Source organism: Conger conger, chromosome 3, assembly GCF_963514075.1.
Source record: "Conger conger chromosome 3, fConCon1.1, whole genome shotgun sequence".
Classification (NCBI taxonomy): domain Eukaryota; kingdom Metazoa; phylum Chordata; class Actinopteri; order Anguilliformes; family Congridae; genus Conger; species Conger conger.
In genome coordinates, this window is record NC_083762.1 from 49,868,927 (window position 1) to 49,941,015 (window position 72,089).

Below are 72,089 nucleotides of genomic sequence, written 5' to 3' on the forward strand. Positions count from 1 at the left end.
CACTGGAGAGTAATTACTTAAGTCTGAAAAAAAAATTGAGTTCAAAAGTATGGTCCAGAATAATATATTTTGGCCAGGGTAAATTCGTAGTTTTGAATGAACTTCATTGGGGAAATTTGCTTTTTGGCACCAGAAGCTTACAAAACTGCATTACCTCGAGAAATCACTGGAGCTTGCGAGCTTCTCAGAGAATGGCAACCCCCTAGCCCCAGTCTAGCTTACAGCTAGCCCACGAATTATTGAGGAAATCTCAGGACCACATTCCAGCCCAGGTGGTGGCGGTAATGCACGCAATGTTGGTTAACAAACCGCCATAAAAAACAAAAGAAGAATTTTTTTTCCTCATTTCCTTAATCTTCCTTGGTTTTGAAGAGTTACTTAAGGATATTGCTCGCAGTCTCTTGAGGTAGGCATTCGCTGTCCTTTTAAATGTAAAATGATGGTATGTTCGTGCGGCAAGAATGTGATGTCTAGAGAATGTCAATCTAAGTTTGCTTTCGTCTTGCTGCATAGTAGGCCACGATCATGGAACTGTAACGTTAACTTAACGTAGCTAACGTTAGTTGTTGGAGACGTCGTCAAGACTGAGTGAAACGTGGTTGTGTTGTGTCATAGTAAATAAAACATAAGCAAGTTGTTATTCTTTTTCATCACAAGATTAAGGGAGGCATTACATTTAAAAACAGATTATATCGGCTGAGTACAGAACGATGACAAATCACAGTTGGCTAGAAAAGGGCCCGATTTGAAAACGTAAGGCATATCTAGTGCTATAGGCTAGCAAATAAAGACAATTTGCAAGCTAACTAGTTGGCTAATTTAGCGGAATTATCCGCGTGTCCACAATTGATGACGAACTAACATTAGCTAGCGTGTTCAATACCTGTGCACTTTTAGTCCTTTTGCATCGTGAATTGTGTTTATTCTGTATAAAAGCCAATTTCTCGTTTTTCTGTATAAAATACGAAGTAGCTACATGGGTCATTTGGTCTTTAACCTCAGTTGAATCTGCTCGCTACATAAAAGTGATATGCCTAGCCTAGCTAGTTAGCTAGGTCGCTTTGTCCTGTGGTGTTTCGAGCCTTTTATTCGAACACTTGTGTTCTGAACCGAACACGAGGAAGCAGCCGCTTCCACCAAAAGTTAACGTCCGTTCAATGGTAGTTTTTCTCCTGATAAATTGTTTGATTATGGTTTCTTGTTGGTTATCCCAGACACTAAAGCACTTGGATTCATGTGAATAGCACCAATGATTATAGGGAAAACAATAACTACGCTACTTCCTTGTGTCATGATGTTCCGAACAGCACCTGAAGCACGACACCGTATACACCGATCAGCCTAAACATTAAAATCACCTGCTTAAAACATTTTTTTGCTGATTGAAATGCCTTTAAACTGCGTAAGCTTTTATATGAACACTTAATATTCAATTATGATATGTGTACTTTTATAAGCAGATAATCATAAGTGAATTGCATTGAAAAGTGGAAATCTTGTAAGGTCATTTGGCGGGGGGCGGGGGGCGGGCGGTGCATTCAAAATCTTGGTACGTACTGGTGTTCATGATGACGGTTATATATATATTTATATATATATACACCCGCCATATTTAAAAATGTATGGCGTCTAATCCTGCTTCAGTGTCATCCTTCTTCCCTCCATTGGAATTACACGGTACTGCATGTAGTGTAATCGATCCCATGCATTTTCAAATATGGCGGATGGACTTTTAAATGAAACATTCTACAGGTCCTGGAGCACCTGTTAAGATGCGCAATGCACCCTCCCTGAAACCAGAATTTAAGGACTATGAACACAGGCAGAGGGTAAACATGTCAACATGTCAGTGAGCCTTTTTCAATGATAGGAAGGGATTTACAATGGTTTTGTAACAATATTTTAACACAAAAATCTCACCTATTGTTCTTTTGAGTCATAAAGCGTCTAAGGTATCAAATGAGCCTCAAACCATCATGCTGTTAAGGTAAATTATTCAGGAGCGTTGATTGTGCTACTGAACTTTTTTTATTTCAGGGAGGTGGATTGAGAGACGATGGGGGTGAAGGTACAGCGTCCTCGATGTTTCTTTGACATAAGCATCAACAACATCCTAGGTAAGAAGGTTAAGTTGGCGTAGTTTACACACATACCAATAATATATCTGCACACAGAAAAGACGTCTGAAGAAGGACGTCTGTAAATGGTTCTGTGGAAATCTTAGGTACAGCTGTGTAGTGCTGTATAGGACCCAGTTTTGTTCCAGAACGACCGGGATTGTTCAGAAAATTACAAAATAAATTCAACAAGGTGCTGGAAACATTCCTTTGAGATTTTCCTCATGCTGACTTGATGGCATCACACAATTCCGACATTTTTCACATTAATGCTATGAACCTCCCGTTCTACCTTATCCCAAGGTGCACTATTGAATTGATATCTGGGTACTGTGTAGGCCGTTGGAATAAAGTGAAGTCACTCATGTGGAACCACTTGAGATGGTTTGTGACATGATTCACTATCCTGCTGGAAGTGTCTATTTGACCATGGAAAGACTTGTACATGGAAGAGCTTTAATGTATGCTCTGCTGTTCAGATGAGGCTCAGGAGATAAAGGTACTTAAAGTGGCAATTTGTTAGATTCTCGTTTTGTGCTTGTTTTAGTGACGTCTGTGTTGGGAGGTAGTGCGATTACACTGCAGTTACTATCTAGCCTTTCAAATATTGTGTTGTGATGCATCTCACTAGGGTGGCCTGTAGCGTAGTGGTTGAGGTATGTGACTGGGACACGCAAGGTTGGTGGTTCGATCCCCGGTGTAACCACGATAAGACCCGCACAGCCATTGGGCCCTCGAGAATTGATCCAGGGGTGGATTGTCTCCTGCTTAGTCTAATCTGGACAAGTGTGTCTGCCAAATGCCATTAATGTGATGTAAACTGGCCACAAAAACAAAAAACAACTATGAGATGACACCATCATGTCCCAACTTGCCCTGGGAAGTACATAACAAAGCAGGATTACTGTTACCTGAGGTAAATGAGAGGAAACAATGGACTGTGTGTTGTAAATTCATTATGTTGGCTATAGCATTCGTGTTCTCAGCTTCAGCTGTTTCCACAAGGCCCTGGTGAAGATGTTGCATCACGCAGCAGACTTGCGGTTGCAGTTTGCTGCAGTTGCACACCGGGGACCGGGGTTCGATTCTCGGTCCTGCCAAAAAGCCAAGTTTGGCCGGCTGACGTGGGGCAGCAATACTGGATTAAACTAAAATGTAATTATCTTAACACTGCCTAGATTAGTAGGCAATAAACTGGCAAAGACCTGGTGATACAACATGTTTCAGTTGCTCACAAGCATACTGTTAAATGTAACAACAGTTTTTCCTAAAACTAGAAAACTGCTTGAGCAAGGTCATGGCAAAGGATGGGCTAAGCTGTTCCAGATCCCAGCAAAAATTGATCGCTCGCTCCATTAACTTGATTTCATCACAAAACTGTTGTGTGGATTTTGCCTTCTAGGTTAACACTGGAATATGACACAGAAGCATTATAGAATTGCAGAATGTTAAACCAAGGCTGCACTTACAGTAACCTGTTGTGAACACTGCAGATTGGTTTGTCATAGATTGAATTGCAGTATATTGTAATATAATATAGATATGTACTACAATATGCAGTAGCCTAGCTATATTTTATTTTTGTTTGTCACATTAGCATTGTAAGCCTCCCGCAGTTATTTCTTCCATAGGCTTCTGTTGTTTCACTGTGTACATTTACATACTTGTTGGGAGTGGAGGGCCCGCCACAAACTTTATTATATAGAAATAATTAAACGACGCCACTGGTCTCAATTGTTATTGCGAGAGAAATGCCAGTGGCAATATATCTAAAATATGGTATTTGTTCTTATGAAATAAACTTTTAACATTACTCCTTGCTTCCTTGCCTACCAGTGTAGGGGTCCTCGCACAGGCTCCAAAATATGTAGGGGTCCTCGCACGGGGATTTTACTCTCTACGAACCGGGGCGCCAGTTAATGTTATGTAGCAGGATAACTGCGAAAAGTAATCGGTCTCATAAAATTACTGTTATCAGAAATATCTAACCACAAATTTAGTATTTTAATTAATAATTAAAATAACCAATATTAATGATTAAACATACCGATAACCTGAAGGTTGGAAGTTCTTCGAAAGATTGCTTTAACTCGCCTCATGTCTATGTGATTCCAAAACGGACACCGGGATTTAATAAAGTACATTTATTAAACAACGTACAAACACAGAACAGATAAACTAACGGGAATTAGTAGGGGAAGTTAGGGTGTGTGTGTGTGCGTGTGTCACTTGAACGAAGGAAAGGTAAAAGTGGGAGTAGCTAGCTTGGGTAAGCTAGAGTTCTGGGTGTGTTAATGAGTATCCGTGTTAGCTGTGAGAAGAGCAACTACTTGTGTAGTTCACTCTATATATGCGCGAAAGACGACAAATCAATTCACGTACATACACGGCTAACAGAATCCATTCAAATGATAAGACAAAGCAAATATAGAAACACAGATTCAAAATAACAGTTAAGACTAAGCTAACACTGGCTATGCCTGCAAATGCTTGTTTAGTCTTACTGAGTCCATAAGCATTGCTGGATCCAAAAGAGGTGCTGTGCTTATAGGAGCCGCGATGGTGCTGTGAATGCGTGTCCTGAGAGGTGCGCAAAGCTGGGGCGTTCCCGTCTTAGCCGCGCGTTGTTGTCTGGTCCGCTCGGTTGCTGTTTTTCTTTGGTGAGCTTTGCAGGGGTAAACTGATGTAGCGTTCCGCGTACACCAGTTTCCACTCGCTATAGGCCACGAAGTAACCGCGAGGTAACTAGGTGTGTCCGTAGGCCTGGTAGTACGCTGTGCAGGTTTCAGCCTCTGTCCGAGTGTCGGAGCAGATGGGCTGAAGCGAATGGCCAAAATTGCGTCAAAGAAGTAGGGAGAAGAAGAGAAGAAAAGCAGAAGAGAGATCCCAAGAACGTGTCTTGCTCTTATACGGGACCGTTTATTGCTCCCGCCATTACGGGATTGGCCGAACCAAGTTAGACGTCATTCGTGGTGGACGTAGCGGAATTTTCCTGTGGGAATGTGGAAGTTGTAGTCCCTACTCCAGCCTTGGAATGTTGTTGGCCCTGTATTGCTCATACTAATCTGGCAAATTTGGCAAATTCATTACATGGCCCTAGAAAGTTGATTGTCAAGGTTCCAAAAGTTCCAAATGTTCTATATATTATTTAAAAGTAAAATACATTTTGTTCAATGGCAAAACATTTAATAACATTTTTTAGCCAAGGCAGTCTTAAAGCTACTAGTGCCCTATCACAACCAAAACTGCAGTCTAATGTTCATAAAGTCAAAGAACACTTTTTAAAATATATATTGATATAGAGCCTACAGAGATGGAAATGCCTCAGTGAAGGAAGTCAATGCAGCTTATGTAAAAAAAAAAAAAAAAAAAAAAAAAAAGGTTTCTATTTAAAGGTACAATAGGTAATTTCAGACTCTTAACGAGAGGAATTGCAACAACAAACAACCTCAAGCCACGACACTTTATGCTTCCCACTATCTATGTATATAACATCTGATATAAAGCGTTATTATACAGTTCTGTGTTCTCGTGCACTGTTTGGGAAAGGCGACCGTGACAAACGCAACAGAGCCTGCCGTCTTTTCGTTGTGTTCTAGTAAGAAAATGTTCACCGAACAGGTGACTTAATGAAATCTTGGGAAATAAAGGTTTAGCTAAACATGGATGATTGAACAAATAAAGGGATAAACGCAAACTGAAACTCTGTATACTATATCTTATCCAGTTAGAAAACAATACCAGTTCACTATCAGTAACAACAAGCAAATTAGCTATTACTAGTTAGTTTCCCGAATGTACAAATATCCACCTGAAGCACAACACTTCGCAATCGCTACTATGTTCGTACTAGTTTATCGTAAGTGGATATTTGTAAATTCGCTAAGCTAACTATAGCTAATTTGCTTGTTGCTACCAATAACAAACTGGTATTGTTTTATAACTGGATATGTAGTCTGAGTTTCTGTGATTGCAATTTGGGCAGCTACAGAAGCAATCAAAATAAGCCCCCATGCCATTGGCTGTGGCAGTTGGAACCAATGAGCTTGAATTATTGTACAGCTGTACAATGTTTTGGTACAGAGTGACAGCCTGTCAACTGTATATTTTGAAACCAGAATTTAAGGACTATAAACACAGGCAGAGGGTGAGTCAACATGTCAGTGAGCTTTTTTCAATGATAGGAAGGGATTTACAATAGTTTGTAACAATGTTTATCACACAAATCTTACCTATTGTACCTTTAACATTGCTTTTGGCTTCATGAGAGCAGTTTAATCACCTAAATAATGTTATGTATTTTAAAATGGTAAATGGTTGGCATTTACAATAGTGCCTTTATCCAAAGCGCTGTACAATTTATGTTTCTTGTTCACCCATTCATACATGCACTCACACACCAACGGCAATTGGCTGCCATGCAAGGCACCAACCACCTCAGAGGCACTTAGGGTTTAGGTGTCATGCTCAGGCACACTTCGACATACCCAGAGAGGGAATCGAACCGGCAACCCTCCAACTGCCAGGCGACTGCTCTTACCTCCTGAGCCAATGTCGCCCTCATTCTTTTTATAAATACAAAACTTAAATAGAGTGGGTCCAATTGCACATAATCAACCACATAGTTTCTGCGTCAGATACTCCCCATTAGCTACATCAGGGTCTGGCTAAACCAGGCTCGTCTGGTCTTGTTAACTTAACCCCTTCAAGCAACCCTCACCCATTTTTGCAGTGTTCTAGTTTGAGGTTTTACAACCCCAGAGATGAGCATCGCTGAAACTTGAAAACAGGCTTCAATGAATCAAGGCATTTCTACCATTTACAATATCGTTATTGTTACGTTATCCTTTACCTAGCAATGAAATGCCAAGAATCGCAAACAGGTAGGATGTAAACCTATGCATTTTCTGAATTATAAACTCCTTGATTACAAATGTGCTAAATCTGTGGATGATGGATAGAACTACTAAAGATCTATGAAGTAAAATGTAAGCCGTGTACCATGGTGTCCCTTAATGTCTCCAAATTGATCCAAATGGATAAATTGTGCATTGCGGTAAATCATAAAATAAACACGTTATTTTACAAAAAAATTGTTTTGACTCATGAAACTCCCTTCTACATTGTTTCCAAGTGGGAATTACTGTATTTTCAACAGCATAGGGTCTTACAATATCTATCTAGTGGTCAAAAAAACAACCCAAAACCCAGCAAATACAGTTACTCATCACAATACGTATTAACAAAAAGAATGGCACTATAATAGCAACCTGTAAGAATAACAATGTGCTGTTACCACTACCTGTTACCGGCCTGGACAAGGGGTTCGACTTGAAAGGTTAAAAGAAAAATGAAACCATGAAAGGGGAAAGGAAAAATACTGTAAAATGGTGAAAGCTATTTACATAAGATTCTGGGCTGCAAGTTCAGTCCTTCACAGTGCCCGTCTCCTCTGAAGGTCATGCCACCCTGTGAAGCAGATGCAATTAAAAGTAGAATGCCAGACCAAGGTGCAGGACTTGGGTGCTAACTTCCAATTCAAACCAAAAAGTGAAAAGCTTGGTCCGTTGTAAAGTTTGGGATCTTATAGCAGGATGAGGTCTGCTTGGCCACCCCCATTGAGACGCACAGACATAAACACGTACACACACGGCCGACCTGCCCTATTTCTGTCTCTCTTTCTTATCTCTAGACCAGGCCTGGTCTTTTGAAGTTCCCTATGGCCCAATGGCGAATTTAGGAATGAGTTCCCTGACAGGTACTACAAGTATTTGTTGAATTGGATTCACAGATGTTTTGTTAGGCAGGTGTATTCATTTGTGTTGTTAGTGAATGCAGAAGAGGGCTCTAGAAGAGTTAGAACTTTGTAATTGCCTTTGGAGATTGTTGTTGCGGTGTGACAACATGAGGAAGACTGCAGTGTTGATCCAAATTAAGATGGCCTTCATTAGGCTCAGAAATTAAAGTCAATCAATCGGGAACATAGCAAAACCCTGGGCATGCCCAAGTCAACATGTTAGGATAGACACATTGCATCAGGCCAAGGCTGCTCTGGCATGTCAGGCAAATTTCAACAGCATTTCAGTGTAGCCTAAGTGTTAGTAAAACAATGTTTTACCAGGAACCAGTAAGATGACCGTTGTCACAGGAAGAAGCAGATCCGATGTTCGTCATTAGAAAACAGGAAAGTTTATTACAATCAGGAAAATGTTCCAAAGAGCAATGGTGTTTGGGATGTTTTAAAGGATTACATTTGCATATATTCAAATATGTCTACAAATCCAAGTGTAACCTCTGATTGGTGGCAAGGAATTGCGCCTATCCCGAGCACCTCGGATTGGGCCATTCAAATCCTTTAATGGTTGTGAGGCCTTGCCCCGCTCCCCCCTGGAGTCCAGTGGAAAATCCCCAGAGGGGGAACCTTGAAACTGATAGCGGTCATTATCATATGTGAAGTGGTCCAATACACATTCGTCTGTCTCCCAACACTAAGTAAGAAGCAAATGTTGAAACATGAAGTTTGAACTGGAATGAAACTGGAATTTTCTCTCCCCTCTTTGCTTTTTACGTCAGATTTATACCAGGTGAATTCCTGCCTGGCTTTTGAACCAGTAACAATATTGGGATAGCATTCACAACGACTGGTCTTGCATGTTTGTGATTGCAGAACAACAACCATAGGCTACAGTAGCCCCAGAAGATTTTTGTGCTTTCCAGCTTAAAACAACTTAAAGGATGTATTGCCTAAATTTCAACATAAGCTCTGATGAAAAATGTATACTTAATCACAAACCATGCTGGTGGCTCATTGTAGCCAAAGTCAATTCTTGTCTTCTACGGTTATACATGTTGTTTTGGTGTTGTCTGGAAAAGAATCGATGCGGGAGTTCTCTGGTTAATACACATTGCCTCCAAATCAAATCAAATTCCCAATGGCAAATGTTTTGGTCTTTCCATTTCTAGAAATGGGAAGCTATGGTGAAAAAGGACTCTGAAATACTTCCAAGTTTCTGACAGGGAGTTGCAGACTGCTATAGATTAGAGTCTGCAATCTACAGCACATTTGCCACATGGTGGTGGTTGTGCGAGCAATTGGTAGTTACTGTGGAATCACAAAAAAAGACTAGCAAATTTGCCACTGCCCGGTAGATCTCCTGAGGTGGCAGATAGAACCCGAAACCACAGTATGTTAGTTAAATGTTGAAAGGTTTGCATTTTACATTATTTTCTCAAATCTGCTCAAACTTGGACCAAATGGCACTTTTCTCTTCTGTTCTTTTAATTTGAAGGAATGTCAGTTTGATTTTTGCACAAGAAATTATTCCAATCATGTAGGCACATTGTTCAATCGTTTAGTGATTTTCCTTAATGTTTACCACTTCTTGCTCATGTTTAGCAATGAAAAGCTTAGAAATCACACCCCTAGCTTGATTGGTCTGCCCATTCTCTGACCTCTCATTACAAACTGTTTATAATCCGGCTGTTTATAATTTGGCACCATTCGGCAATATATAGAAAATGTATGGCACCAACAATCATGCCATGGTCAAAGACTTGGAAGGTCTCGCATCCTGCCCATTTCTAATGTTTGGTTGGAAAAACTAAACCTATTCACCCCTTGTACAGGCTTTATATGTTTAATTAGTCATGTCATTCCCTGTTTGTGTCAGGAGCTTTTTTGTGTATTCGAGCAGATGTATCTAATGAAGTGGCCACTGTGTGTTCATGATGTACACCTTACATGATTACATCTCACCAAGGCAAATCCTTTAATTTGGTACATATACTTTCTTATAACCATGCTGTTCTTTTTTTAGTGGGGAGAGTTGTTGCTGAGCTGTTCTCAGATGTGTGTCCAAAGACATGCGAAAACTTTCGCTGCCTCTGCACAGGTAATTCCACATGCACTATCCCAGATTTGGAATATTTGCTGACTCCCTACAAATGTTTAAGCCATTGCATGTGTTTATGAAGCTTTTTTTTAAATTATGACTATTAATAATATTAATATATTGGTGAAATTTTTTTAATCCAGCACTTTTAGCCATTGACTAATGTTTGGCGCTCTGTATACCAAACTGAAGTATATGAACAGCTGAACTCACTTAAAATATATCCATTTGAAAGTTAATTGCATAATGTGTATGTAAAAGATGGAGCTGGTGACAACCTATGAAGTAATATAAGAACCCTTTCCCTATGACCTACAGTAATGGAAATTGGGAAAGTCAGTCATGAATTAGTGCAAACTTTGTTTGCCCGTATTTCCCAGATGGACAATTCGACCTGAGTGTAATTTTAGTTCCTGTGGTTAATTATTATAATTGAGTTGACATGGGATTAGCCTTTTCTCAAAATACCTTTTTTAGTGTAGTTAGTTGGTATAAAACAAGTTTTTTTTTTTTTTGTGACACGCTTGCAAATTATCATTCTCTGCTCTAGAAGTTCAGTGTAAAACAAAACCAGAAAGAAACTGCCTAGGTTCCCATTTGTTATTTCTGGTTTCTGAAAGGTTTTGTGCAATGGGAAAGGTGCTTTTGGGGCCCAACCCTCTATTCCAAACTTGTGCATCAGTCAGTTTTTTTGCATCTGGACAGTTTGCAGGAAAAATGTGACCTGTTCTACATACTCAGTCAGAAGTTGCAACTGCCAATTTCATATATGTAGAGTTTGACTGTTTTAGGCTTTTATCTTCATTTTGTAGGACAATATCAAATTACCAAATTCAGAGTGAAAATATAGTGTAAGCTTTTAAACACACGATAAAGTGAAAGTAGTTATTTGGAGCTTAGCCAGCTTGTCATCAGTCACCATACAGTCACATAATCACTTTTACAGCTACAAGCTAATGTATTCAGTTGCATCTGATTTTTCTCAAGAAATGTCTTATGTCAGCCTCTTAGGGCAACCTGTAACGTAGTGGTTAAGGTACATGACTGTGACCCGCTAGGTCGGTGGTTCGATCCCCGGTGTAGCCACAATAAGATCCACACAGCCGTGGGGCCCTTGACCCTGCATTGCTCCAGGGGAGGATTGTCTCCTGCTTAGTCTAATCAACCGTACGTCGCTCTGGATAAGAGTGTCTGCCAAATGCCATTAATATAATGTAACGTCATATCTTAATGTCATATTAAGACATAAGTCAATAAGTCAGAGTAAAAATATGTTTTTTAAAAACATATAGCATTCTGAAAAGTGCCTTTATCTGGAGAGTTTAGAGAGAACTTTGGTCTTGTTAGAAAGCTTACATTGTACTCTTTCAACAATCTGTTCTAAAACTCTAAATAACTTTTGGGGTCAATGTGACTGATTTTGATAGAGCCGGTCACAAATGCTTATCTGAAATTGCTCATTATTTCTGTTGTACTGATTTTGTGGAGCCTCTTCAGGGGTTTTAAAAGTATGTGATGGGACTGCTTGTCTGATGCGTTATTTACATTACATTCCAGGCATTTGCCATAACCAGGGCAAGTGCGCTGACATTTTAACAAGCAGTTAATTCCGTTTCCTCTTTGGAGGGAGTAACTTAAACAACCTTTTTTGCGATAAATGCATACCATAAATGAGAATATTCCCATGTTTATATTGTGCTATACTGTAAACTAACAAAAATTGCAGAAAACGAAATTATTTTTAACCAATCAAATTAAAGGTACAATTGGTGATTTCAGACTTTGAAAAGGTTGAGAGGAATTGCAGCAATAAACACCCTCAAACCACAACACTGTCTGTTCCCTCCCTCTTCTCTGTGAATGCATTGACATTGAACCCCCCCCCCCAATGTTTTGGTAGTGTCGGTCCATCAACTGCATATTTTTGAAACCCAGCATGCATATGGGTATGCCAGGACCTCGTTTGGGAATCACTGCCCTAGAGTTCAGCTCCAAGTGCTAGACGTGGCAACTTAATATAATTAGTCTGAAAATTAGCTCTTCATTCTCACCATGATAGTCATGTTAAAGGAGCACTGTCATGCTTTTTTCAATTGCGCTTATTTGGATTAAATGCTGAAATAATTTTTAAATCTACATCACTGTAGCCATTTCCTAAATATGGGGCAAAGCTTTTCAATACAAACAGGTCCAGTGACGTCACTGGATCCTTTACATTGGCTGTCGACAGCTATGATGTTTTCACTCATTAGATTAAGCAATGATGCTGTGGTTCAGTTGTAACCAGCTACTTTAGCTAACTAACTAGCTAGCACCAATCTCTCATAATTCTTTTGAGAGACTGGGGCTAGTGTAACGGGTGAGAAATAGCCTGAGTCCGAGGTGGGATTTGAACCCCGGCCTTTTACTCGTCCAAATATTTGTTGAACAAACGCATTACCAGTCAGCTAAAGACGAACTTTCAAAAAGAACGTTATTGCCCTTGGCTAGTGTTGTCGAAGTAACCTGCTACAAGCCTTCGCTTTCACTGCACTTCACCATGCTTACTAGTGAACTAGCTGAGCTAACCATGCTACACTTGCTCGCTAGCTAGCTAAATTACAGACTGTGATGACATAGCCAATGTGAGTAGCCACCCACTTTATAATTTGTATGCTGAAACAAGCAGAACAAGTACATTTCTCATTAAACTCAATTCACTATATGGGAACGAACCTCAGTGATTCTTTAACTTTGAAGCTGCCATCGAATGTGACGTGATGGCAACAGTGAATCATGTGAATCGCTGTTATTAATTACAAGGGATTTGTGATTTTTAAAAATGCCGCTACACATTATTTAAGCATTTAATCCAAATAAGCCCGACTGAAAAAAGCGTGACAGTGCTCCTTTAATATTAAGTATGTAGCGGTAGGTGCTTTTATAAGAATCTACCTGTTCAACATACTTTCTCTACAATATCATTATGAGCTCTGAAGTACCCCATGTTGATTAAGTTTTTTTTTTTTTTTTTTTTTTTCTTCCCTGGTATAGGAGAAAAGGGAGTTGGGAAAGGTACCCAAAAACCTCTACATTATAAGGGGTGCCTATTCCACAGAATTGTAAAGGACTTCATGATTCAAGGAGGAGACTTCAGTGAAGGTATGGCAAGACCTGCACACAGTTTGCTGTTTAGATTGTTGGCAAATTATGCAAATTATTGCACTTTTGCTGAAATGTTGAATGTGCTATTTGTGTTTTGATAGGTAATGGCAGAGGAGGGGAATCCATTTATGGAGGATTCTTTGAAGGTAGGCTTCCTTTTTTATTTTTTATTTTATTGCCAAGTTATATATATAAAAAAAAAAATGCAACCAATGTTTTTTTATTTTATATTAAAAAAAATTTAAAAATAAAAAATATTTAAAGCCACTTCCTTCCCCTAACATGTTTCCTAAATACCCACCCGGATCAAATAACAGATCAATTCACAGACCGATAGGTTGAGAGGCCTGAACAGGGCACAGAATTGAAAGAATAATTGGGTCTTGGCTAGACTTCATCTAAAAATGGTTTGGACCGTGTCCTCCAAAAATATGGTATTGGTGCAGTAAATTTATATGGCTTGACTTGCTCTGCTGGATTATGTGCCTGATATGCACTTCATGTTTTGTGGTTGAGAGAGGGAGAGCGGACGAGTTGGTTGGTTGGTTCCGTGTCGTTTTCAATCATTTGTCTTTTTCAGTAATAGGATTTAGACAGGATAGGATTTTAACATGAGTTATTATTATTTGTCTTTTTTTGTTCACACAGCAGTAGATTACAATGCAAGTTACTTAGCAATAATTTACAAAGCAATTTCTGTTGACAAAGCAATAAATGTCTCTTCTTTATAAGGCGTATATGTGTATTATTATACTTAGACTTAAGAGGCATACCATTTTAAAGAGACGATTAAATCGCAAATTTGTGCATGACAATTGATTGTCAACTAAAATTTCATGATAAGTTTTGTAAGTAATTGTAAGTAATGGCTGTGCCAAGGGGGCACTATGGGGTGCTGTAGCTCATTAATTGGTTTAGCCTTCATTGGCCTTCTCCAGCATTGCGCTGCAGCCAAATTTTGACCCTGCCATCTGTATGCCTCAGAATTCGAACATTCATCTGACCAGGCGATGCTTTTCCAGTCTTCAACTGTGCCCATTGCAACCTCAGCTTTCTGTTCTTGGCTGACAGATTCTCAGATGTTCTTCTGCTCACTACAATTGTAACATAGTCAGCTTGAACCAGTCTGGCCATTCTCCGTTTACCTCTCATCAACAAGGCCTTTCCGTCCGCAGAACTGCTGCTCACTGGATGTTCAAGAGACTGTTGTGTGTAAAAATCAGCAGTTTCTGAGATACTCAAACCACCCTGTCCTGCACCGATCATTCCATGGTCAAAGTCAGTTAGATTACATTTCTTCCCAATTCTGACATTGGTCTGAAAAACAGCTGAACCTCTTGACCATGTCTGTATTTTTTTTATACATTTAGTTACTGCCACATGATTGGCTGATTTAAATATTTACATGAACAAACTGGTGTACAGGTCCACCTAATTAGAGCTGCAACAACGAATCGATAAAAATCAATGACTAAAATAGTTGGCAACAAATTTTATTACCCGATTCATTGGGTCATGTGGTTGCACGCTGTTTCGTGGGTCTGGGTACATCACTTCAAGAAAGAGAAAAACGAATTTGAAACATGGTGGAGGCAGAGACGGAGAGACCTGTTAGACCAAAATCTTCTTTAGTATGGAATCACTTTACATTAAATTCAAGTTAAAAAACGTGTTAACTGCAAACATTGTAAAACCGAGCTTACATGGCATGGGAGCACCACGGTGATGAAAGAACCTGAAACGAAAGCATGTTGGAGTCGTGGATGAACGGGACTCGACAACAGGGTAGGCTTACATTCACTTTTTACAAAATATTAGCTTGCTAATTAATTAAACGTATTTAGACCCATGGCATCCATTGCGTCTTGAAGTGAGTAAATCAGAGTAGTCGTTTCTCTCATAGCAGGTAGGCCAAGTTATTCTTGTTTATAGCCGGTTTTCGCTCGCAATCCAGCTTGAGTAGACCGCCTAATAAGTTAAATGAACTTCAATATTGCACAAGTGCATTAAACTAGCTGGCTAACGTCTGAACTGAGGCGAAACATTAGTCTGGAAAGCTAATTTGTAATGAGTAATAGTTTCCCTCTACCTGGCTAAAATGTTAGCTGCATGGCTATAGACTGCAGCAATATTATAATAGGCCTCCTCAAGCTGAATCGCAAGCAAACACCAGCTATTAATTAGATGAACCAGAATAACTAGGCCTACCTGCTTTGAGACGAACAATAAGGCTAAATACTTCATAAATGCAACGCATCTTGTATAATAGTCAGTGTTTGCTTGTGATCTAGCTTGAATTGCCAAATAAGACAATCAAATCTACTTAATTATGTATTGCAGAAGTGTATTTAAAACTGGCTAGCCTGTCTACCGTCAGTGGTAGAAAAGAGGCGTAGAGTCTATCAAGCTCATTCGTAATAAGTAGGCCTAATAGTGATGGCTCTACCCGGCTAGAATGTGGTATAGGCCTACAGCAATATTTAACTTAATAGCCAACTCAAGCTGAATTGGGAGTGAACACCTGCTATTAATTAGATAAACAAAAATGACCTGCTTTCAGATGAACGATTATGCTATTTGCTTCAAAAATGCATGCATCTCACAGCCAGTGTTTGCTTGCAATCCAGCTTGAATGGTCAATTAAATCAAATCTATTTACCTATTTCGGAGGAAGTGTATTTAACCATCGGACTACCATCAGTGGCAGAACAATTTCAGCTATTTCTCAGTGTTAATTTGCTTAAATTATTTTGTGTGAGACTGTGTGTAAGGAGTGAGCTATAGGACACATTGCATTGTTTGAAGCATATAGGCAATTATTTATGAACTAAAACAAGGCATGTATTGAGTTATGCTAAATATGCTATTATGCATACTCATACATACTGTCTTTCATTTCAGAAAAAAACAACTCACCATGAGTGGCTTTCTGGGGAATAAATGGCCATGCACACCATAGAAAGCAGCTGTTTTGACAGATAGTGTCCTAAAAATGCTGATCACTGACATGAGGCCACTATCAATGGTTGAAGATGATGGCTTCAGAGCAATGATTAACACCCTCAACCCTGGTTACACTCTTCCCTCAAGGACACATTTTACTAAACTGATGGAGAAGAAATAAAGAAATATCAAGAGACATTCCAGAAAGTGAATGTTGCAATAAAAGCCAATGACAGCAAAATTGCTTTCACCACTGATGTATGGACAAGTGTAGCCACTGAAGCCTACCTTGGCATTACATGTCATAACATCAAAGCTGATTGGGACATAGTCAATTTGCCTTACCACCATGCCACTGCAGGACAGACATACAGGATCCATCATCGTAGAGTGGTTGGAGGAGGTAGCAGTCAGGTTTGAAATTCCTCTGAGCAAAATTATCGACATTGTGCATGACAATGGTGCCAATGTTGTGGCTGTGGCAAAAATGCTGGAGGAGAAGCATGGCTGGTCTTCTGTGCGTTGCATTGGCCATACCTTGCAACTTGTGATCAATTCTGCATTGAAGCACCCAAGCATTGAACAAGCTATTGGGGCTGCAAGATGTATTGTGGAACATTTTTTCAAAGCGAGCTAGCCTGCAACACGATAAAAGAGAAACAGCAAATGGCCGCACCTGAGCGCAGGCTTGTTCAGGACATAAGCACCAGATGGAACAGCACATTCTATATGATAAGCCGGCTGCTTGAGCAAAGGTGGCCCGTAACGGCAACACTGTCTGACTCCTCTGTCACACAGAGGGGAAAAAGGTACCTGGATTTGAAACCAGACCAGTGGAGCCTGCTGGAACAGCTTTCCACAGCCCTTAAGGCTTTTGAATGTGTCACTGTATACATGAGTGGGGAGAAATATACATCACAATATCTGCAGTACCTCCACTTGTGAGGGGGCTAGTGAAGTCCACCCAGACTGCTTCCTTCGAATCAGCTCCGATGCGGGCTTTCCAACTCACTGCTATGGAGCAGCTGCAGCAGAGATGGAAGGGGGGAGACTGCTTTCAAACACAGTGATCCTCTCCACTGCCCTGGACCTGAGGTTCAAAAGAATTAAGTTTCTTACAGCTGTTGAAGCACGGGCAATCGCACTGAGCAGGGAGATGGATGGGCAACAGCATGGTAGTGCCTGTGGCCAAACAGTGCCACCTCCACCATTACTACAGCTGCTGGACCTTCAACTTCTGTCTCTTTAATTGTCTCACTACTTGATTCTGAAACCAGCAGTGAAGAAGAGCATGGAGAGTGGGAAGCTAAGGATCCCAACAGCCAAGTGAGGAATGAAGTCCTCACATTCTTTGTAGAGAAGCCCCTTGAAGAAAGTGCATTACATTGGTGGAAGGTGTAGGGGAAATTCCCAGGAGAGACGACGTTTTGCAAACAACGTTTGGCCGAGCACTCACCCCTCCCTTACATTTTTGCTGATTATCTGTCACAAGCACAATTTATTCTTTTAAGCAGTTTTCTAACTATATGCTTTGTATATATCTGGATACATATATCCTAGGTTACATTGTACTACATTATATTTTTCTCCCACAATGGCTAATGAGAATAGATATCCCACCTTGACTAGCAAAGTCCTACTTATCCATGCCTGTTTTGTGCACTTTATATGCTTGTTTTTATATAAAGTGCACAAAACAGGAATGAATGTTTCTCTATTTAAAAAAACAAAACATTTTAAGTGCACAAATGAAAAAAAATATATATATATTTTACAATACAAAGTTTGCAGTTAACACGTTTAAATTTTTTGCTGTTGTATAGCATGCATTTTGGTATGTTGTGTGTTCATATTTTAAATTTAGAATGACATTGTTATTTTGAATAAAATTATGGGAAAAAGTTGTTTTTGCGATTTTATTTGATTAATCGTAGAAATAATCGGCAGATTAATCGATTATCAAAATAGTCGTTAGTTGCAGCCCTACACCTTATGAAGTTCTCACAGAGTGTATTTGCGCCTTGGCTGGGGTCATCATTAATCTCGATAAGAGAGGTTGGGAAGGCTTTGCAGTTTGCGGTTTCAACATAAATTTTTAACCAATTTTTAAAAATTGGTTAAAGCTTGAAGCCACTCTAACCTGTGAACCAGTGTTAATGGCGCCCACCTTTGACAAGCCTTTCAAATTGCCAATTGATACTAGTGAGGTAGGCGTATGTGCTGTTATTATGCAAGAAGATGAGATTATGCCAGAAGATGAGCCGGGGGTAGGCAATCTCCTCGCCTTCTTGGAGAAGTGTAAAACCAAGAAACATTGGTTATTCTGTTGGAGTCTAGTTATTCAGCCATATAATCTGTGAATACAGCATATAGCTGGAAAGGATAATGTCATTGCAGGCACCTTGAATAGATCTTGGAATCCAAGCAACCTTAAGTTATAGGTTCAAATATGACCATCATCCTGGTAGCCTTAGGTTTTGGAGTAGACTGTGTGATAGGACACTGAAGTCATTGTGTATGTATTGTATATACAAATAAGTATGCTGGTTGATATCAGCAACATAGTTCTCAGTCTTAATCACCTACTGGATTCAGGGAGAATAATTATTTTAATTAGTTTTAAAATAATGAATTTTTATTTTTATTTAAGTTTTTCGTGTAGTGGGCTGTCCGCTGTGCCGGAGGATTTGTTTTACTCAGTTTTTCTTTTTTCTATTGAATCTACTAAAACAATGAAATGAAACGATCTTCAAAAGCACCAAGGGAGCACACCACTGCAGAAGGCAGAAGGATTGTGCTGGCCCTGGTGAGAATAGTCACCTGTGGAAATGGATGTTCTGTCCCATTTTGTTTTCCTTTCGTTTTATTTGAATTCCCTTTTTCCATTAGACCCACAACACACCTTGGTTAGGAAACTTCTCACTCATTGAGTAGTCAGTCGTCAGTGTTAGGCCAGCATACAATAGGCTCAATTTGATGGATATATTTCCCAGCATAGATGGAATTCCTTACATTGAAAAAACGATTTCAGTCCGCTTTTTCACAAAGCTATTAAATGTAGTTGACTGAAAATACCTTTTTTTATGACATTGCAGCCTGCACTGTAATGGTAATAACATGCTGTTTCATAAATAATGGCCAAGTTAACTCTGTACTCCCAAGATTTGCGCCCTAAGAGTAAATGTATGGTTCAATTACTGAGTAATTAGATTTTTTTCATGCTCATGTTGACATTACTATGGAATTGGCCATTAGTTTATGCAAGTATTAATCAGTTTGTTTCCAAATTGTGCATACAACCCATTCTTTAAATTAGTCATGGATTTTGCACATTTCTGCCATAGATGAAAGTTTCTCAGTCAAGCACAACAAGGAATACCTTCTGTCTATGGCAAACCGAGGCAAAGATACAAATGGGTCACAGTTTTTCATGTAAGTATGAATGCTGGAGGTTGTTTTTCCAGTCTATTTTCAATGTTTCAGGCATTTCTTTTGAGATACTTTTGATAAGCCTGTTTTATTCTTTTAAAAATCTTTTTTGTTTCTTTCTGTGGATCCACCTCGTACTGTTTTTCTGATCTTTTTGGATGAGCAGAACAACCAAACCTACTCCTCACCTGGATGGGTAAGTAATCCAAATGGGTTCAGTTTTTCTGTCTGCATGGTGCATGCCTGTATAGGGATGCAACATTTTTAGTAATTACTTTGTGCAACTATGTTTGATGTAAGAAAACAAAAGAAAAAACAAAAACAATTTGACATCTCTTCCTTCTGTCTGCTATGCACTTAATTGTCTATTGAAATGGTGCCAGTGTAGCCAAGGACATAGTCTTCATTTTTGTCATTAAAAAATGTAAGCTGTTTTGTTGCAGTCCTAAACTATTCTAATTCAATCCTTCTGATTGGTCATAATTTCAACTCACCAACAGGGCATAGACTAGGCAAATGGAACATAGCGGTAAACATCTTTCCATTTGAAATTGGTGTCTGTACCCAGATCTAGATATCCCATCCTATGCAGCTCTATCTGCTGGATAATTAAAATAATTTCCGCTGCAACGTTGAGCAGCCCAAAATTAAATTAATCTTTTTAATTGTAAAACTTGATGTGAATGTGTAATATGAGTAATAATTATTGATTAATCCCTCGTCCTGTATCTTGCTAACATGCTGTTGGTATTATTGCAAATTTGCCGGCTTACTAGTTCAGTGATAGCTTTTAAAATGATTTACATGCTCTTGGTTTTTTCTTATTTATACCGCATGATTTCCCCCTGAAATCACACTCATTTTGATGCCTCAATGTATCTTGTAGTGTCCATGTGGTTTTTGGTCAAGTGGTCTCTGGCCAGGAAGTAATTAAGACCATTGAAAGTCAGAAGACTGATGCCAGCAGTAGGCCATATGCTGAAGTCAAGGTTCTCAACTGTGGAGAGCTAATTCCAAAATCTAAAGGTTTGTGTTTGTTCTGTTTTTGTTCCGTCAAGTGTATATAGTAAAAAAAAGACAAAAGAAAAACATGCTACCTTGATTATGAATGCAAGTATTTGTTTACACCCTGCAGGGGTATTGCAGTCACACAATTTTTCAGTCAAGGATAATTGTTGATTAACATCAGTGTTCAGCAATAAATGTTACACCTTTTGAATGTGCAAGGGCGATACTATACTTTCTGAATTCATGAATGAGCTGCACACGCCACAAAGGAAGAAGGTTTATTTGCATGTGAAAATTGTGAGTTCATTCTCCAGAGGGGGCAGTTATCCAGGAGACGTCCCTATTCTATTACTTTATTATTTTGTATTTTGTATATCTGTATACACAGAATGGTTTCAGATCTGTAGACAAAAAGTAATATTTAAAATGGGAACCTTCATGAATACAAAACACATTTTTTGAATTGCCATTTAATTTCTTTAATGAGAACAGTTATCAAATGCCCAAATCACCCCTGTGAAAAAGTAATTGGCCCTTTCATCTTAAAGTGTTTGTTGCTACACCACCTTTAGCAACAATTCATACAAATTCCTAGAATTGATATGCCATGATCAAATGAAACCCCACACCGCATAGGTCCGGTCCATTGTCTCTATTGGTCAGTTTGCGTTCCAGCTGTGCCAATATCCACGATATACGCACAGCTAAATGGAATGTTCACACATCTTTTAAAATTACTCCGTTTGTAGATCATTTGGATTACAAAGTAGATAACGATGAACGTAATATAAGGGTCCTACAAAGCCATTATAAATCTGTTTGTCAGTCTCAGTTTGACCTACAGGAGTCATCATATGCATGAGTCATCTTAATTAGCAGGTTGAACGATTAAATTTGACTAAGCTTTAGAAAAACTTCCCCAATGAATTGGACATCTTGTGCTTTGTTGAATATTATAAAAGCACCAAACCAGTGATGACACATGAGCGTCACACCAAACCAGTGTCCTTCAATGCAAACCATCCAACCATATATTCTGGGTATGTATTTAGAATTTCTACTTTGCTTCTTGTCTATAGGTAACGTGCACTGGTGTTAATGCGTTACTCTCAGATTCCAATCTATAATGGATGAATATCTTTGCAGCAAAAAAGGAGAAGAGGCGCAAGTCATCCACCTCCCCCTCCAGTGAGTCAGATTCTTCAGCTGACTCCTCCAGTTCTGATGGAGAATTTAAGAAGGAATCCAAGAAGTGCAAAAGGAAGCACAAGAAAGAGTCCAAGAAGAAAAGGAGTGATAGAAAACATAATAAAGATGAAAAGGGGTTTGTATTACATGGTTTTGTGTGGCAGCGTGGGGTAATGGGCACAGTTACCTGACGCAAATGACTTCAGAGTATCCATTAAAAATACAAAACCCGGGTAATATCAATGTTGGGTAGTGCAGTTTTAAAAATGTTGCATGCCAGGTGAGTTATACAGAGTGGTCGTAGCTGGGACCCTGGCTCCTCATCTGTGATTTTTACAGCTCTCAGGATGATGACAGTGGGGAGGAGAAGGGAGAGGCCCATCTTGTGTCCACTGTGCGGCCCGAGGAGATTCCTCCCATTCCTGAGAACAGGTTCCTTATGAGGCGAAGTCCCCAGCAGCAGCAAAAATCTGAAACTGGACCGGAAAAGGAAAAGGAGAAACTGAGGGAGAGGTGAGCTCCAAAATCGAACTCCCTTTTGAATGTAATGTCATGTAATGTAATGTGTCCTCTCTTTCACTTTCAATATTTTAAAGTGTTTTTTCTCCTTCTCTTTTTGGTAGCACCTTAGTTAACTCTCAGCAGTCATCATATCAAAGAAGATTGTTGGTCACACGTTCTGGCAGGAAGATAAAAGGAAGAGGACCAAGAGTGAGTATTGCCATTCAACCAGAATTAATTTGTTGATCGTTGCTTGTTGGGGTCCTTGTGTGTGTGCATGTGTATTTTCTTGACATAGCTTTGTACTCCGCCATTCTACATTTATAGTCAAACAACTCACTAAAGCATTTACAATGCCCCTATAAAGGTCATTCATGTAAATTATGAAGTGCAGTGGCCCCAGCACCAAACCCTGTGGGACACAGTACCCTGCTCAGATCAGGTCCCTCCTTCTACTACTCTTTGTCTTCTATCCCGTAACCAGTTCCGAAGCCACTGAAATTGCTCCTGTAGTCCTAACATCCTCATTTTGATAATGAGTTTATCATGCGGTACCTTATCAAATGCTTTTTGGAAATCCAAATATAGTATATCATAAGCCCTGCAAACATCAGAAAACAATTCTGGCAAGCAATCTGGCCATTTCAGGGGGTTTAAAATGCAAACACCACAGGGAATTGAATGGTACAGTATTAAGAGTTATCAAAGAATTTATGTAGCTGTTGGTTGACTCATGGCTTATTGTAACGTTTATGTTTCTTAAGTTCCGTGTTTATTCGTTGACACGCAAATTCAAGCTACTGGCAAACTGAACATAGCATTCCACTATGCTGTATCTACATAAAAATAAACAAAGCATTGGACAAATGTGGCATGTAGTATTTCAATATGCTGCTGACATTCAATCCACAAGCTCCAGTGCTAGCAAGCAATTGGCGGCTATTTCAGAGGGCTAAGAATGCAACCACCACAGGGAATTGAATGCTACAGTGCTGTAGTTGTCAAATAATTTCTGTGTGTTTTAAATCTGTAGCTGTTAGTTCACATGGCTTATTGTATGCGTTCCTTCATCCGGGTTTATTCGATGACACGCAAATTCAAATTACCGGCAAACTCAACCTCGCTTTCCACTATGCGGTATCTACATAAAAATAAATGAAGCAATACATAATTTGCCTATTTATTCATTGGATAATGAAAGCAAAAATTCCTGCTAAGAATAGACCACGTTAAACGATTATCCCGCGCCATACTTCTTCCAATTAATCCTCCTATTGCTGCAAGAAATAGCTACGTCCTGCAGGATTTACCAAGGGTTCAGTTAGTTATTATTGGCAGTGATGCAAACTGAATTATTATTTTTTTTTAATGGAAAAAACTGTTTTTTTGTCATCAAGTAGGCTACACTTCATGGAAAAATTAAAGGCCTACACCAAATAACTTGTTTGGTTATTTGTAATTTTATATATTCATTATATTACGAAAGCATTGCAGGTCATCATTACCTATTTGCACAGAAGATGATAATGTTATGTCTCCATGATTTTGAGTAATATTTTAAAAAATTTAAATAATACAATGCAAATAAAATGACATAAGTAACTGGCCTAATACCCGATTGAGGAGACCAGACGCTGCGGTGGAATGCCGTGCTTACCAGTGTAATTCTCTCCGCGCCGTCAATGATGATATATTGTAAAAAGTGCATTTAATGCAGCACTTCCACTTTGACATTAATAAGTAAATATAAACACATTATTATTAAATACCATCATCCAGCCAGTTCTCAATTGTGTGAGTAGGTCAATAATACAATTATTTTATTAAACATTTATTATCAATTGGATAATTAGATCATTAATACAACCAATGTCATCCTTAGTCTCTGGTTAGCAGCATTTTAATACTTTCATCTAACTGGAACTTTATTAGGAACCGTATAAGTTGCACATGTGCAAAAGCAAATTTACTTTTGATTCCCTGCACAGGTTATGCTCAAACCACTGGGTCGGTTAACACTCAACAGGCCATTCGTGACTTAGTTACCCTCAATAAATTGCGCCGTTTATCCTTGACAGCTGGCCTCTAACATGCTTTTAGTGACAACTGAGGTACATTTACCCTAGGAGATTACTTTTCTAACAGTGTATTGTTTGTTTTTTGCACTTTTTTTTGCAGTTTTGTTACACAAGGAAGTTGCACACCGACAAACTGTTTTTGAGAATTTAGAGGTAGATGTTTTACAATAATAAATGTATTTTGTGATGTCTTAAGTCTAAATGGAAGACTGCATTCACTCGTCTGAGAACATTGAAAACCCCTTTTATTCCACCACAGACAGCATGTTCAGTGAAGGACGACTTGAGTCTGTTTTATATCGGTGAGCATCTAAATAGTCAAAATATTGTATTATTCAGTCAGCTTATAAATGAGGAGTAAGCCTGCTTTTTAATAATAACAGCATGCAAAATTGTGGGATGTGTGAGACATGATAGTTGTGGGATATTTAAGTAATAACTCGGACGGGCTGTGTCATTTTCTACAGTTACAATTTATTTACAACCCCAATATCATCAAAAATAAAATTACGATATCCCACGTCCTGGAGTGACTTTTGAAAATTGCTTTTATAAAACTGTTACCAATTATTAAAATAAAGATATTATAGGCACAATCCAATTAAGTGTTTTTATTAACAATGTCATTACAAGAATAATTAGCAAGAAAATAGTTCCCTGCTGCTCCCGATAGTACCAGGCCATTGCAATGCACCAATACTAAACTCTAACGTTGTTCTGTCAAACTCGGGACCTAGTTAGCTTGCAGGATACCGTATATCAATTCTTCAGTTAAGAGGAAAGGGTGAGATGCTGTTCGCAGGATAGCAAAGGTAAAATGCAATTTGCAGGATAACATGCACATAACCTATATAAGAGGTTCCCAAACCCCTGGAGTATCCCTATATATGCTGGTCTGGTTTTTGTTCCAACCCCAATTGCCATTGAATAATTTCAACAAGCTAATTGGGTGCTTTTCATCTGAAAAGTGGATTATTTGCCTTAAACCTCATTATGCCAGAAATAGCTTTATATGGCATGAATAATTAATATTGCACCATCTTGCAAACGATTACATAAGATGCGGTAACAAATAAAAGGCTGAGGTTAACTAATAGGCTCATAATTAGGTAGTTGAGCATGCGTTTAATTTAATTTGTTTTTCCTGAAATGTATCAGCACAATGCAGGTTTGATCTTCAAAAATTTACCACTATGCATTGTTTGCAATAAGGCATAATAAGCACAATATGAACATGGGAATTGTATTCTTTGGTATGCATAGCTATCTATCAAAATGGGATTTAAGAGGGTAAGTAATCATTCTAAACATGAAAAGCCTAATTAAGTAAAATTCTTGTTAAAGTTCTTGGATTGTAATAGAGGTCCGCCTTGCAAAGCCAACCCTTCAGACACGGTATTGCACTTGGTTTCTTCACACATTTATATATAGCATATGCTGTTAGTGATGCTGAAAATCACAAATCATAATTTGTGCCGATATCGTTTTTGATATCATTTGCATTATATTTTTTTGAGCTGTGATGTCATTTTCCACCCCAAGTAACTCTAAATCGATCCAAAGTAGTCTTGGTCCTTTGTCCTATGTTTGTACTTATTTGTGCCCTTGAAAGAAACAAATGTGCTATTTCTGTTCTTTAGATTAAACATTACTTTTTTCATCAGTAACGTCATTTCCCACCCCATCATTGTTTAAATTTCTCTAAAGTAGTATTGTTTGTTTGTGTTGTATTTGTTTAGTTAACTGCCGTTATGTTTATTTAGATATTAAGTGTTATGTTATTTGCGATGACATCAGCTTCCTCAGCAATATGCTCCGAATCCGCACAAAGCTGAATTGGACATTCGTTTGTGAAATAATCATCCAGCTTCGCAGCTAGGTTGCTAACTAGGTCATCCATCTCCAAGTCTGCATCGTTCTTTGCTGCGTAGCTATTCTCATCACTGGCAGCTTTCATGCAAGCCAGTTCTACGCTGATTCTGCGCAATTTAGCTAATCATTGGTTTCCTTTTTTTCCTATAACAAACCTTTCCAAATGTTCTGAAGATCAGCTTGCTTGCACACAATCTGCGCATATCTGGTTTACATATCTGATGCATATCCTTCTTCTCAACTACCTTCATTTTATGAATTGTTACAACGTCTTGTAAGCTTTGATTTAAAAAGGTTCTTCTTAATTCATTTTTTTTTTTGAGCTGCTATATGATGCACTTTACTCTTTGTCTGTTAACCTGCAAATCAAATGGTTAACAAAGACAGCTTTTTAAGTATGAACAAAGGAAAAGTTTGTATGCGATTATTATGTTGCAGGATATTGATGATTAGATACCAACATATTTTAGAGGTAGAATCGAATATCAAATCAAATGGCAAATTCACACAATGTCTTTACAATCCTCCCCCCCACACGCACACACATATAAAACTACATTTTTTTTGACAATCAACAAATTATTATACTCTTCCTTTATACAGATCAAAATATACAGCCGACAAATGCTGCAAACAACAAGACAATGGCTATGTTCTGAAGATCTTACAGCTTTTGTTATTTCTTGCTGGAGACGTACAACTGAATCCTGGTCCTTCAGTGGAACAGCACAATAACATCATTCTGCTGTGGATTTTACCTTGTACCTGGCCTGGTGGGGAGCTGCCTGGTGGTGGTGCATGGGAGAGTGTGGTGCTGGACTCATCAGGTGGCAAACAACATTTTGGCTCTCTTGCAATGCAGACTGAGCCGGCGCGACATGTTACGTGCACAAACAATGGGCAGCAGGTACTCCAGGTGGATGTCCCTTCAAAGAATTGAGTGTCATCGGCATAAGAATCGTAAGAAAAGCTATGGGAAGAGATAACAGAACCAAGAGACATGGTGTATAGAGAGAAGAGGAGAGGACCAAACTGAGCCCTGTGGGACTCCAGTTTGTAGGGGGTGAGGGGCAGGGGACTGACTCTGGCCCTCTTAAGGGAAGAGGGCATAGTGCCGGAAGAAAGGGAGGTGTTGATTAGAGAGGAGAGAAAAGGGAGAATTTCATTAGAAATGGGTTGTACAAGGGGAGAAGGGATGAGGTCAAGAGGACAGGTGGTTGGAGAGACTCCACTCTCCACTCTCCCCAGCAACACATTCCAGCTCCTCCTGTGGGATCCCGAGGCGTTCCCAGGCCAGGCGAGATATATAATCTCTCCAGCGGGTTCTGGGTCTACCTCGGGGTCTCTGCCCAGTTGGACGAGCCCGGAAAACCTCCAAAGGGAGGCACCCGGGAGGCATCCTGATCAGATGCCCAAACCACCTCAATTGGCTCCTTTCGAAGCGAAGGGGCAGCGGCTCTACTCTGAGCTCCCTCCGGATGTCTGAGCTCCTCACCCTATCTCTAAGGCTGAGCACGGCCACCCTATGGAGGAAGCTCATTTTGGCCGCTTGTATACGCGATCTCGTTATAAACCACATTCCTCAGGTGTATTGTTCAGGACACTGAGTCTGCGTTTACTCGCAGTAATTCTTAAATTGTTGGGGACATAAGGACGCAACAGTTTCACCCTTTTCCTGCCTCCTGCAAACTTCCACTTGTGCAGAAGTAGCTATGACCCTGAGAATGTCCCTAACTTGATCTACAGTACGCTTTTGTAGACTCCCGTCACATTTGAGTGCCCTTTTTTCAGTTTGTAAATTAGGTAATGTTAGAGACTGACACGTTATCCTTATCGTTAGCAGTGCCCTGCGGGACTACTAAACCCACGACAGGGAAAAGAAAAGCTTAGTTTGGTCCACAGAGTTTATTCTTGCCCTGTATAGTACAGGGAGCTGATGTTGTTGTTACTTTGCCAGCAATAAATAGGGCTTAGCTAGCAATGATAAATTATTGGAAATATTGGTTATCTAACAGTTAACAAATATTTGTTATGAACCTAGCTAGCTATATGTTACTGATCAAGAATAAGTATTAGCTATTCATTCATTCACTTTGGCGACTAGCTAGCTACTCACACACTGCTTGTGGGACGTTGGTGGGCAAATTTTCCAATTTTGGCACAAGCGCACACCCACAAAACTGATGCACCCAGCTCCACACCTGACATTAGCAACAGCCTGCTATTTACAGTCACTGAATGAGGTAGGACCTTGTGCATTACCAATCATAAATCATTGAAGTGCATAATGCATAAAAAATTGTGTTTGCGGTTTTGTATGTTTGTATTACTAAAACGTACTATATTGGGGATTAATATATTCGAGAATGCAGTTTATATGCAAATTGCCAGGGTGGGCCAAGCTTGTAATTGTTTGGGTCACCTTTTTACGTCTCCACGACGTTGAGAACCGGATTCATTTTAGGGATGTTACAAATCATCAGTTTTTGTAAACTTTAAGGTATTGCATATACAGTCAGGTCCATAAATATTGGGACATCAACACAATTATCATCTTTTTGGCTCTATACACCACCACAATGGATTTGAAATGAAACAAACAAGATGTGCTTTAACTGCTGATGTTCAGCTTTAATTTGAGGGTATTTACATCCAAATCAGGTGAACGGTGTAGGAATTACAACAGTTTGTATATGTGCCTCCCACTTTTTAAGGGACCAAAAGTAATGGGACAAACTAACAATCATAAATCAAACTTTCACTTTTTAATACTTGGTTGCAAATCCTTTGCTGTCAATTACAGCCTGAAGTCTGGAACGCATAGACATCACCAGATGCTGGGTTTCATCCCTGGTGATGCTCTGCCAGGCCTCTACTGCAACTGTCTTCAGTTCCTGCTTGTTCTTGGGGCATTTTCCCTTCAGTTTTGTCTTCAGCAAGTGAAACGCATGTTCAATCAGATTCAGATCAGGTGATTGACTTGGCCATTGCATAACATTCCACTTCTTTGCCTTAAAAAACTCTTTGGTTGCTTTCGCAGTATGCTTCGTCTTCTCTTGATTGTTGACTTTGACACACATACACCTACCTCCTGGAGAGTGTTCTTGATCTGGCCAACTGTTGTGAAGGGGTTTTTCTTCACCAGGGAAAGAATTCTTCTGTCATCCACCACAGTTGTTTTCCGTGGTCTTCCGGGTCTTTTGGTTTTGCTGAGCTCACCGGTACGTTCTTTCTTTTTAAGAATGTTCCAAACAGTTGATTTGGCCACACCTAATGTTTTTGCTATCTCTCTGATGGGTTTGTTTAGATTTTTCAGCCTAATGATGGCTTGCTTCACTGATAGTGACAGCTCTTTGGATCTCATATTGAGAGTTGACAGCAACAGATTCCAAATGCAAATAGCACACTTGAAATGAACTCTAGACCTTTTATTTGCACCTTGTAAATGAGATAATGAGGGAATAACACACACCTGGCCATGGAACAGCTGAGCAGCCAATTGTCCCATTACTTTTGGTCCCTTAAAAAGTGGGAGGCACATATACAAACTGTTGTAATTCCTACACCTGATTTGGACCTCAAATTAAAGCTGAAAGTCTGCAGTTAAAGCACATCTTGTTCGTTTCATTTCAAATCCATTGTGGTGGTGTATAGAGCCAAAAAGAGGAGAATTGTGTCTGTCCCAATATTTATGGACCTGACTGTAACTGTGCTTGATTGGTAAAGTGAAGTTGGCTACTTGTGTCATTACTTTAGAGCAGCCACTCTAAATGCCAGAACCCCTCACTTAAAGGGATGGTTTATAGCTGAAACCAGAAAGTCATGAGTGTGGGTGTGCTCTTCACAGCGCTACAGGACTCCATCACGCTCCAGGTCCAGGTCAAGGGACCGTTTCTGGCGCAGTGAGACTCCTCCACACTGGCGCCAAGAGATGCAGAGGGCTCAGAAGACGAGAGCCCCATGTGGAGAGCGCTGGATCAAAGGAGACCAGTAAGTGAGCCCTGAAAGATCCATTAACCTGCTGGGAAATGTGCATAACCATGTCATTACAGGGTTATGCCTTTACTGAAGGATTAAGACATTGCAGCCCAAGTGGAATAGTGAATTGTAATGCGTCTTGAAATTCATTTCATTTCTCAACTTTGGGTACAATATTAACCTTTTTGATTAATTAATCCCTACAAATGCTACTTTAATGCATCTTGTAGCCTACCTAGTAACAACATGAGTGGTTTTTCTGAATTGTATTTCTTGCTTCAATTTCATATGTTATGGAAGGTTTTCAGTCACTTAATTAAAAGCAATCGCTTCAGCTTTTACGAAATGATGTGCATTTATCACAAAATGATAATGCAATGCACACTTGCCTTTTGCTCTGTGGCTACTCTGTTCCACACAGAACGTGACCAAATTAAAAACACCAGAGTAGCCTGTGTTTGCATTTCAGTAAACATCAGTGTGCCGCTCTCATGCCACTTGTAAAATTAAATTCACGGCACTGCATTTTGTTCCCTGGTTTTTTCCGGCTGGCTGGCTTTCAGCTGTCTGGCGTCTCCGTTTTCTGCTCTCCTGCAATTTCCCGTTCTCAGCCTCCTTCTGTGGAAAGAAGCAGACCTTATAATCTTCTGGACTGATTTGTAACATTGCTTGTAATCCGTAGTGCTCGGATTGCCCTGCTCCCTTCCTGCAAACTCTGCCACCATTCATACCAGTTTTGTAACTGGTAGCCTACACTCTAGCCTTGGGGTCTTCAACCTTTTTCAGCCCAAGCACCCCTTGGCTGAGAGAGACACTGAGCACGGACCCCCACCCCTGCCCCACCCCATATTTAGTATTGATAGGCCTATTCATCTTATATTTGGACTGTCAGTCACGAGCGCCTGCGCCCGTGAGCACACACACACACACACACACACACACACACACACACACACACTCCACATGTAGAAACAGGATTATACATTTCTGTAACAGGGGTGCTTTATGCAACTCGTTTCAATTTATTCTGTTTATTATTGACATTTTTTTCTATAGGCCTACCTAACGGTTGCAACAATTCGCCCTTACTTTATCCAGAGAGAAATGCCACAACGATTAATTAAGGTTAAGGGTGGATCTATTCAGCGATGTTGAAAAGTGACAGTTAAATTCAGGCAAAGGCCTCAGCTCAAACTTAAACAGGCAGAAGGCCTGGTCTTCCTCTTGTCAGTGTAAAGATAACTTATACTTATGTCTTATAGAAGGAAACACAAACATATGAGATTAGTTCACGTTTTATTGTGATGGAATGAATGAATGAAATCGCGGAGGACACGGCGCGCAAGACGCAAATACCCGACTCTAATAAAACAACGCAAAACTTCACAATGAACAAACAAATACCCCCCAAAGTTCAGTGCCCATCAGTCCCAACATTTAGCAACTGAATCAAACAGTCCAAACGTAAATTAAATCTCAAACTGATCTCCCGGAATCGAAAAGAAGGGTTTGGCTTACGGTCAGATGCCGCTAAAAACGAAGCGCAATTTCGACATTTAACGCACGTTAGGAAAAAGGATCCTTTACTCGCCGTAATCCAGTAACTCTAAAAAATAAAAAATAATCCACAGCGATCGGTAGATACACAAAAAGGGTCACATTTTCATTATGGAGGGACAAAGAATTAAGCTAATTGAGTATGGATGGAATATCTCACTTTTTAAGCCAACCATAGCTCTTGCACCGTCTGTGCACATCGCGACACATTTTGGCCAGGGTATATCATGTTCGCGGAAAAAATCATCGATCGCTTTGAAAATCTCAGAACTTGTTGGCAGCTGCCAACTGCTTACAAAAAAGAAATTCCTCCTGCATCTCATTTTGGTCGACAAACCATTTCACCAATCCAGTGGGCGATGGTTGTGTCTGACAATGGGATGCTTTTCAGTTTTTTAATGTACTCATCATTCCAAACATTGTTTTGCACATATCACTAGCTGCAGGCAATATTAAACTTTCCGCTATTGTGTAGGGTTTTTTTTGTCTGAGCGACACATAATGCAACTTGATAAGATGCTTTTAAAGCTAACTCGCCAACTTTAGCTGATTGTCTCATCAAGGTCTGTTGCCCGTAAAAGCTTTTAAACGGTACTGGAAATATTCAATGGTTTTTTCCTTCCAATGAGCATGAGGTGTCTAAGTGTCGTTGCAGCTTTGATGGCTTCATACTTTCGTTTGATACCACGGCAGAGCAAACAACAAACATTGGTAATTCAACACCATCGGTCTCCTTGCAGGTGAAACCAAACTGTAGATAATTTTCTGAATATTTTGACAGGCAGTGATCAAGCACATTACAGTTTTAATTAATACAGGTAAACCATTGAATATCTCTGCACATTTCCACCTTGGAAATAAAGGAACTGCTTCTTAACCCCTTCAGCATTACCCCTTTTCTTGACACAAGCTTAAGAATGACATGAAGGTGTGGTGTCTTCCACCCTTGTGGTTTTTTCCCCCAAGAGGCAGAATTACTCCATGTATTACTAAAACGGCATTACAGAAGCTCAAACTGAACGTTTGAAATCTTTTCTCACCAAAAATATTTTTTGTTTTTGTTATTCTGTTATTGTCGCTGTGGCTGGTACGCTTAGAATCGCAATGGAACCAAGTCGCAACATTGGAGAAATCCCCTTTCAAATTTGAGCACAATATCACTAAATGAGCATTCTGCCCTGTGTTTTTCTAATCTTTGTCTAGGCAGTCTACTGCATTTTTCTTACTAAAATTCTTTTATCCTGAAAAAGTATTTGCACGTTTTTTGCTCATAAAACGGGGATGGGCGATGGATCCAGTCGGCAACGCATCATAGGCAAACCGCTAATCGCTATTTTCATATTTGAATAAATAATGACAGCAAGTGGATTTAAATGTTATAGGCTAACGCTGTTAGCTGTTGTTAACCATGCACTTGTTGACAATTAAATAAAAATTCAAATCCATGTTTTAAACCTGTTTTCTGTGCGGTAAGCCACAGCAGGTTTCTGGTATTTTGAAAATCTCAGATTTTAATACATTTTGTGCTCATTTAAAGACTTGTAACTGACCGCTTCATTCCTTTCCTATGTCACACTCTAGCAAGCTTGCTCACCATGAGTAAATGAAAACCGAAATCACTCCTTGGTCCTTTTTATAAATATTTCATGCCACACAGGCTAATAGTCTTATCTTATTTCATCCCGCTGTTTGTCTGCTTCTGTTAGATAAACGCATCACAATATAAATCTGAACGTCAAAAAACGTGTAAAAACATGTTCGTTTAAAGTTTGAGGACATAAATTCCCATCATAGTGATGTAAGAAGTGAATTTTGCCTTTAAAAATTATTGGTTTGGTGCTGGAAATTGTTGCCTGAGGAATTACATTTCATTGCTCATTGTATTTGCAGGAGTGATTTAAAGGAGACAAAGAATGAAATGGCCAAGTCCTCAAGAGGAAGAGAGTGGAAGGCCTCTGAGAGGAAATGGGAAGTCTCAGATGGCCCTCGTCTAAGCCAGGACAAAGAAAAAAGGAGCCACCTCCACCGGTCCAAGAGCAAAGAGAGGGATGACCAGAAGGCTGACAAGGACAACAAACATGACAAATACAAAGCCAAGAAAAAGGACAAATCCCGCAGCCGCAGCAGGAGCAAAGGAAAGGGTTACAAGTCACGCAGCAGAGAGAAGGATCAGAAGTATAGCAAGGCTGAGGAAAAAACTGATGTCTCGAAGAGCAAGTATCGAAACCTCGGGAAAGAGACCTCTGAACTGGGGACAAAGGTCAGGGAGACGAGCATAGAAAGGACCAAGACCACAGAGTCTGAGGGAAAGGAGAAGGAAAGGAAGGGCAGAAATGGGGAACAGTCAAGGGACAAGTCCAGGAGTATGGAGAGGGGGTCCAAAAAGGTCCAACAGAAGTGGTCCAGCAGCAGAAGCAGGGAGAGGGGCAGGCAGAGCTTATCCCGGGATAGAGACCGAGAGCGGGAGCAGGGCCTTCGTCACTGGGACAGGGAAAACCGGAAGAGAGGGAGGTCCAAGAGCCAGAATAGGAAAAGTCCACCCAAGGGCAAGAGTAGAGATGCCAGGAAAGGCAGGAGATCCAGAAGCATGAGTGGTAGTGATCGAGACGACAAGCAAAATAAGGACAGCTCCTCTCGCATGAAGAGGAGCCGAGCTGATAAGGAGGAGACCTGCGGAAGGAAGATGTCCAAGAGCTGCAGTAGCAGCAGGAGCCACAGCTCTGAGAGTGGTGCAGAGCACAGGGGCAGGAATAAGGGCAGTCAAAGTGCCAGCCCCAGTTTGAGGAAAACAGACAGTAGCAGAGATGGGGAACACTCTCAAAAGGTCAAGGAGAAGAGGTTGTCTGCCTGTCAGGAGAAGAGTCAAAAGTCAAAGAGCCAGGAAAGAGAGAGAATTCAGAGCAAGGAAAAGAATGTTGACTCAAGCCCAAGTACAGATTAGATGGTTTAATGGTTTGAATGTTGCTTAACGTCTCTTGACCCATGGTATGACCTGCAACCTCTGGACTTTGCAGTAGAATTTTCTCAGGCGGCCAAGTTTGAAACCTCTTTTTAAGAAGTGTCATCAGTCAAAAATAATTGGCAGCCATATTTATACAACTGAAATTTTATTCAAACTTTAGAATGATGGTTTTCGGCACCTTGTATGACCCTTAGGATTGATGTACCTTTTTTTCTTTTCTTTTTATTTTTCTTTTTATTGCTCTAGCTTAAATATGAGTTTTAGAAATGTATAGCTCCTTAAGGTAAGCTTCTGAAATTCTGACTCATGCATTTCCTTGTTGTGGTGATCATTGTCTGACCTGAAATGCAACACCTTTTTCTCCCGTCATTTTAAGCATAATAACAGTTGGCGTGGATCTGCTTTTTTCTTTGATCATACCTGATGCAGTCCAAACTTCAGAGGCCATGTGTAATGCTGCCGGGAAAAAGGCATCACCACTGATAGCGATTTAGTTTGATAAGATGACCAGTCAGCAGCAAGGTCTTACAGACAGGAACACATCACATGATCACGTGTGCTGCACGACCTTGCTGCTGATTTGGCAGTCTTATCAATACCCGATAGATGCCAGTGGTGATGTTTTTTTTTTTGTTTTTTTTCCAGAAGCATTTCATGTGTCCTCTGAAGTATAATTAAAGAAAAACAAAAAGATAAACCACTTGGTGGCAGTGATCTTTATTACACTCAAGAAACTTATTGAGCAGATGATTCAAAATATTTAAATGTTCATTTCATTGAATGAGAGTTTTTGATTTAAAGGTTTAAAGCTGCACAATTGTGATATTTGTGACTCAGATTTCAAAGCTTGAAGCAACATCAGCCTTACATTTAATGCTATATACTCGGCACAGTCCACTGGTTGCCAGTTGGCATACTTATGTGGCAAGTTGGATGGAAGCGAGAATTGTATTGTTCTGGAACTAGTTTTAGTTCACATGTAAGGTATGAACAGAAAGAAGTATTCTTTTGATTCAGATTTTTTCCTGAAGTTCTTGGATTTGAACTGCAATGATTTCTTTTTATTTGTTTATGGGCAAGAAAATATAATTGTAAGGACGGATATGTGTAGGTTAGAAATTTTATTGTCCTTTTGTTTACATTCATTTTGCAACGGAGTTTAAAAGAGCATGCCAAATTTGGACCACTTTTCCCTTGTGGAATTCCTATGTCGGCAAAAGAGAATCACATTCAGGAAAATCCATCTTTGGAATTTGGTGTGCTGTGGACCATTTAATTAGGAAAATTATACATATGTATAAATGTTCAGTGACTGAAATTTAAAATCTGTTTCACAAACTGGATAAGTACAGACATGGTAAAGAGGTTTGCACCAGGTGTCGGTGCCAGACTGGGAGGTTTGAGTATCTCAGAAGCTGCTGATCTCCTTAGATTTTTCCAAACAACAGTCTCTAGTATGATGTCAACAGTGTTAAAAGTAACTCAAAGGAAAATATATTTTTTTAATTTCTTTTTTGTTTTAATTATTATAATTCTTTTTTTAATTCTTCAACTTTTCAGGTGTTGACTTCAGTATGTGTGGTTGTTTAAGTTAGTTAACAGTTAGCTAAGCTGGGGGTAGTAACTATTCATCTATGCATATGTTTGCTTGCACCTATTGGGATTGAACAGGTGTTGCTAACACTCGCTAGCTAATAGCTTGCAAGCTAATTTACAACCAACAAGTCCACTACCTATAACATTTGTAAGCTGCCCTCAGAAACATTGTCCATTGTACTGGAATGGCTACACAGAGGGCTTACTCGCTATCCAGCCTAGTACCTTACTAGGCTAGCTATGTACAAGGTGGATATTTACTGCTTTGCTGGCGAACAAATGCATACATACCTACGCATTAGACAAATGGTCAACTATCAAAGTAGTCAACCACAATATTAAAGTCATTTACTGTTACTATGATGTTTAATACATACAGTTGGCAATGCGTCATAGGTAGGTAGGCAGAGCCTTGCGAGGGGAAAATCAAGTGTTGTGTCTGCCATTGTTCTGAATAGGGTCCCAACTTAGATCCTTGCTATTTTAGTTTATCAACAAATAAAAATGTCAGCAAATTGCATTTCATTGTTATATTTGAAAACAAGCTGATGTATTTTGCCAAAATGTGGGACTTGAGTGCTGGCCTAATGTGGCTACAGAGTGGGCAAATTATTTAACTATTAATAATAGTTTAAATTATAAAATTAGATAACTCAGTCACCTGATAAATCACTACCGGACATCCATCTGTTCCTGGTCGCCCAAGGAACCATGGCACCTGTCCTAGCCATGAAAAGCCGCACAGCAACTTTCTAGCATTTAAAAATTTATTTTCTTTTAATGTCCAGATTTCGTTCCAGATTCCTAATTTAAAGACTACTACTGGCCGCTTGATGGTTCCTATAGAAACTACACCACAGGCAGGTGCTGGCCAATGTCACACGAGCATGGACTGCATAGACACGCCTTTTCTAATCCCACCCCCACAGTGTCAGCGTCAAATGGCATTCAAAAGAAAACTAATAATGCTAACAAAATTGAAGAATAATTTACAATACGTAGTTTCGAACTTTAAACGGTCAAGACAGGAATTGCTGTAACAAACACCATCAAACACTGCTTATCCCTCCCCCTTCTCTGTGAACGTGCGGACGTTGGCCGTTGGCTGTGACAATTGGAACCAATTTTCAGCTAATGGAGTTTGTACCAAAACAAATCATAGCAGTACAATAATTCAGAGTGTTGGTCCGTCAACTGCATATATTGAAACCAGAATTTACAGACTAGACACAAGCAGAGGGCCTTTTTCAATGATGGGAAGAGATTTACAACGGTCTTGTAACAATGTTTTAACACATCTTTCCTATTGTACCTTTAAGGTTTTTTGTTTTTATTATACTTTTTTGAGTTATACTTTTGATACCATTTTCACTTAATTATCTAGAGTTTACAGAGAACGGTGCTGCTGTAGCCCAACCTCTTCCAGGTTTGGCATGTTGTGTGTTCAGAGATGCTCTTCTGCGTACCACTGTTGTGGCTATTTGCATTCCTGTTGGCTTTGACCAGTCTAGCCCTTCTCTGACCCCTCTCATTAACAAGGTGTTTTTGCCCGCAGAACTGCTTCTCACTGGATGTTCTGTTTTGCACCGTTCCCTGCAAACCCTAGAGACTTTTGCATGAATCCCAGGAGATCAGCAGTCTCTGAGATGCTCTAACTAACCTGACACCAACAATAATTCCAGTCAATTTAGTTACTTCCACATGACGGCTGATTAAATATGTGTCTTAACAAGCTGGTGTACAGGTCTACATCATAAAGTGCTCGCTCACTGAGTGTTTAAACACAGTGCAGTCAGTAAGAATTTGGGTAGTGATACAATTTCTGTTCTTTTGACCCTGTACTCCAGCACATTGGATTTGAAATGAAACGAATATGATGTCATTGTCACCTTTAATTTGAGGGTATTTATAGCCATATCGGGTGATCCGTGTAGGAATTTACGTCATTTTTTATGCATAATTAAAATAATTCCAAGTATTTTAATTGACAGTAGGCTTCTCAGCAGTTTCTGATTAGTGAAGTGTATTCAAACGCTTCCATAGTGGAGGTATAAGAGATTTCAGTACGTTGGCTTTTGATTGTATTTGGAGTGTTACTAGCATTTGTCAACAGAAGGACAGTGACAATGATAGACATGGAAGCGATTATGAGGCTGAGAAATGATTAAACAATCTGAGACATAGGCCAAACACTATGCTTACCAAAATTTCTTATTTCTCTGCCTCATGATGGCTTCCTTGACGTTCATTGGCACAACAAACTGCAATAACAGACTCCAAAGGCAATCAAAAGCCTTTGATGTAAATACTATCAAAAAAAAAAAAAGAAAAAGGTGACAACCTGCACGTTAACCACATATTCATAGTTTCATTTCTAATCCATTGATCTTTCGTACAGAAACAAAATAAATGCAATATATACAGTGCTTGAATAGGAATTGTTTGAAAAAGAATTATAAAGTTCATGTAAATATGCAGTCCTAGCTTTATTTAGAAAGATTATCAAACTATACTCCAGTTGTGTGAGCTGTTATTAAATAAATATCTAAATGCACCTCATGAATGTGTTTTGAATGCAATTCCTGTGCACTGAATGTTTTTGTTTATCCTTTCACAATTTTTGGAGAAATGCCTTTCACTTTTGGAGAAATGCCTTGGCTCAGTAGCACTGTGTGTAAAGCCAATACAGATCTAGTTCTTTTCCCCCCCCATACATCCAACAGATCAGATTTAATTATTCAGTGTAAACACCAGATAAATACAGAATATCCAGTTTTGAGAGATCAGATGCCGGCTTCCTTTGTATGTGGTGCCACAACTTTTCACTGCACCTGACGAAATGGAACATTGGATTGCCACAGCCCAGCACATTACAACCCCTGGCAAAAAATATGGAATCAGCGCACAAAAGACGATGTTCATCCAGCTTTTTTACTTAATAGCAAATAAAGCACAGACCTGACACAAAACAATTTTTGTTTAACAGCTGAACATTCTGGCTTGGTGAAACCAAATTATGAAAAAATCACAATTATGACGGCCTGAATTCTTTGAGGCATGGCCTGCACTAATGAAAAACAATATTCTCCAAGCTGGTTCCACCTTTCTCGAATAGTGGTTGACCAATCAGCTTTGCAGGATGGAGCCTTGTCATGGACCATAACTTCCTCATCTCCAAACCTATTTTCTATTGATGGAATGAGAAGTGTCCAAAATTTCAATGTACACCTGTGTATTGACTGTTGAGGTAATGATTGCCATCTCCTCTGGTCCTTTACCTGACATGCAACCCCATATCATAAATGTCTACAGAAATTTGCTTGTTTTCTTCAGGAAGTTATCTTTGTATGTTTCATTGGAACGGCACCAGACAAAAGTTCCAGCATCATCGCCTTGGCCAATGCAGATTCGTGATTCATCACTGAATATCAATTTCATCCAATAATCCACGATCCATAATTTCTTATCTTAGCCCACTGCAGCCTTGTTTTCTTCTGTTAGTGCTGGTTTTCGTTTGGCTTTTCTGTATGTAAATCCCATTTCATTCAGCCATTTTCTTACAGTTCTGTCACAAACATTGACTCCTGTTTCCGCCCATTTGTTTTGTTGTGCATTTTATATTTTTTAAGGCATATTGCTTTCAGTTTTCTATCCTGACACTTTCATGTCTTCCGTGGTCTACCTGTAGGTTTTCCTTTTGTAACCTTCCCATTTTGTTTATACTTGCACCACATTTTTGAAATAGCTGACTGGGAACAACCAACATATTTTGCCACACTCAGTGTTGGATTTCCTTCTTGAAGGAGTTTCATAATTCTTTCCATTGTTTCAATTGACAGCTCTCTTCTTGGAGCCATGTTTCCCTTCAATTAGCCAAGTCCAACAGCTCGTGAAGGTCAGCAAACACTCCCTTTTAACTGCAGACTAATTTGCATATTCAGACTTATGCTAGTATTTGTTTTAGAATTACAAATTACAAAGTGATTCCATAATTTTTTTCTCTACTTCATCTGGAAAAAAGTATGTCATTAATTAAAATATCTAAAATCTAATTTATCTGTTTCAGGAAGCCAGAATGTTCAGTTGTGAAACAAAATTTGTTTTGTGTCAGATCTCTGATTTATGCATTTGCTGTGAAGTAAAAAAGCTGGATGAACATCCTCGAGGTGTGCCGATTCCATTTTTGCCAGGGGTTACACACAGTACTCTCCAGACCCAAATATGGATGTGGCTGATCGTAAGTTAATAACAGGTTGGCAAGTTGATAGGCTACTTATTTATTTTGACTGACTATGCTGTGAACTAAACTGAGGCTCATACCAGCCTGTTCGGTTTGCTTTTTGTAAACTTTGCCTTCTGCTTTCAGTGTCACCACTGACTGAATGCTCTTGTGGCCCCAGCCAGAGATGAGCCAGTATCTTGCTGCTGGGATGTACCTGTATATGTAATTGTTATCTTTTACCAAGTTTTACAATTGTCACCTATATTGTCCTGCCGCATGGTTTACATCATAGTTTACCTGGTTTACCATGTTTTTAGTTGGAATAGACGTGGTCTGAATACACCTGTAAAGGGACCTTGCCCTCATCTATACCCATGTCCTTGGATGTAAGCTGGTTACAAAACAAACATTTGAAGGTTTTAACTGTGTTGTGTCTCTAATCAAAATAAACGAGTATTGATCCTAGCTGAAATGTTGGGTGTGGTGATGTAGGCTGATCTCTGTTAAGTGTCCTATACCAATCAGCCACAACATTAAAACCACCTGCCTAATATTGTGTAGGTCCCCCTCGTGCCGCCAAAACATCTGACCTGTCGAGGCATGGGCTCCACAAGACCTGAAGTCCTGTAAGTTGCCAGGTGATGGGGCCTCCATAGATTGGACTTGTTTATCCAGCACATCCCACAGATGCTTGATCCGATTGAGATCTGGGGAGTTTGGTGGCCGAGTCAACTCTGTCATGTTCCTCAAACCATTCCTGAACAATTGTTGCAATGCTCTGTGTGTCTTTATTATAGCCAGCATGAACTTTTTCAGCAAATTGTGCAACCGTAGCTCTTCTGTGGAATCGGAACTAATGGGCTTGCTTTCGCTCCCCACATGCATCACTGAGCCTGGGGCGCCCATGTCCCTGTCGCAGGTTCTCCGGTTGTCCTTCCTTGAACCGCTTTTGGTAGGTACTAACCACTGCATACCCGGAACACCCCACAAGACCTGCCGTTTTGGAGATGTTCTGACCCGCTTGTCTAGCCATCACAATTTGGCCTTTGTCACTCAGATCCTTACGTTTGCCCATCAACTTCAACAGCTGACCGTTCAATTGCTGCCTAATATATGGTACCATTGTAACAAGATTATCGATGTTACTAACGTCACCAGTCAGTGGTTTTAATGTTGTGGGTAATGGGTTTACAACAAATGGTAAATGGTTGGCATTTATATAGCACCTTTATCCAAAGCGCTGTACAATTGATGCTTCTCATTCACCCATTCATACACACAACAGCGATTGGCTGCCATGCACGGCACCAACCAGCTTGTCAGGAGCATTTTGGGGTTTGGTGTCTTGTTCAGGGACACTTCGACACACCCAAGGCAGAATTGAACTGGCAACCCTCCGACTGCCAGATGACTGCTCTTACCACCTAAGCGGAATTCCCTAATTACTTTTTCATTTAATGCTGTTCATGATCTACAACTGGACAGATTTAATCCTGATCCAACACAAGATTGAAATTCATACAATAACAGTCAAAAGTTTGGACACACCTTGCCCTTTTCTGGCTTTTTTGATTAATGTTTTATTTCCACTGTTTGTAATCAAGCATTTCATAAGTGCAGATTCTCGTATTTTATTAAACCATATTTTTATACATTTTGGTTGCACCCTGTAGTAATTACTGCACATTTTATACATAGCCCCCCATTTCAACATTTGAGACAAATTAACAATGTCAAATAAAATAGTCATGTTTTGTATTTGGTTGCATATCCATTGCATATCCTGTGGATCACTCCATCCTCCTGTCTGCCCTGTCAGCAACGGGCATCTGTGGCACAGCCCTGGACTGGATTGAGTCCTACCTCTCTGGTCGCTCCTTCCAGGTTGCCTGGGCTGGTTCGGTATCGACACCTCGGCCCCTCGCCACAGGAGTTCCCCAGGGCTCAGTCCTTGGCCCGCTTCTTTTTTCTCTTTACACTCGCTCCCTTGGCCCTGTGATCACTGCACATGGGCTATCCTACCACTGCTACGCGGACGATACCCAACTCTTCGTCTCGTTCCCGCCGTCTGATACGCAGGTTTCAGCCCGTATCTCTGCTTGCCTGAGGGACATCCAGAGCTGGATGGACAACCACCATCTAAACCTCAACCCAGGTAAAACTGAAATGATATTCATCCCTGCTAATACCTCTCCCCATCTGGATCTCTCCATTTCCCTCGGGGATACCACACTCACGCCGTCACCCAGTGCAAGGAACCTCGGCGTGGTGATGGACAGCAGACTGTCCCTTTCCGAGAACATTGCGGCGGTGACCCGGTCTTGCAGGTTCTTCCTATACAACATACGGAGAATCCGCCCCTTTCTCACCCCCTACTCGACCCAGCTCCTGCTCCAAGCGATGGTTCTGTCCCGCCTGGACTACTGCAATTCCCTCTTGGCTGGCCTCCCAGCGTCCGCCATCAGACCCCTCCAACTCATCCAGAATGCAGCAGCTCGTCTGGTCTTCAACCTTCCCAAATACTCACACGTCACCCCCCTGCTTACTTCCCTCCACTGGCTGCCTGTCATGGCTCGCATCAAATTCAAAACATTGGTGCTAGCCTTCCAAGCAGTTAAAGGGTCTTCCCCAGCTTATCTGCAAAAAATCATCAGACCCTACACCCCTGCCAGACCTCTTCGCTCAGCCTCCACAGGCTGCTTGGCACCTCCCCCTCTCAGAACCTCCACCTCACGCTCACGACTACTGTCTGTTCTGGCTCCACGGTGGTGGAACGAACTCCCCGTTGAGGTCAGAACTATAGAATCTCTCCCCACCTTCAAGCGCAAGCTGAAGACACACCTCTTCAAGCAGCACCTCTCCCCATCCCTCCCTACCTCCCTGTGAACCTTAATTGTGGTCTCTGTGACTTGCTTTGTGTATCGGTATTTTTAGTTGGCTAGGTAAGCAGTGTTTGGATAGTTAACTTTGGTCACTTTTGCTCTGTTTGGTTGTTTGTTCAAAAAAAATAAATAAAAATAAAATAAAATAATAATATATGGCCCTTGTCCTTATCTTTGTTGTACAGGTAGCAGTTGAAATTGTACTTCCCTCTAGGGTCTTTCAGCGAACTTATCCCTGGTTATGGGTATGCACTTTGTTGTATGTCGCTCTGGATAAGAGCGTCTGCCAAATGCCAATAATGTAATGTAATGTAAATACCATGACTTCCTGATGTCTGTGTCCGGATATCTTGTTCTCAGGTTGTCCTACAAGCGATACTATAACTCATTTTGCATTTGAATGGATCTCTATGGGAATTGGGGGTGGGACTAGATTTGGCTGTAAATTATGCTGATACAGTGTAGAACACATTTGTTGGCTAAATCACGTTTAAGTCATCAAGGGTCCAATGTATCAAACCAGCCTCAAACAACCGTGCTGCTATTAGATATACAGTAGATACTTCAAGGATTGTTTCTCCTGAATAATTCTTCCATTGAGTTCAACAGGAAAATTAGTCAGGAGAAATGTCCTTTGTTGTATCTACGGCATATCTGGCAGCAGCAGGATGGTTTGAGGCTCATCTGATACCTTGGACTCTTGATGACACAAAGCCATTTAGCCAACAAATGTGTTCCATACTGTTTTGGTGTAATTTACAGCTGAATCTAGTCCCACCCCCCACTTCCCATAGAGATCCATTCAAATGCAAATAAATTTTTGTGTCACTTGTACGACAACCATAACATGATATCCAGATTCTGGTGATGTTGATAGGTTCAGACTTCAAGAAGTCATGGCATGCAAACAATATGCAACCCAATACAAAACATGACTTTTATTTGACATTATGTTAATTTGTCTCAAACATTGGAATGTGGGGCTATGTATTAAAAAGTGCTGTAGATACTACGTGGTGAAACCAATATGTACAAAAATACCCTTTAATCAAATCTGAAAACCTGCACTTTCACCACATATGAATTGTTTGATTACAAACAGAGGAAATAAAACATTAATAGGAAACGGCAGTTAAGAGGCAAGTCATGTCCAAACATTTGACTGGTTTTCCAAATAATTTTATAGAAATATAATTTTTAACCCAACTCCTAATACTACACTAGTTCCAATAAAAAAAAAAGACATGAGCTTGAGACAAACATTGATGAAATTGAAGAGTTAAAACTACACTTCTCTGAAGAAAAAGGTCATGACCACTTAAATCTGAAGCGTTGATGAAATCCAAAGTAGAATTTGTGATTTGTCGCACAAAAGTATGATATTGGTATGAAAGCAAAAGGTCTGCTTGCCTTGAAACCGGAAACTATTTCACTAATGGCAGTGAGCAAAGTGTGCGGGCTGGCAGAGAGAAAGCCTTCCGAAGCCACGAAAAGGTTATAGCAAGAGCGTTATAGTAATAAACCATTTGAACTGAGAAGTGAAACTGAAAGCACTCCTAGGCTGCAAAAAATGCCGACTGAGAACATGATGCTGTAGACGGTGTCTCAAATAATTGTAGTTATTGAGTAATGTAGAACCCGCACAGCTAGACCAATGAGGGAATAGCTGGAGGTGAAGGGACGACAAATTTTTCCCTGGCTGTTTTGAAGTGAATGAGAAATTTTAATTATCATCCTCCGCACACGGACAAAGCACAATTATGTTTAGGAATATACTGGGTCCGTTGCCACAGGTCGGATTGACCTGCCCCATATCCCGCTTACAGCTGGCCTGAAACAGATCAGTAAAATTCCTCATATTCTCTGTCCGTAAACGGGGCCGTATTGTAAGCTTAGTGGTTACTATCGTTCCACTCGTTTATCTGACTCCATTTAAGATATATAATTTAGAAATTTGGGTTTTAAATTTACGCGAACCTCGGGAGTGATTACACTCGACTCGTGCCTGCGCCACTATTACTCAATATATGTTCTCGCGATTAACATTATTGCTGAAATCTCAGTTCAGTGTAGAACTCAGAGGCTGAGGGTCCAGTCAACACAATACATGCAAAACTGCCATGATAGTTGCGAGCCCAGGTCGGCGTAGCATTAACTGGACTCCTTAGAGCTAATTTGACAGGAACCAGCGCCGTAACGCCCAGGGGTTCCCTTCGCGTCAAATCACAGGAGCCGTGCCTAACCGACCCTTTAAGTTGGCAGAAACTTGCTGGCCTCACAGCTTAGAACTATCACACCTGTACCAAACTGCCGATAGGTCAGTCTTTGGTCCCGATTTTCCCCCTCAATATTCAGTTGTAATTTAGGCTGAAAAGGTACAAGATGAAATATAGCTGCAAGCAGCAATGAAGGGGCCAAGCACCATGGGCGCAACCGCCTTGGTGGCATAGTTGTGCCAATGACATGTATAGTGTGCACAGGAATTCCCCTTTGATCAATGAAGATGTTGCTGCTGCTATTGGAATGCATCAATGATATAAGCCTCACGTCCTATTGCCAGATGGTGGCGCTATAATATTGAGCCGTGTATGGTTTATGGATTTGATTACACTCCAATAATTAACATATTTGTACATTTTCAGCCAAATTGGAAGATGTCGAGTAAAATTAAAGCCACTTCCTGTTTCCAGATGGTGGCGCTATAACATTGAGCCATTTTTGGTATATGGATTTAATTACACTCCAATAATAAAAATATTTCTACATTTTCAGCCACATCGGAAGATGTCGAGTGAAATTAAGGCCACTTCCTGTTGCCAGATGGTGGCGCTATGCCATTGAGCCTTTATTGGTATATGGATGAGATTACACTCCAAAAATGAACATGTGTGAAGTTTCAGCCACATCAGACAATGTAGAATGAAACAAAAATTACTTCTTGCTTGCACATTGTGATAACATGCTCCAGTCCTGTATGGAGAGCAGAGATGAATTCATTTCCATAGATTTTACAGCGGGAGGCACAATTTATGCTTGAGAAGTCATTTGGTTATAAATATGCACTCAAAATAAAACCATTGGCTTCAAGAAACTATTCAACTTTATTGTGCTTTATTGTGTTTAATCCACTGCCTGAACCATTAAACTATACTGCCCTCTTATACACGTACGCCATCTATTGGCCAAAAGTTGTACGTTTCCTTTTATCTTGGTTAAATAATTTCTCTATGAAGTGTCTGATAATATTGCATTAAACGTCTCGTTAGCCAGCATCATTCTTTTCCATTTCACCGGTAATTATGCTGCCTGAAACGCATTTGTTCAGCCAAATCTAAAGGAGATGCCAAGTCTCTGCCCTCAATCCGGTATTTTCATATTAAGTCAAAAATTCCTCGCGAAATTGTATGTTCTCTTAATTTGTGTTTAATGACAAGCAAAATAAACTAACATAGCTGGCGATTTAACTGAAAGTTTTCTATTCTTGTAAACCAACGTAGCTGACCTGTTTTTTGACTCACACAGACAGTGGCTGCTGTTAGCCCATGCCTGTCATCTCGCAAGGACCTGCATGCGATACCTTTGTTGAACATAACGGTCTCATGTTAACACAGAGTTCGACCAGAGCCACCTCAAACGCTCACGTTTCTTTTTGACTTCATGTCTTACTCTTTTAAATATATGATACTCTCCTGCCAGTTAAAGACAGTCATTAAATGTCTTTAATATTTATTTCAGATATTCAATTCATATAATGAAAATAGATGCAAAGAAACGTCGGGCTGGGTGTTGTCAATACATTTTGTCACGTAGGCTGCAGCTGTAAATCATACATCGTTATGCCTACTGCTGCTAGAAAAAAACAAAAACCTATCGTTGAAAAATCACTTGAAGGAAGAAAAAAATAAAAGTACCACTTTCTGCAAATAAATGGAATCCCCGTATCAGAAATGGGGGGAAGTTACAGCGACGCAGTTAGTCTGTGAGTAGAACAGATTGTGTAGACAACTTCACTGTTTCCACAAAGGAACCAAAAATGTGCTTTTTAACAGGACTTGGTCAGTGTAATGATATAAATGCTAGCATTCGATTATGGTCAACGGTACCGAAAATGCCTGTTGCACCAGCCATCATAACAAATGTCCCAATACAGGATCGATTTAAACCTCTATATATTTTTATTTCACGTTGACAGTGTAGGCTATTATGTGTATTCCGACGCGAATTACATTTAATTGGGTTACGGCATTCACTTCAATCGAATGAAGTCAAATAGAAACGGCTCGAATTCCTTAATAACGCTTCTTGGTTTTCAAGCCAACTTTCCGAACAGCTGTTTTGTATTGAGTCCTTAAAATGCTACAACACGGTTTTTTTTAAACCTAATAACATTGAACGTCATTGCAAGATATATACAATACCAACTTTTGCCAGTAGATGGCAGTCGCGTATTAGAAATGGGAGAGTCATTTGCGACTTGCGTTGAAGTTTTAAGACTGGATATAATGAGTCTCCAGCGAAAATAGTGAACTATTATTGCTTAATGGATGTGATGACACTCCAACAATGAACATATGTGAAAAGTTGTAGCCTCAAAATCAGGCAATGTAGAATTTAATACCTTTTTGAAATTATTTAATACATAATTGTATTAAAACATGAACTGTTTGGGCAGCATTACAAGTTAATTTTAAGGCTGACCATAGCCATACCATTCCAAGATATTAAAAATCAGTTCATAGTTGTGTGTCAGGGCTATAATATCATGCTGACCACATTTTGTGTGAATGTGATGAACCCCCTAGGAAGAGTATTTCAAAGTTTGGTACGTGAAAAAACACTTAAAAACACACAAAATCCAAAATAGCTCACTTCCTGTTGGGAAAAGTTAAGGGATGCAAATGAGAAATGTGTGTGTCTTGAGGAGACCCTTATGCCTACCAGACGTGGTGCATTTACGTGAAAGTATATGTCCACAATATTAGAAAAAAGCCATAGGGGGCGCTGTGTAGCCACGCCCAGATGAATGTGGATATGGATGTGATTGCACTCCAAAAGTGAATATATTTGTAAAATATCAGCCCGATCAGATCATGTTGAACGGAATTAAGCCCACTTCCTGTTTTTGGGCGTAACGTGTGTATTATACGTCTCGCCATTGCCAAACCGTTTGAGATATCAAAAATCCTTTCGTGATTTAGGGTCAGGACTATTCTAAGATCATGATGACTACATTTGGTGTGAATGTGATGAATACCCTAGCAGGAACGCATACAAACATGATAAAAACGTCACATCCGTTGCCAGATGGTGGCGCTATAACATTGATTTCTTCTTGGTATTTGGATGTGATTACACTCTAACAGTGAACATATTTGTAAAATATTAGCCAGATCAGACAATGTAGAGCATGAATTTATGGCTACTTCCTGTTGGCGCGGCGTGACATAAAAATTGTACGCCTCGCCATGACCATACCATTTGAGATATCAAAAATATCCTTTGGAATTAGTATCATGACTATCCTGAGACCGCTTTCACCACATTTTGTGTGAATGCAATGAACCCCCTAGGAGGAGTACTTAAAAGTGTAGTACGTGTAAAATGCACAAAATTCAAAATGGCTGACTTCCTGTTCACATATTTGATTCGATGCGAATGAGAAATGTGTTTGTCCAGAGGAGGCCCACATGCATACCAAATAAGGTGAAGGTAGCTGAAAGTGCCTGTCCACAATAGAAGACAAAGCATTAGGGGGCGCTGTGGAGTCCCTAGGCCATGCCCAGGTCTGAGCATCTGATACATCCTGACAGCCAACACTTCTCATGTGTGTGCAAAATTCCGTGAGTTTTCATCCATGGCAAGCACCTCAAAAATGCAAAATACATTGAAAAAAAAGAGAATAATAATTATAGGGGGCGCTGTCTAGCCACGCCCCGATTGATATGTATATATTTCATATTGTATTCCAACAGTGAACATATTTGTAAAATATCAGCCAGATCGGACGATATCGAAAAAAAAGTCATTTTTTTGCACGCAATATGTGTACTGTACGACTCGCCATTTCCATACCGTTTGAGATATCAAAAATCCCTTCACAGCTTATGGTCATGACTATCCTACGATCATGCTGACCACATTTCGTGTGAATGTGATGAATGCCCTAGCAGGAAGGCATACAAATATGATGAAGACCACACTTCCTGTTGCCAGATGGTGGCGCTATAACATTGACCCGTTCTTGGGATATGGATGTGATTATACTCCAACAATAAACGTATTTCTAAAATATCAGCCAGATCAGACGATAGAGACCATGAAATTACGGCCACTTCCTGTTGGCGTGGCGTGACATAAAAATTGTAATCCTCCCCGTGACTGTCCCGTTTGAGCTATAAAAAATATCCTGGCAATTTAGTATCATGACTATCCTGAGACCATTCTGACCACAGTTGGTGTAAATGCGATGAACCCCCTAGGAGGAGTACTTAAAAGTGTAGAACGTGTAAAACGCATAAAATCCAAAATGGCTGACTTCCTGTTTGCATATTTGATTAGATGCAAATTTGAAATGTGTTTGGCCTGAGGAGTGCTATATGCCTACTAAATATGGTGCAGGTAGCTCAAAGTGCCTGCCCACAATAGAAGACAATGCGATAGGGGGCGCTGTGGAGTCCCTCAGCGACGCCCAGGTCTGAGCATCTGACAGATCTTGACAGCCACCAATTCTGATGTGTGTGCAAAATTCCGTGAGTTTTCATTCATGGCAAGCACCTCAAAAATGCACAAAACATTGAAAAAAAAAGAATAAATATAGCTGCAAGCAGCAATGAACGGGCCCAAGCACCATGGGCGCAACCGCCTTGGTGGCATAGTTGTGCCAATGACATGTTTCACAATATGTACACACTTTGGAAATAATCACCTTCCTGGAGAACGAATAGTGTGCACAGGAATTCCCCTTTGATCAATGAAGATGTTGGTGTTGCTATTGGAATGCATCAATGATATAAGCCTCACTTCCTATTGCCAGATGGTGGCGCTATAATATTGAGCTGTGTATGGTTTATGGATTAGATTTCACTCCAAAAATGAACATATTTCTACATTTTCAGCCAAATTGGAAGATGTCGAGTAAAATTAAAGCCACTTCCTGTTGCCAGATGGTGGCGCTATAATATTGAGCCATGTATGGTTTATGGATTTGATTACACTACAATAATTAACATATTTGTACATTTTCAGCCAAATTGGAAGATGTCAAGTAAAATTAAAGCCACTTCCTGTTGCCAGATGGTGGCGCTATGCCATTGAGCCTTTCTTGGTATATGGATGAGATTACACTCCAAAAATGAACATGTGTGAAGTTTCTGCCACATCAGATAATGTAGAATGAAACAAAAATTACTTCTTGCTTGCACATTGTAATAATATGCTCCAGTCCTGTATGGAGAGCAGAGATGAATTAATTTCCATAGATTTTACAGCGGGAGGCACAATTTACGCTTGAGAAGTCATTCGGTTATAAATATGCACTCAAAATAAAACCATTGGCGTAAAGAAACTATTCAACTTTAATGTAGCCGCACCGGGCATGGAACCGCGGACCTTGCATGTCTTAATCCACTGTCTGAACCATTAAGCTATACTGCCCTCTTATACACGTACGCCATCTATTGGCCAAAAGTTGTATGTTTCCTTTTATCCTGGTTAAATAATTTCTCTCCTAAGTGTCGGATAATATTGCATTAAACGTCTCGTTAGCCAGCATCATTCTTTTCCATTTCACCGGTAATTATGCTGCCTGAAACGCATTTGTTCAGCCAAATCTAAAGGAGATGCCAAGTCTCTGCCCTCAATCCGGTATTTTCATATTAAGTCAAAAATTCCTAGCGAAATTGTATGTTCTCTTAATTCGTGTTTAATGACAAGCCTAATAAACTAACATATCTGGCGATTTAACTGAAAGTTTTCTATTCATGTAAACAAACGTAGCTGACCTGTTTTTTGACTCACACAGACAGTGGACAGGCTGGCTGCTGTTAGCCAATGCGCGTCATCTCGCAACGACCTGCATGCCATACCTTTGTTGAACATAACGGTCTCATGTTAACACAGAGTTCGACCAGAGCCATCTCAAACGTTAACGTTTCTTTTTGACTTTTGACTCTTTTAAATATATGCTACTCTCCTGCCAGTTAAAGACAGTCATTAAATGTCTTTAATATTTATTTCAGATATTCTATTCATATAATGAAAATAGATGCAAAGAAACGTCGGGCTGGGTGTTGTCAATACATTTTGTCACGTAGGCTGCAGCTGTAAATCATACATCGTTATGCCTACTGGCTCGCTAGAAAAAAAAAAAAAAACCTATCGTTGAAAAATCAGTTGAAGGAAGAAATATATAAAAGTTCCACTTTCTGCCAATAAATGGAATCCCCGTATCAGAAATGGGGGGAAGTTACAGCGACGCAGTTAGTCTGTGAGTAGAATAGATTGTGTAGACAACTTCACTGTTTCCACAAAGGAACCAAAAATGTGCTTTTTAACAGGACTTGGTCAGTGTAATGATATAAATGCTAGCATTCGATTATGGTCAACGGTACCGAAAATGCCCGTTGCACCAGCCATCATAACAAATGTCCCAATATAGGATCGATTTAAACCTCTATATATTTTTATTTCACGTTGGCAGTGTAGGCTATTATGTGTATTCCGACGCGAATTACATTTAATTGGGTTACGGCATTCACTTCAATCGAATGAAGTCAAATAGAAACGGCTCGAAATCCATAATAAGGCTTCTTGGTTTTCAAGCTAAGTTTCCGAACAGCTGTTTTGTATTGAGTCCTTAAAATGCTACAACACGGTTTTTTATGAACCAAATAACATTGAACGTCATTGCAAGATATGCATTATATGTGTTAATCTTTGAAATATATGATACTTTCCTGCCAGTAAAAGCCTGTCTTTTATTTTAGTTATTCAATCCATATAATTAAGGTGCATGAGAAAAAACGTTGCTGTGGGCTGGGTGTTGTCAGTACATTTTGTCACGTAGGCTGCCGCTGTTACTCATACATCGTTATGGTTACTGGCTCGCAAAAAGAAACAAAACTTGTCATTGAGAAATCACTTGAGAAACAATACCAACTTTTGCCAGTAGATGGCAGTCGCGTATTAGAAATGGGAGAGTCATTTGCGACTTGCGTTGAAGTTTTAAGACTGGATATAATGAGTCTCCAGCGAAAATAGTGAACTATTATTGCTTAATGGATGTGATGACACTCCAACAATGAACATATGTGAAAAGTTGTAGCCTCAAAATCAGGCAATGTAGAATTTAATACCTTTTTGAAATTATTTAATACATAATTGTATTAAAACATGAACTGTTTGGGCAGCATTACAAGTTAATTTTAAGGCTGACCATAGCCATACCATTCCAAGATATTAAAAATCAGTTTATAGTTGTGTGTCAGGGCTATAATATCATGCTGACCACATTTTGTGTGAATGTGATGAACCCCCTAGGAAGAGTATTTCAAAGTTTGGTACGTGAAAAAACACTTAAAAACACACAAAATCCAAAATAGCTCACTTCCTGTTGGGAAAAGTTAAGGGATGCAAATGAGAAATGTGTGTGTCTTGAGGAGACCCTTATGCCTACCAGACGTGGTGCATTTACGTGAATGTATGTGTCCACAATATTAGAAAAAAGCCATAGGGGGCGCTGTGTAGCCACGCCCAGATGAATGTGGATATGGATGTGATTGCACTCCAAAAGTGAATATATTTGCAAAATATCAGCCCGATCAGATGATGTAGAACGGAATTAAGCTCACTTCCTGTTTTTGGGTGTAACGTGTGTATTATACGCCTCGCCATTGCCAAACCGTTTGAGATATCAAAAATCCTTTCGTCATTTAGGGTCAGGACTATTCTACAATCATGATGACTACATTTAGTGTGATTGTGATGAATACTCTAGCAGGAACGCATACAAACATGATAAAAACCTCACGTCCGTTGCCAGATGGTGGCGCTATAACATTGATTTCTTCTTGGTATATGGATGTGATTACACTCTAACAGTGAACATATTTGTAAAATATCAGCCAGATCAGACAATGTAGACCATGAATTTATGGCTACTTCCTGTTGGCGCGGCGTGACATGAAACTTGTACGCCTCGCCATGACCATACCGTTTGAGATATCAAAAATATCCTTTGGAATTAGTATCATGACTATCCTGAGACCACTTTGACCACATTTCGTGTGAATGCAATGAACCCCCTAGGAGGAGTACTTAAAAGTGTAGTACGTGTAAAATGCACAAAATTCAAAATGGCTGACTTCCTGTTCACATATTTGCTTGGATGCGAAAGAGAAATGTGTTTGTCCAGAGGAGCCCCACATGCATACCAAATTAGGTGAAGGTAGCTCCAAGTGCCTGTCCACAATAGAAGACAAAGCATTAGGGGGCGCTGTGGAGTCCCTCGGCCACGCCCAGGTCTGAGCATCTGATACATCCTGACAGCCAACACTTCTCATGTGTGTGCAAAATTCTGTGAGTTTTCATCCATGGCAAGCACCTCAAAAATGCAAAATACATTGAAAAAAAAGAGAATAATAATTATAGGGGGCGCTGTCTAGCCACGCCCCGATTGATATGTACATATTTCATATTGTACTCCAACAGTCAACATATATGTAAAATATCAGCCAGATCGGACGATGTCGAAAAAAAAGTCATTTTTTTGCACGCAATATGTGTACTTTACGACTCGCCATTTCCATACCGTTTGAGATATCAAAAATCCCTTCACAGCTTATGGTTATGACTATCCTAAGATCATGCTGACCACATTTCGTGTGAATGTGATGAATGCCCTAGCAGGAAGGCATTCAAATATGATGAAGACCTCACTTCCTGTTGCCAGATGGTGGCGCTATAACATTGACCCGTTCTTGGGATATGGATGTGATTAGCCTCCAACAATAAACGTATTTCTAAAATATCAGCCAGATCAGACGATGTAGACCATGAAATTACGGCCACTTCCTGTTGGCGTGGCGTGACATAAAAATTATACGCCTCCCCAGGACCGTCCCGTTTGAGCTATCAAAAATATCCTGCCAATTTAGCATCATGAATATCCTGAGACCATTCTGACCACAGGTGGTGTGAATGTGATGAACCCCCTAGGAGGAGTACTTAAAAGTGCAGTACGTGTAAAACGCACAAAATCCAAAATGGCTGACTTCCTGTTTGTATATTTGATTAGATGCGAATGAGAAATGTGTTTGGACCGAGGAGTGCTATAAGCCTACTAAATTTTGTGAAGGTAGCTCAAAGTGCCTGCCCACAATAGATGACAATGCGATAGGGGGCGCTGTGGAGTCCCTCAGCCACGCCCAGGTCTGAGCATCTGAGACAACCTGACAGCCACCACTTCTGATGTGTGTGCAAAATTCTGTGAGTTTTCATCCATGGCAAGCACCTCAAAAATGCACAAAACATTGAAAAAAAAAGAATAATAATAATAATAATAATAATAATAATAATCCTTCCAATAACAATAGGGTCCTTCGCACCCTACGGTGCTTGGGCCCTAATAATAATAATAATAATCTTTACAATAACAATAGGGTCCTTCGCACCCTACGGTGCTTGGGCCCTAAATATAGCTGCAAGCAGCAATGAACGGGCCCAAGCACCAGGGGCGCAACCGCCTTGGTGGCATAGTTGTGCCAATGACATGTTTCACAATATGTACACACTTTGGAAATAATCACCTTCCTGGACAACGTATAGTGTGCACAGGAATTCCCCTTTGATCAATGAAGATGTTGCTGCTGCTATTGGAATGCATCAATGATATAAGCCTCACTTCCTGTTGCCAGATGGTGGCGCTATAATATTGAGCCGTGTATGGTTTATGGATTTGATTACACTCCAATAATTAACATGTTTGTACATTTTCAGCCAAATTGGAAGATGTCGAGTAAAATTAAAGTCACTTCCTTTTGCCAGATGGTGGCGCTATAACATTGAGCCATTTTTGGTATATGGATTTAATTACACTCCAATAATAAAAATATTTCTACATTTTCAGCCACATCGGAAGATGTCGAGTGAAATTAAGGCCACTTCCTGTTGCCAGATGGTGGCGCTATGCCATTGAGCCTTTATTGGTATATGGATGAGATTACACTCCAAAAATGAACATGTGTGAAGTTTCAGCCACATCAGACAATGTAGAATGAAAGAAAAACAACAAACACATTGTGATAACGTGCTACAGTCCTGTATGGAGAGCAGAGATGAATTAATTTCCATAGATTTTACAGCGAGAGGCACATTTTATGCTAGAAAAGTCATTCGGTTATATCCTCCTGAGAACCAAAGAAAAAAAGTGTCTTACAATTTCTTTTTTTGTGTGATTTCCTATCTATTTGGGCCTAAAAAAACACCTTACAATTTAATTTTTTTTGAACATATTTTTAATTTTAATTTCACAGCATGTCCACTGTAGAGGACAACAGGACGATTTCCGTGTGAAAATACAACTGAATTTAGAAAATAAAAAAATTAGCAGATTTTGTCTTTAGAGTGATATTAACCCAAGAATACATTTCATTTGATCAAATTCATTTGATCTTTAGCATTCTTTTGTTGCTTGTTGCTTGCAAGGACAAAAGAACATAAACATAGAACATAAACATAGAACATTTATGCATTTATACATTTCTTCTTCCTCTGGATATTTTAGCGGTGATAATCCTGGAAGCATGTTTTCTTTTTGGTGATGCAGAGAAACATCTTGCATTTGATGCACCTCATGTATGTCTTGCCATTGCAGCCCTTATTCCTGCACCTTTCTGCATGTTTGATGTCCATCATCTCTGGCATGTGCCTGGCTCCTATTCTGCGTACAGATGGCTCTGGTTGTGGGATCCTTGTTTTGGTTGGTGGCTGATACTTTTCCTCACTGTCTTCACTGCTGTCATCAAATGATGGACTATCCAGCAGCTCTTCAGCCAGGTGCATTTTGAAGTCCAGGTACTGCTGGGTGTTCTTAGCTGGTCGATTCAGCGCTTTACTGTCAGCCTTGTACTGGATCCAAGCGTTTGTGATGGCAACATCAAAGAAATGCATGATCACACGTGATGTCCACTTCTTGGTCCTGGTTGACAAGCGGTAGAAGCTGAGCATTCGGTCACACAGGTCTACGCCACCCATGTTGTCATTATATTCCCTGATCACTGCTGGCCGTCTCACCTGGACGTGACCTTTTTCTTTTTTGGACCATCTGCTACAGATATCCTCTGGATCTCTCCCATACACAGTGGAAGCCATCAGAACTGGTTTATTGTCAAACCATTTTGTGACTGCCAGCTCAGGCCCCTTCCGGACCACCGTCACTGAAGCTCCTCTCCCTTCTTTTCTCAGCTGCTTATCTCCTGGCAGCTGGCATTCCTGCTAATAACTGGCACTTTAGTTTTTTTAGCCCAAAACATTTTGACTCTGGGATAGCCAAGGCAGAGCATGTGTACTGATATCTTGATTTCTTGGGCAGTAGTATTCAGTGACACTCCTGTAGTTTGCAGCTGTCTTTGATTAGTAAAAGCTGCCAGATCTTCAAAGATTTTGTTGTTGATGTACTGTGAAAAGTACTCGATTGGACTCCAGTATTCACGGATTTTAGGGTCATCGTGATAGACAGGAAGCCCAGGTAGCACAGGTGTGAATCTATTATGATGAATGGAAAAAAAACACAAATAAATTCCAGTTTATAAAAGGAGTAACAGTTAATCTTTTACACATCTATTTCGATTAATGCAGTAATTTCAGTGTCATCGATGTGATATGACTCCCTATTAACCAACCTCATAAGCATATTTTTAGGCAATTTGCATATATTTAACAGCAGTAACACATAATACAAATACAACAATAATCTAACATGATAATAGAATTGAATACATTAGCCTGAAACTAAATAAAACATACAAGTTAGTCCTGGCCCACAGAGCACGACGACTTTCCTGCTCCCTCTCAGGCTCTGACTCTGTCTCATCAGATTCTCCTGCATCTTCTTCCTCTCCTCCTTCATCACCATCTTCCCCTATCACAGGCTGATACTCATCCTCATCCTCATCCTTTTCCTCATCTGACAGCTCCAAATCTGAATCTCCCTCTACTATCCGGTATAGAATCCTCTCTGCTTCACTTGTTTCTGCTACAACAATGTGCAGTCATTAAATACACTGAAATGGTCCCGGTGTCCACTACAGTTGACATTCATAAAAGGACTGTTATTTCAAAACAGAAATTATAAAACTGTTTTCAGATGTAAAAATATTGTTACTGACATGTTAATAAACAAGAATATATATAATTATCATGGTAAAAATAGCAGTAGATAAAGAATATTTGACTTACCTCTCCTCTTTCCATAAAATGTGGTTGTTGGTATGGCGGCCATTTTGATTGAAAAAAAAGTAAAGTTGCCAGCATGCAAACCCATCACATGACACATCACTGGAAAGCCCATGATGTCCTCTACAGAATGAAATAGGGCTTGATAGGGTAACTCCAAATACTTAAGGAAAATACAGGTTAACAAAATGTCCATTATAAAGGACACAAATGAATGGGCCGGTTCTCAGGAGGATAAATATGCACTCAAAATAAAACCATTGGCTTAAACAAACTATTCAACTTCATTGTGACCGCACTGGGGATAGAACCGCCGACCTTGCATGTCTTCATCCACTGCCTAAACCATTAGGGTATACTGCCCTCTTATACACGGGCGCCATCTATTGGCCAAATGTTGTATGTTTCCTTTCATCTTGGTTAAATAATTTCACGCCGAAGTGTCGGATAATATTGCATTAAAAGTCTAGTTAGCCAGCATCATTCTTTTCCATTTCACCGGTAATTATGCTGCCTGAAACGCATTTGTTCAGCCAAATCTAAAGGAGATGCCAAGTCTCTGCCCTCAATCCGGTATTTTCATATTAAGTCAAAAATTCCTAGCGAAATTGTATGTTCTCTTAATTCGTGTTTAATGACAAGCAAAATAAACTAACATAGCTGGCGATTTAACTGAAAGTTTTCTATTCATGTAAACCAACGAAGCTGACCTGTTTTTTGACTCACACAGACAGTGGACAGGCTACGCAACGACGTGCATGCGATACCATTGTTGAACATAACGGTCTCTTGTTAACACAGCGTTCGAGCAGAGCCACCTCAAACGCTACCGTTTCTTTTTGACTTCATGTGTTACTCTTTTAAATATATGACACTCTCCTGCCAGTTAAAGACAGTCATTAAATGTCTTTAATATTTATTTTAGATATTCAATTAATGTAATGAAAATAGATGCAAGGAAACGTCGGGCTGGGTGTTGTCAATACATTTTGTCACGTAGGCTGCAGCTGTAAATCATACATCGTTATGCCTACTGGCTCGCTAGAAAAAAACAAAAACCTATCGTTGAAAAATCACTTGAAGGAAGAAAAAAATGAAAGTACCACTTTCTGCCAATAAATTGAATCGCCGTATCAGAAATGGGGGGAAGTTACAGCGACGCAGTTAGTCTGTGAGTAGAACAGATTGTGTAGACAACTTCACTGTTTCCACAAAGGAACCAAAAATGTGCTTTTTAACAGGACTTGGTCAGTGTAATGATATAAATGCTAGCATTCGATTATGGTCAACGGTACCGAAAATGCCCGTTGCACCAGCCATCATAACAAATGTCCCAATACAGGATCGATTTAAACCTCTATATATTTTTATTTCACGTTGACAGTGTAGGCTATTATGTGTATTCCGACGCGAATTACATTTAATTGGGTTACGGCATTCACTTCAATCGAATGAAGTCAAATAGAAACGGCTCGAATTCCTTAATAAGGCTTCTTGGTTTTCAAGCCAACTTTCCGAACAGCTGTTTTGTATTGAGTCCTTAAAATGCTACAATACGGTTTTTTTTAAAATCCAAATAACATTGAATGTCAAAGCAATATATGCATTATATGTGTTAATCTTTTAAATATATGATACTTTCCTGCCAGTAAAAGCCTGTCTTTTATTTTAGTTATTCAATTGAGTTAATTAAGATAGATGAGAAAAAACGTTGCTGTGGGCTGGGTGTTTTCAGTACATTTTGTCACGTAGGCTGCCGCTGTTACTCATACATCGTTATGGTTACTGGCTTGCAAAAAGAAACAAAACTTATCGTTGAGAAATCACTTTATCCAAGAAAAAGAGAAACAATACCGAAAATTAGAAAGAATACTAACCTTTGCCACTAGATGGCAGTCGCGTATTAGAAATGGGAGAGTCAGTTGCGACTTGAGTTGAAGTTTTAAGATTGGAGATAATGAGTCTCCAGCGAAAATAGTAAACTATTATTGCTTAATGGATGTGATGACACTCCAACAATGAACATATGTGAAAAGATGTAGCCTCAAAATCAGGCAATGTAGAATTTAATACCTTTTTGAAATTATTTAATATATAATTTTCCTATTTGGGCAGCATTACAAGTTAATTTTAAGGCTGACCATAGCCATACCATTCCAAGATATTAAAAATCAGTTCATAGTTGTGTGTCAGGGCTATAATATCATGCTGACCACATTTTGTGTGAATGTGATGAACCCCCTAGGAAGAGTATTTCAAAGTTTGGTACGTGAAAAAACACTTAAAAACACACAAAATCCAAAATAGCTCACTTCCTGTTGGGAAAAGTTAAGGGATGAAAATGAGAAATGTGTGTGTCTTGAGGAGACCCTTATGCCTACCAGACGTGGTGCATTTACGTGAAAGTATATGTCCACAATATTAGAAAAAAGCCATAGGGGGCGCTGTGTAGCCACGCCCAGATGAATGTGGATATGGATGTGATTGCACTCCAAAAGTGAATATATTTGTAAAATATCAGCCCGATCAGATGATGTAGAACGGAATTAAGCCCACTTCCTCTTTTTGGGCGTAACGTGTGTATTATACGCCTCGCCATTGCCAAACCGTTTGAGATATCAAAAATCCTTTCGTCACTTAGGGTCAGGACTATTCTAAGATCATGATGACTACATTTGGTGTGAATGTGATGAATACCTTAGCAGGAATGCATACAAACATGATAAAAACCTCACGTCCGTTGCCAGATGGTGGCGCTATAACATTGATTTTTTCTTGGTATTTGGATGTGATTACACTCTAACATTGAACATATTTGTAAAATATCAGCCAGATCAGACAATGTAGACCATGAATTTATGGCAACTTCCTGTTGGTGCGGCGTGACATGAAAATTGTACGCCTCGCCATGACCATACCGTTTGAGATATCGAAAATATCCTTTGGAATTAGTATCATGACTATCCTGAGACCAATTTGACCACATTTCGTGTGAATGCAATGAACCCCCTAGGAGGAGTACTTAAAAGTGTAGTACGTGTAAAATGCACAAAATTCAAAATGGCTGACTTCCTGTTTACATATTTGATTTGATGCGAATGAGAAATGTGTTTGTCCAGAGGAGTCCCACATGCATACCAAATTAGGTGAAGGTAGCTCAAAGTGCCTGTCCACAATAGAAGACAAAGCATTAGGGGGCGCTGTGGAGTCCCTTGGCCACGCCCAGGTCTGAGCATCTGATACATCCTGACAGTTAACACTTCTCATGTGTTTGCAAAATTCTGTGAGTTTCCATCCATGGCAAGCACCTCAAAAATGCAAAATACATTGAAAAAAAAGAGAATAATAATTATAGGGGGCGCTGTCTAGCCACGCCCCGATTGATATGTATATATCTGATATTGTACTGCTACATTGAACATATTTGTAAAATATCAGCCAGATCGGACGATGTCGAAAAAAAAGTCATTTTTTTGCACGCAATATGTGTACTGTACGACTCGCCATTTCCATACCGTTTGAGATATCAAAAATCCCTTCACATCTTAGCGTAAGGACTATCTTAAGATCATGCTGACCGCATTTGGTGTGAATGTGCTGAATGCCCTAGCAGGAATGCATACAAATATGTTAAAGACCTCACTTCCTGTTGCCAGATGGTGGCGCTATTACACTGACCTGTTCTTGGGACATGGATGTGATTACACTCCAACAATAAACAAATTTCTAAAATATCAGCCAGATCAGACAATGTAGACCATGAAATTATGGCCACTTCCTGTTGGCGCGGCGTGACATAAAAATTGTAATCCTCCCCGTGACTGTCCCGTTTGAGCTATCAAAAATATCCTGGCAATTTAGCATCATGAATATCCGGAGACCATTCTGACCACAGGTGGTGTGAATGTGATGAACCCCCTAGGAGGAGTACTTAAAAGTGCAGTACGTGTAAAACGCACAAAATCCAAAATGGCTGACTTCCTGTTTGTATATTTGATTAGATGCAAATTAGAAATGTGTTTGGTCCGAGGAGTGCTATATGCGTACTAAATTTGGTGAAGGTACCTCAAAGTGCCTGCCCACAATAGATGACAATGCGATAGGGGGCGCTGTGGAGTCCCTCAACCACGCCCAGGTCTGAGCATCTAATCGATCTTGAAGGTCCTCATTTCTGATGTGGGTGCAAAATTCCCAGACTTTTTATGCATGGCAAGCACCTCAAAAAGGCCCATTTGCATATAGAAAAAAGAATAATAATAATAATAATATAGCTGCAAGCAGCAATGAACGGGCCCAAGCACCATGGGCGCAACCGCCTTGGTGGCATAGTTGTGCCAATGACATGTTTAACAATATGTACACACTTTGGAAATAATCACCTTCCTTGGCAATGTATAGTATGCACAGGAATTCCCCTTTGATCAATGAAGATGGTGGTGTTGCTATTGGAATGCATCAATGATATGAGACTCACTTCCTGTTGTCAGATGGTGGCGCTATGATATTGAGCCGTGTATGGTTTTTGAATTTGATTACACTCCAATAATAAACCTATTTCTAAATTTTCAGCCACATCGGAAGATGTTGAGTGAAATTAAGGTCAATTCAATGTTCTAGTTTCCAGATGGTGGCGCTATAACATTGAGTCGCTTTTGGAATATGGATTTAATTACACTCCAACAATATACATATTTCTAAATTTTCGGCCACATCGGAAGATGTCAAGTAAAATTAAAGCCACTTCCTGTTGCCAGATGGTGGCGCTAAAACATTGAGTCATTTTTGGGATATGGATGTGATTACACTCCCACAACGAACATATCTGTGTAATATCAACCAGATCAGACCATCTAGAATGAAATTACGACCACTTCCTGTTGCCGCGGCGAGACCTCAAATTGTACGCCTCGCCATAGCCGTACCGTTTCACACATCAGAAATATCCTTTCAATTTAGCATCAGGATTATCCTGAGACCATTCGCACCACATTTGGTGTGAATGTGATGAACTCCCTAGGAGGAGTATTTCAGAGTTTGGTACGTGTAAAAACACTTAAAAACACACAAAATCCAGAATAGCTCACTTCCTGTTTGGAAAAGTTAAGGGATGCAAATGAGAAATGTGTGTGTCTTGAGGAGACCCATATGCATACCATATTCGGTGAATTTACGTGAAAGTATATGTCCACAATATTAGAAAAGAACCATAGGGGGCGCTGCGTAGCCACGCCCAGATGAATGTGGATATGGATGTGATTGCACTCCAACAGTGAATATATCTGTAAAATTTCAGCCCAATCAGACGATGTAGAACGGAATTAAGCCCACTTCCTGTTTTCGCTCGTAACGTGTGTATTGTACGCCTCGCCATTGCCAAACCATTTGAGATATTAAAAATCCGTTTGGATTTTAGGGTCAGGACTATCCTAAGATCATGCTGACTTCATTTGGTGTGAATGTGATGAATACCCTAGCAGGAACACATACAAATATGATAAAAACCTCACTTCCTGTTGCCAGATGGTGGCGCTATAACATTGACTTCTTCTTGGGACATGGATGTGAGTATACTCACACAATGAACATATTTGTGAAATATCAGCCAGATCAGACGATGTAAACCACAAAATTATGGCCACTTCCTTTTGGCGCGGCGTGACATAAAAATTGTACGCCTCGCCATGACCATACCGTTTGAGATATCAAAAATATCCTGGCAATTTAGAATCATGACTATCTTGAGACCATTCTTACCATATTTGGTGTGAATGCGATGAACCGCCTAGGAGGAGTACTTAAAAGTGTAGTACATGTGAAAACGCACAAAATTCAAAATGGCTGACTTCCTGTTCGCATATTTGCATCAATGCGAATGAGAAATGTGTTTCAACTGAGGAGCCACACATGCCTACCAAATTATGTTCATGTAGCTCAAAGTGCCTGCCCACAATAGACAACAATGCGGGGGGGGGGGGGGGGACAGCGCAATAGGGGGCGCTGTGGAGTCCCTCGGCCACACCCAGGTCTGAGCATCTGATAGATCCTGACGGCCACCACTTCTGATGTGTCTGCAAAATTCCAAGACTTTTTAACCAGGGCAAGGCCCTCAAAAATGCCCATTTGACGGAAGAGAAAGAATAATAATAATAATAATAATAATAATAATAATAATAATAATCTTTACAATAACAATAGGGTCCTTCGCACCCTACGGTGCTTGGGCCCTAAATATAGCTGCAAGCAGCAATGAACGGGCCCAAGCACCATGGGGGTAACCGCCTTGGTGGCATAGTTGTGCCAATGACATGTTTCACAATATGTACACACTTTGGAAATAATCACCTTCCTGGACAACGTATAGTGTGCACAGGAATTCCCCTTTGATCAATGAAGATGTTTCTGCTGCTATTGGAATGCATCAATGATATAAGCCTCACTTCCTATTGCCAGATGGTGGCGCTATAATATTGAGCCGTGTATGGTTTATGGATTTGATTTCACTCCAATAATTAACATATTTGTACATTTTCAGCCAAATTGGAAGATGTCACGTAAAATTTAAGCCACTTCCTGTTGCCAGATGGTGGCGGTATAATATTGAGCCGTGTATGGTTCATGGATTTGATTACACTCCAATAATTAACATATTTGTCCATTTTCAGCCAAATTGGAAGATGTCAAGTAAAATTAAAGCCACTTCCTGTTGCCAGATGGTGGCGCTATGCCATTGAGCCTTTCATATGGATGAGATTACACTCCAAAAATGAACATGTGTGAAGTTTCTGCCACATCAGACAATGTAGAATGAAACAAAAATTACTTCTTGCTTGCACAGTGTAATAATATGCTCCAGTCCTGTATGGAGAGCAGAGATTAATTAATTTCAATAGATTTTACAGCGGGAGGCACAATTTACGCTTGAGAAGTCATTCGGTTATAAATATGCACTCAAAATAAAACCATTGGCGTAAAGAAACTATTCAACTTTATTGTGGCCGCACCGGGGATGGAACCGCGGACCTTGCATGTCTTAATCCACTGTCTGAACCATTAAGCTATACTGCCCTCTTATACACGTACGTTATCTATTGGCCAAAAGTTGTATGTTTCCTTTCATCCTGGTTAAATAATTTCTCTCCGAAGTGTCGGATAGTATTGCATTAAACGTCGAGTTAGCCAGCATCATTCTTTTCCATTTCACCGGTTATTATGCTGCCTGAAACGCATTTGTTCAGCCAAATCTAAAGGAGATGCCAAGTCTCTGCCCTCAATCCGGTATTTTCATATTAAGTCAAAAATTCCTAGCGAAATTGTATGTTCTCTTAATTCGTGTTTAATGACAAGCAAAATAAACTAACATATCTGGCGATTTAACTGAAAGTTTTCTATTCATGTAAACAAACGTAGCTGACCTGTTTTTTTGACTCACACAGACAGTGGACAGGCTGGCTGCTGTTAGCCAATGCGCGTCATCTCGCAACGACCTGCATGCCATACCTTTGTTGAACATAACGGTCTCATGTTAACACAGAGTTGGACCACAGCCATCTCAAACGTTAACGTTTCTTTTTGACTTTTGACTCTTTTAAATATATGCTACTCTCCTGCCAGTTAAAGACAGTCATTAAATGTCTTTAATATTTATTTCAGATATTCTATTCAAAAATGAAAATAGATGCAAAGAAACGTCGGGCTGGGTGTTGTCAATACATTTTGTCACGTAGGCTGCAGCTGTAAATCATACATCGTTATGCCTACTGGCTCGCTAGAAAAAAAACAAAAACCTATCGTTGAAAAATCACTTGAAGGAAGAAAAATATAAAAGTTCCACTTTCTGCCAATAAATGGAATCCCCGTATCAGAAATGGGGGGAAGTTACAGCGACGCAGTTAGTCTGTGAGTAGAATAGATTGTGTAGACAACTTCACTGTTTCCACAAAGGTGATGTGCTTTTTAACAGGACTTGGTCAGTGTAATGATATAAATGCTAGCATTCGATTATGGTCAACGGTACCGAAAATGCCCGTTGCACCAGCCATCATAACAAATGTCCCAATATAGGATCGATTTAAACCTCTATATATTTTTATTTCACGTTGACAGTGTAGGCTATTATGTGTATTCCGACGCGAATTACATTTAATTGGGTTACGGCATTCACTTCAACCGAATGAAGTCAAATAGAAACGGCTCGAATTCCTTTATAAGGCTTCTTGATTTTCAAGCTAACTTTCCGAACAGTTGTTTTGTATTGAGTCCTTAAAATGCTACAACACGGTTTTTTTTAAACCAAATAACATTGAACGTCATTGCAAGATATATGCAATACCAACTTTTGCCAGTAGATGGCAGTCGCGTATTAGAAATGGGAGAGTCATTTGCGACTTGCGTTGAAGTTTTAAGACTGGATATAATGAGTCTCCAGCGAAAATAGTGAACTATTATTGCTTAATGGATGTGATGACACTCCAACAATGAACATATGTGAAAAGTTGTAGCCTCAAAATCAGGCAATGTAGAATTTAATACCTTTATGAAATTATTTAATAAATAATTGTATTAAAACATGAACTGTTTGGGCAGCATTTCAAGTTAATTTTAAGGCTGACCATAGCCATACCATTCCAAGATATAAAAAATCAGTTCATAGTTGTGTGTCAGGGCTATAATATCATGCTGACCACATTTTGTGTGAATGTGATGAACCCCCTAGGAAGAGTATTTCAAAGTTTGGTACGTGAAAAAACACTTAAAAACACACACAATCCAAAATAGCTCACTTCCTGTTGGGAAAACTTAAGGGATGCAAATGAGAAATGTGTGTGTCTTGAGGAGACCCTTATGCCTACCAGACGTGGTGCATTTACGTGAAAGTATATGTCCACAATATTAGAAAAAAGCCATAGGGGGCGCTGTGTAGCCACGCCCAGATGAATGTGGATATGGATGTGATTGCACTCCAAAAGTGAATATATTTGTAAAATATCAGCCCGATCAGATGATGTAGAACGGAATTAAGCCCACTTCCTGTTTTTGGGCGTAACGTGTGTATTATACGCCTCGCCATTGCCAAACCGTTTGAGATATCAAAAATCCTTTTGTCATTTAGGGTCGGAACTATTCTAAGATCATGATGACTACATTTGGTGTGAATGTGATGAATACCTTAGCAGGAACGCATACAAACATGATAAAAACCTCACGTCCGTTGCCAGATGGTGGCGCTATAACATTGATTTTTTCTTGGTATTTGGATGTGATTACACTCTAACATTGAACATATTTGTAAAATATCAGCCAGATCAGACAATGTAGACCATGAATTTATGGCAACTTCCTGTTGGCGCGGCGTGACATGAAAATTGTACGCCTCGCCATGACCATACCGTTTGAGATATCGAAAATATCCTTTGGAATTAGTATCATGACTATCCTGAGACCAATTTGACCACATTTCATGTGAATGCAATGAACCCCCTAGGAGGAGTACTTAAAAGTGTAGTACGTGTAAAATGCACAAAATTCAAAATGGCTGACTTCCTGTTTACATATTTGATTTGATGCGAATGAGAAATGTGTTTGTCCAGAGGAGTCCCACATGCATACCAAATTAGGTGAAGGTAGCTCAAAGTGCCTGTCCACAATAGAAGACAATGCAATAGGGGGCGCTGTGGAGTCCCTTGGCCACGCCCAGGTCTGAGCATCTGATACATCCTGACAGCCAACACTTCTCATGTGTGTGCAAAATTCTGTGAGTTTCCATCCATGGCAAGCACCTCAAAAATGCAAAATACATTGAAAAAAAAGAGAATAATAATTATAGGGGGCGCTGTCTAGCCACGCCCCAATTGATATGTATATATCTGATATTGTACTGCTACAGTGAACATATTTGTAAAATATCAGCCAGATCGGACGATGTCGAAAAAAAAGTCATTTTTTTGCACGCAATATGTGTACTGTACGACTCGCCATTTCCATACCTTTTGAGATATCAAAAATCCCTTCACAACTTAGCGTAAGGACTATCTTAAGATCATGCTGACCGCATTTGGTGTGAATGTGCTGAATGCCCTAGCAGGAATGCATACAAATATGTTAAAGACCTCACTTCCTGTTGCCAGATGGTGGCGCTATAACCCTGACCTGTTCTTGGGACATGGATGTGATTACACTCCAACAATAAACAAATTTCTAAAATATCAGCCAGATCAGACAATGTAGACCATGAAATTATGGCCACTTCCTGTTGGCGTGGCGTGACATAAAAATTGTAATCCTCCCCGTGACTGTCCCGTTTGAGCTATCAAAAATATCCTGGCAATTTAGCATCATGAATATCCGGAGACCATTCTGACCACAGGTGGTGTGAATGTGATGAACCCCCTAGGAGGAGTACTTAAAAGTGCAGTACGTGTAAAACGCACAAAATCCAAAATGGCTGACTTCCTGTTTGTATATTTGATTAGATGCAAATTAGAAATGTGTTTGGTCCGAGGAGTGCTATATGCGTACTAAATTTGGTGAAGGTAGCTCAAAGTGCCTGCCCACAATAGATGACAATGCGATAGGGGGCGCTGTGGAGTCCCTCGGCCACGCCCAGGTCTGAGCATCTAATCGATCTTGAAGGTCCTCATTTCTGATGTGTGTGCAAAATTCCCAGACTTTTTATGCATGGCAAGCACCTCAAAAAGGCCCATTTGCATATAGAAAAAAGAATAATAATAATAAATATAGCTGCAAGCAGCAATGAACGGGCCCAAGCACCATGGGCGCAACCGCCTTGGTGGCATAGTTGTGCCAATGACATGTTTAACAATATGTACACACTTTGGAAATAATCACCTCCCTTGGCAACGTATAGTGTGCACAGGAATTCCCCTTTGATCAATGAAGATGTTGATGTTGCTATTGGAATGCATCAATGATATAAGACCCACTTCCTGTTGCCAGATGGTGGCACTATAATATTGAGCCGTGTATGGTTTTTGAATTTGATTACACTCCAATAATAAACCTATTTCAAAATTTTCGGCAACATCGGAAGATGTCGAGTAAAATTAAGGCCACTTCCTGTTGCCAGATGGTGGCGCTATAACATTGAGTCATTTTTGGGATATGGATGTGATTACACTCCCACAACGAACATATCTGTAATATCAACAAGATCAGACCATCTAGAATGAAATTAAGGCCACTTCCTGTTGCCAGATGGTGGCGCTATGCCATTGAGCCTTTATTGGTATATGGATGAGATTACACTCCAAAAATGAACATGTGTGAAGTTTCAGCCTCATCAGACAATGTAGAATGAAATAAAAACAACTTCTTGCTTGCACATTGTGATAACATGCTACAGTCCTGTCTGGAGAGCAGAGATGAATTAATTTCCATAGATTTTACAGCGGGAGGCACAATTTATGCTTGAATAGTCATTCGGTTATAAATATGCACTCAAAATAAAACCATTGGCTTAAAGAAACTATTCAACTTTATTGTGCTTTATTGTGTTTAATCCACTGCCTGAACCATTAAACTATACTGCCCTCTTATACACGTACGCCATTTATTGGCCAAAAGTTGTATGTTTCCTTTTATCTTGGTTAAATAATTTCTCTATGATTTCTTCTCTGATAATATTGCATTAAACGACTCGTTAGCCAGCATATTTCTTTTCCATTTCACCGGTAATTATGCTGCCTGAAACGCATTTGTTCAGCCAAATCTAAAGGAGATGCCATGTCTCTGCCCTCAATCCGGTATTTTCATATTAAGTCAAATATTCCTAGCGAAATTGTATGTTCTCTTAATTCGTGTTTAATGACAAGGAAAATAAACTAACATAGCTGGCGATTTAACTGAACGTTTTCTATTCTTGTAAACCAACGTAGCTGACCTGTTCTTTGACTCACACAGACAGTGGACAGGCTGGCTGCTGTTAGCCCATGCCTGTCATCTCGCAAGGACCTGCATGCGATACCTTTGTTGAACATAACGGTCTCATGTTAACACAGAGTTCGACCAGAGCCACCTCAAACGTTAACGTTTCTTTTTGACTTTTGACTCTTTTAAATATATGCTACTCTCCTGCCAGTTAAAGACAGTCATTAAATGTCTTTAATATTTATTTCAGATATTCAATTCATATAATGAAAATAGAGGCAAAGAAACGTCGGGCTGGGTGTTGTCAATACATTTTGTCACGTAGGCTGCAGCTGTAAATCATACATCGTTATGCCTACTGCTGCTAGAAAAAAACAAAAACCTATCGTTGAAAAATCACTTGAAGGAAGAAAAAAAAAAAGTACCACTTTCAGCAAATAAATGGAATCCCCGTATCAGAAATGGGGGGAAGTTACAGCGACGCAGTTAGTCTGTGAGTAGAATAGATTATGTAGACAACTTCACTGTTTCCACAAAGGAACCAAAAATGTGCTTTTTAACAGGACTTGGTCAGTGTAATGATATAAATGCTAGCATTCGATTATGGTCAACGGTACCGAAAATGCCCGTTGCACCAGCCATCATAACAAATGTCCCAATATAGGATCGATTTAAACCTCTATATATTTTTATTTCACGTTCACAGTGTAGGCGATTGTGTGTATTCCGACGCGAATTACATTTAATTGGGTTACGGCATTCACTTCAATCGAATGAAGTCAAATAGAAACGGCTCGAATTCTTTAATAACGCTTCTTGGTTTTCAAGCCAACTTTCCGAACAGCTGTTTTGTATTGAGTCCTTAAAATGCTACAACACGGTTTTTTATAAACGAAATAACATTGAACGTCATTGCAAGATATATACAATACCAACTTTTGCCAGTAGATGGCAGTCGCGTATTAGAAATGGGAGAGTCATTTGCGACTTGCGTTGAAGTTTTAAGACTGGATATAATGAGTCTCCAGCGAAAATAGTGAACTATTATTGCTTAATGGATGTGATGACACTCCAACAATGAACATATGTGAAAAGTTGTAGCCTCAAAATCAGGCAATGTAGAATTTAATACCTTTTTGAAATTATTTAATACATAATTGTATTAAAACATGAACTGTTTGGGCAGCATTACAAGTTAATTTTAAGGCTGACCATAGCCATACCATTCCAAGATATTAAAAATCAATTCATAGTTGTGTGTCAGGGCTATAATATCATGCTGACCACATTTTGTGTGAATGTGATGAACCCCCTAGGAAGAGTATTTCAAACTTTGGTACGTGAAAAAACACTTAAAAACACACAAAATCAGAAATAGCTCACTTCCTGTTGGGAAAAGTTAAGGGATGCAAATGAGAAATGTGTGTGTCTTGAGGAGACCCTTATGTCTACCAGACGTGGTGCATTTACGTGAAAGTATATGTCCACAATATTAGAAAAAAGCCATAGGGGGCGCTGTGTAGCCACGCCCAGATGAATGTGGATATGGATGTGATTGCACTCCGAACGTGAATATATATTTGTAAAATATCAGCCCGATCAGATGATGTAGAACGGATTTAAGCCCACTTCCTGTTTTTGGGCGTAACGTGTGTATTATACGCCTCGCCATTGCCAAACCGTTTGAGATATCAAAAATCCTTTCGTCATTTAGGGTCAGGACTATTCTAAGATCATGATGACTACATTTGGTGTGAATGTGATGAATACCCTAGCAGGAACGAATACAAACATGATAAAAACCTCACTTCCGTTGCCAGATGGTGGCGCTATAACATTGACTTCTTCTTGGTATATGGATGTGATTACACTCTAACAGTGAACATATTTGTAAAATATCAGCCAGATCAGACAATGTAGACCATGAATTTATGGCTACTTCCTGTTGGCGCGGCGTGACATGAAAATTGTACGCCTCGCCATGACCATACCGTTTGAGATATCAAAAATATCCTTTGGAATTAGTATCATGACTATCCTGAGACCGGTTTGACCACATTTCGTGTGAATGCAATGAACCCCCTAGGAGGAGTACTTAAAAGTGTAGTACGTGTAAAATGCACAAAATTCAAAATGGCTGACTTCCTGTTCACATATTTGATTGGATGCGAAAGAGAAATGTGTTTGTCCAGAGGAGCCCCACATGCATACCAAATTAGGTGAAGGTTGCTCCAAGTGCCTGTCCACAATAGAAGACAAAGCATTAGGGAGCGCTGTGGAGTCCCTCGGCCACGCCCAGGTCTGAGCATCTGATACCTCCTGACAGCCAACACTTCTCATGTGTGTGCAAAATTCTGTGAGTTTTCATCCATGGCAAGCACCTCAA

The 72,089-nt window shown here is 39.8% G+C and overlaps 1 protein-coding gene across 1 annotated transcript; it reads left to right on the forward strand.

Annotated features, from left to right (window-relative positions):
- The first annotated feature begins 359 nt into the window (after window positions 1-359).
- On the forward strand, window positions 360-38,824 carry ppig (peptidylprolyl isomerase G (cyclophilin G)). Its single transcript, XM_061234219.1, has 13 exons — window positions 360-406; window positions 2,038-2,117; window positions 9,935-10,009; window positions 13,043-13,150; window positions 13,255-13,299; window positions 19,441-19,528; window positions 19,692-19,721; window positions 20,412-20,551; window positions 21,680-21,857; window positions 22,061-22,234; window positions 22,345-22,432; window positions 30,020-30,162; window positions 33,598-38,824. The coding sequence occupies exons 2-13, from the start codon at window positions 2,057-2,059 to the stop codon at window positions 34,646-34,648; spliced, it is 2,181 nt and encodes a 726-aa protein (XP_061090203.1). The 5' UTR covers window positions 360-406; window positions 2,038-2,056; the 3' UTR covers window positions 34,649-38,824.
- The last annotated feature ends 33,265 nt before the right edge of the window (window positions 38,825-72,089 follow it).

Coding starts and splice junctions, on each gene's coding strand:
- ppig (XM_061234219.1), top strand. CDS start 2,057: ATGGGGGTGAAGGTACAGCGTCCTCGATGTTTCTTTGACATAAGCATC. Junction 13,151..13,254: donor AGGAGGAGACTTCAGTGAAG/GTATGGCAAGAC, acceptor GTGTTTTGATAG/GTAATGGCAGAGGAGGGGAA. Junction 22,235..22,344: donor AAGGAGAAACTGAGGGAGAG/GTGAGCTCCAAA, acceptor TCTTTTTGGTAG/CACCTTAGTTAACTCTCAGC.